The sequence below is a fragment of the Magnolia sinica genome, chromosome 4 (genome assembly GCF_029962835.1).
Source record: "Magnolia sinica isolate HGM2019 chromosome 4, MsV1, whole genome shotgun sequence".
Taxonomy (NCBI): domain Eukaryota; kingdom Viridiplantae; phylum Streptophyta; class Magnoliopsida; order Magnoliales; family Magnoliaceae; genus Magnolia; species Magnolia sinica.
In genome coordinates this window covers 4,298,362-4,370,450 of record NC_080576.1, presented here as the reverse complement: position 1 = coordinate 4,370,450, position 72,089 = coordinate 4,298,362, and the positions used below count along the sequence as shown (strand labels likewise).

The following is a 72,089-nucleotide window of genomic DNA, read 5'->3' as shown; positions in this document are numbered from 1 at the left end:
TGAAAGGTCTTTGATAATTATTTACAGTATTGGATTGTTCATTCAACACTTCTCGAAAGGCGGGTATCGTAGGACAATTTTCAGTTGTATGAATGTTGCAATCACAGATGCCGCAAACACTTTCATTAACCTTATCCTTCTTTCCTTCTATGGCCTCAAATTTTCTTATGAGCATAGTCACTTTATACTTGAGATCATCCTCTTCTTTCAAGAGATACAATCCACCTTTCTTCTTAGATTGAGTGGGCTTAGACGTGGTGTTCAATTTTGGGTAATAGTCCCATGATTGTATTTTTTCAGTAAGACTATCGAGGTAATCCCATACCTCGTCGACATTTTTATTAATAAATTCTCATTACACATTGTCTCGACCATTTGGCGCATGGAAGATCTCATTCCATCATAGAAAAAATTTGTAATGCGCTACGTTTCAAAGCCGTGTTATGGGCATGAACTGACCAAATCCTTAAACCTTTCCCAACATTGGTAAAATGTTTCATCCTCCTTTTGGGTGAAGTTCATGATTACTTTTTTAAGGGTAATCTTTTTATGATGTGAAAAAAATTTCTTTATAAATTCCCTCTGTATATCATTCCATATGTCAATGGATCTAGGACGCAGTGAATGTAACCACGTCTTAGCCTTCTCCTTTAAGGAAAAAGGAAAGAGTTTCAGCCTGACTGTATCCTCAGCACATTTTGAAAATATAAAATGGCTATAATTTCATCAAACTCTTTCAAATGTAGATATGGTTCTTCAGATTCAAGCCCATGGAACTTAGGAAGGAGTTGGATAACCCCTGGCTTGATGTCCATATGTCCTGTATTTTCAGAAAAAATCATGCATGAGGGCGTACTCACCCCCGCTGGTTGTAAATAATCTCATAAAGTACGAGGCGAGGGTGCTTAATGCACCTCATTCTCATCCTGAATGTCCTCCACCCTAAGTTGGGGTAGAAGAGCTTGGTTTTCAGCCACCACTTCAATTAATTCAGGGGATTTCGAGTGGTGTCTAGTCCTGCGATGGATAGTTAACCCCTCAACCAATCCTCCTTCAGTCAAGAGACGTCGAGTGTTGTCACGGGCCCACTTGGGCATGAAACACTCGCAGCCCTCAATCAAATTCGAAACCTAATCCTAAGAAAGAAAAGAAAATTTAGAAATAAAGAGAGGGTTGGAAAGAAGTTACCAAATTGGAGTTCCTAAGTTAAAAACCTGCAAAAGAAAACAAAACAAGTCAGTGTCTAAAGAGAAGGTCTAAAATTATAAAATCCTTAAAAAGAAAGATAGAAGTAAATTAGTTTCTAAAAGAAGAAATTCCTAAAGGAAAGTGAAAATTTCTAAAATAAATTAGGAAAGTCCTAAACTAAAAAGTAAGTTACTAAAAGAGATCTGAAAAATAGAAAGTAGAGAAAGAGCTTACCGAATTAGAAATTTTTATCTTAAAAGCCTACAAAATGGGAAGGTTAGTTTCTAAACAAAAAGTCTACAAGTAGAAAATTTCTAAAAATAAATTAAGAAACAAAGTTAGATTCTAAAAGAGTTAGAAGTAGAAAGTTACTAAAAATAAAAATAGAAAGTTAGTTTCTAAAAAAAATGAAAAATTTTCTAAAACTAGAAAATAGAAAGTTACTTAAAAGAAGAATCTAAATCTAAAATTAGAAAAGTATAGAAAGTAAGAGGAGAAGTTAGAAAGATGATACCAAATGAGAAGTTCCTATGTTAAGATCCTGTAAAAAAAAAACAAAGAGATTAGTTTCTAAAATAGAAAGTCTAAAGTTAGAAAGTTCCTACAATTGAAATAGAAAGTTAGTTTCTAAAAAGAAGACCCAGAATTAAAAAGTTTCTAAAAAATAAACTAATTCTTTAAAAAGGAAAGTTGCTAAAAATAAAATAAAGGAAAGATGAGTTAGTTTCTAAAATTAGAAAGAATTTCTAAAAAGGGAAATATCTAACCTAGTTCCTAAAAATAAAAGAGGAAAGTTTCTAAAAATAGACTATTTCTTAAAAATAGAAAAATACTAGAATTAGAAAATTTCTAAAACTCAAACCCTAATTCTAAAAATAGAAGAACTAGAGGAATTAGAAAGAGATTACCAATTTAGAAGTTTATGTCGGAATCCTACAAAACAGGAAAACAAGTTAGTTTCTAGAAATCAGAAAAATCTAAACCTAAAGTTAGAAAAATCCTAATTTTAAACTAATCCTAAAACTAGTTAATTTCAGAAAAACGTAACCGTCAATCCCCGGCAATGGCACCAAAAACTTGTTCACTCCCTAAGTATAGGGTTGTGATGTAGTAATAAACTCGGTGAAACCGAGGTTGAATCCCAAGGGACTGAAACCTGTATGTAATCTGAAACTAAATAGAACTAGAACTAGACTAAGATGAAATCTAAATAGAATGAATTTGAGGAAATAATGGTGAAATATTAATCTAAAACTTGAAGAATTCAGAGGTAGGAAACTAGGGATTCAGAGGATCCACTTGTAGAGATCAGGGAGATCTATGGTCGATTCATGAATTCAACTAGATTTCGAGTCCCATTTTCATCCAATTGAAAGATATAACCTGAAAATCGAATCTGAACTGTTGTTGATCTAGTTTTCAAGAGACAAGACGGATGTAAATTAGAATGGATTCTATCACGAAACCATGCCCATGAGACGAAGCAAACAACAGAATTAAACCAATCCACAGTCAATCTGAGTGAGGTATGAATGTTAGGAAGGGTTCCGTCATCCAACCATGTCCAAGGGGCGATGGTGAACAACAAAGTTTCCTAAGTCATAATCACAATAATGAAAAGGAAATACTCAAAACCATCGCAGATCTATTGTAATTTTAGTCATAACAAACCATTAAAAACTAAAGGTATTCCTTAAAATTAAATTAATATCAGCATCAGTTTAGTAATGAATCAAAGCCATAGAGTCTTCCCATCATGCCACAAGCTTCACCTCTTAGCCCTAGCTAAGAGGTTTAGCCAGTCATGAATGGGCTAGAACTTGAACAAAAACAAAACAATAAAATAAGAACAAACTCTAACTACTACTCCCTCTTGTGCTCACGTCCCCAAAGAATTGAATGATCCTCTCACGTCTTCTCTCTCCCTTTCTTATAGGCAATGCAGGCGGTGTATGGAGAATGCGGACAGAAGTTGGAGTTTACGCACTCCTATAGCAGAAAAACATAGTAGAACATAGCCAATCTGCGTTTGGAAATGAAGTTCCGGCTACAGGGGCTCCCAGTGCAAAATCCGAGCCATTCAGCCTTCATATCTCTGGTCGGTTGGCCCAGGGAAGAATTTTGAACGGGTAGGATTGTCAGACCGATCCTAGCCACGTCTTCAAAATAGCCTGCAGCGTCCGGGTCTCGAACGCGCTGTAAACAGTGCATGCGCAAGCCTTGCGTTGTGCTGATGGTGGGACCTACTTCTTTGTTGTTTTGAGAAATCCAAGCCGTCCATTAGATGCAGGACGAAAAATTGGTTGATCATGGATGGTTTTTACTTTCTGTTGATGCGGCCGATAGGATTTCCTTTCTTGCCATCCATTCTGCATTTTAAACCTTCATAGACATGTAATGTCTGAGAGAATCGAGCCACATAGCAATGTACGGTCGGTTTGTCCCCTTGGTGTGAATGGACGGTTCGAATCAGCAAGATGTGTGATCATGGTGGCCCACCTGACGTCAACCGCAACTCTCTATTGCTGTTTTTACGCAGCAGGAAATGGAAACTTCCATTTTAATGAAGGAAGTCGGGTCAGCGCCTGCTGAACGACTTGGTTTGTTCGGTGCACGGCGAGTGTATGGCTTCTGTGCACTCCACTTAGGTAAAGTAGGCCTCGTCTTGATGTGTATTGAAAATCCAATCCGTCCAGCCTTTTTCCCATCCAATTTAAGATGTTGAGTCCAAAATTTAAGCGTATCCAGAGATCAGGTGGGCCTCAAATAACTAATTTATGGGATGATCTGTCTGTTGGGATGCTTCCACAAGGATCCAACTGACGAATTTCGACGTGTACGGTTAATATATGGTCTTCAGACCCTGTATGAAGTTTCAATCCGAATGGATGGTTGGGACCCTGTGATCTTGCATTCTGGACCAATTTCAGGCCACTTGAGCTTCAGTTTCTCGATTATCTAGGATCTCTGGCGTGTAAATCCGTCGATCTTGGTCCCCTGGGGTCCATCCCTTGCCTTAATTATTCTAAAGCATCAAATCCATGCATTTAGCACCCCTTTTCAGTCTAAGCTCCTAAATTCACCTTGCAGCACAAACACGATTAAAATAGAGCGTTAAACGGTATCATGTTCATAAAATCAGGTAATAAATGGGATCTGATATGCAATATTTGACCCTCAACACTGCCAGCCTGGTAGTCCATGTGAGCCTCTCTCACTACATCGTAGCTGCCCATTCAGTGAATCCCAGCCCTCCTTTCCACCTCATTTCTAGGGCTTCATCGCTGTCAGATGAGCTTTCTTTATGCTGCCACACGCTGCAACCAGACCCATCACATTAGAGGGAAGCCTTGATGATTGGTGGGTCTCACAAGTCCCTGGGGACCAATCTGACCCTTCTAAACATTTAAGATCGGGCAATGAACCGACCAATGAGAAATCGCCATTGATGGGTCCATTATCTTCCTCGTTTGAATGAGAAACCCATCAGTGGGTGGTGAGGCCCATTTACTAATCCAAGACATACATTAGGGGGACCATCATGCCAGAAGCACATCCATATAGATGTCTTATGGCCATGTACCTAGGATTCGTACGATCAGCACTGTTGAAATGTTTTGGCTTGGGTGAAGATATGAACGGTAACAAATTTATGTAACTAACACCCGTTAACCCTAGGGAAACCTATTAGGGCTGATAAAGGGCTACTGTTAGGGCGACCCATCCCAAAAGAAAAAAATGAATGAAAAGAAAACGTAAGAAGGCGAGAGAAACTGCTGCATCAAGTCGGCTCGCTGGTGCGAGCAGACAATCGAGTAGAGGACAAGAGGGAGAATGAGGAAGGGGAAGAGAGAGAGAGAGAGAGAGAGAGAGAGAGAGAGAGAAGAAGAAGAAGAAGAAGAAAGAAAATGAGGGAGAGGTGTGACTATTTTTCCACACCGAGTGGGCCGGGAATGAGTTGCTACCTAGCTCGATCGAGCTCGAGTCGGGTTGGGCGAAGGTGAGTTTGCGGCCTCAGCTCTGAGGAAAAGCAGAGGGAGAGGCTGAGAGAGAAAAGAGAAGGATTGGAGAAGGATAAACAAGGGGGAGAGGTGGTGCGTGTTGCACCAACTCGACCAGGCCGAGTTCGGCCCGAGTTGGGTCCAGGCTAGGCCAGGGACCTTGTTGGGGTGCTGGTTCTAGCGCTGCTAGGTGTTCCAGCAGGAAAGAGAGAAAAGAGAGACATGAAAATGAATGAATGGAGAGGAGAAAATGAGGAGGAAAGGAGAAGAGAGAAAGGAGAAGGAGAAAGGGAAAGAATAGATGGGTGGCAGAGTTAAGTCCTGAGTCGACTCGACTGGAACCCACCGAGTCTAGCTGGGCTTGGGTCTAGTCCAGGTGTGGCTGGACTTTTCAGCAAAATAAAGAGAAAAAGAAAGGAAAGGAAGAAAAAAAAGGAACAAAGAAGGAGAAGGTGAGGTCGTGAGGGTTGAGTCGAGTTAACTCGGATGACAAGCTAAGTTGATTCAAGTCGAATCAATTATAGCATACAATTCTAAGGGCGCAAGCACTTAACGACACTAGGAGGCGATTCAAAGTATAAGGTGATGATTTCTTACCCTTGAGCTTCCCATTTTTCCATTAGCTTAAGTTATAGTTTTTATTTTAATTTATAATTGATATCTCCATTTTATAATCACATGTATTAATTGTTAGATTGAATTGTTATATTACATGCTTAATATTTATCCTGCAAATTTATCTCATACTTATGAATTATTTGTGGATTGCTTATAGGACTTAAACTGGTACATCAGTGGGAAACCCCCACCCATGGATGTACACCCATACTTGGGATGTAACTCGACTGTTGTGATTATAATGGACTTTCGACTTAGTGGTTATTGAGTAGTAGTTTAAATTGATCATTGATGTAGGCCTACCATCTAGGGCAGTTGTGTCCCATGGTATTTAATGATGGTTTCTATTACATGATTTTGATATTAGCCCTACGTAGCTTAGTTTTAATAATTGCCCTACGGGTTTAGTTTTGATATTTGCCCTACGTGGCTTTGTGTAAGTATTTGTCTTAGATTGGTTCGATGTTTTATTTTATGTGACCATGCGATGGTAAACCCCATATACTGAATATGATTGGCCACTAGTCGATTGGGATCTGTTAAATATCCTAAGGTGGTAACCTTATGAGCCAAGGATGGTGGAATGAGACACTATGCCTGAGTTGTCGGCCTACGCTAGGTTCTAAGCTCCCCGTAATGACCTTTAAGCTTATTAAACCTGTTGGTTATAAACGGACTAATAATGGTTGGGCTAATCATGCATTTTCATAGCATATGGTCTTTTCTGGGTGATTAATTCTCCTTGGGCGATCTATACTTTATGGTATTTTTCGGGTGATTAAATTCTCCTTGGGCGATCTATGGTCTTTTTCGGATGATTAAATTCTCCTTGGGTGATCTATGTTTTATGGTTTTTTTCGAATAGCTGGTTCTCCTCGGGCATACCTTTGTGTATTTTTCCAGGTGACTAGTTCTCCTAGGGCAACCCTTTATTTCGACAGCGAGGTGTACATCCCCAGGTCGATGATGCATTTACGCATCCATACATTTAATAAGATTATATCATGTATAGTTTTGTATGCCTTGCCATGTTTTTATAACTATGCTTACCTAATGCGACGGTGTGTAATCTTGAGGAGAATTCACACTAAGTTGGCCACTCATCCATCCAAATATATAACAGTACAAGTAGCACAGGTGACTTAAGTGATTTTAAGGTTCGGTCTGATGAAGAGTAGGGTGCCACTGTTGAAGATGCATGATCGTATGACCAAGAGTTATTATGTGGTTTTACAGCCTCAAATTTATTGTAACTGTAACGACCTTGGAATTTTGTGGTAATCTTTCCTTAAGTAGTTGTTTTTGGGGTAATTAGCGCTATACTCGATTACTCGATTGCTTGTGAAATTCGCATCAGTCACTCTGAACTTGTAGATTAGTTAGCGCTATGTTACTCTGAAATCTGAGATCCATCGCTAAATCCAGTTGTTCTGGAAAATTTTTGGAAGATCTGGATCGGACCTGGACCGCGCGTCGAAAGTCCGATAGCGATGATCTTAGGCTATTGCGGTCACCGAGTTGGGCTTGACCATCACCTCGAAAATTAAGTCCATGTGATGTTCTGGGTCGATTTGTTTGAGTTCGGAGTGAAGAGTGTGAGAACGGTTGGAATTTATTAAGTTTTTATGAAATCTGAGTCGTGTCGCTTGCACAACGATTTTAAGCTATCTGACCGTTGGATTCTGACCCAATTTCACCCTCCAATCAGGATAGTTGGCCCAGGCATATCCTAGTGCTTGTGGACCTGATCGAGATTCCGTAACCGTTGAATTGAGTGTGGTCCGCCACGGCTGATCTGAAGAGCCGGTCGGTATGAAAACTCAGCTTGACCTAGATCCATGGTCAAGGAGCTTAAGTCCGACCTTTTGTGGTTATAGGCCCACCAGAAGTGATTCGTTGGATCGAGAAAGGCATGCTTTGGTTATAACCTAAGTATACCTTGTCCCTGGGGTTATTTTCATCAAATATAGGCCTATTTATAGTCCTTAAACCCTAGCCCTCTTTTCCATACGAATTTTCTCTAACCCTAGCTTGGAAAGAGAGTGGAAAAGAGAGAGAAAGTGAGAGAGATAAGTTGGTGAATCATCTGGATTCTTCCTTGTTCTTCTTCATCTTTGAACCTTCACTTTGAATCGTTATTCTGACGGTTCTGAGTTCATTTTGGGGTAAGTTAATCTAACCCTAATCTGTGTTAGAGCTTAGGTTCGTCTTGGTGTTGTTGTATCTCATTTCTATCCTTGTTTTAGAGTATTCTATCGCCGTTGACGAAGACAACTCGTCTAAATCAGTTCGGTGTTTCTTTCTTTGCTTAAGGTGCGGACTTTAAGTGTATAGGTTATGGTTTTCAAGGCTTTCAATGCCAGTGAATGATTTATTCTTGTTATGGATGAGATTCTGCATGCCAAATGTTGTGTTTACGTTGCTTTCCTGATATGCATGTGCTATATTGAGATTTGTGTATTCTATGTGTATTTATAAAGTACCGTATACGTATAAAATATGCAATTATGTTTGCCATGATTATTTGTCATGTATGTATGCTAGATGCATGTATGACAACTCCTTGGTAAAAGGAATTGTCTAAATGCATGTATTTCAACATACGTCATGTATGTTGTTCCATGTATGCTAAGTGTTTGTAGAAATGCATGAATGATCTAAAGTGTAATTTATTACACTAATTGCAGGCGTTAAGAAGTGATTCTCAACACTCCTATTGATGTGCATGATTTCCTTTATGCAAGTTACATTCCATGTTATTTAAATTCAAGCATTACTTGTGCTTACATTTATGTTAAGTTGATATTCTTCAGATGCGCATGTACCATGATTTAAGTTGTTGTTCCATTACTGTTTTACATTCAACATGAATTTCTGTAGTAGTGTAAGGTGTTTGGGACTATGCCTTAGTCCAAAAAATCGGTAATTGACCGTATATTCGTGGCTGAGATTGCTTTTGCCACGTAGGACGTATTAGACGAACCCGAGCCGTATTAGAGTTGTCGGCAGTGGTTTGGCCACGCGGAGTGTTTCCGCACTCTATGTCGCTCAACTCAACGTGCGCTCGTGCTAGTCGAGTTCGTCAAGTAACCCGATTATCCGATGTATGTTCACCATATATGGACGCCATTGCTTGAATTTAGGGTACCGAACTTACCAGTGAAATCCTAATAACCATGGTACCTTGATCCGCTAAGACTCATGAGCTGGACATGGTGGTATGGGACACCGTGGTCGAGCTGTCGGCCTACGCTAGGGTGACGAGCCTCCCCGTAGTGACCAGTGAGCAACTAAACTCGTGAGCCGATTATGGTGGTATGGGACACTATATTCGTGCTGTCGGCCTACATTGATTGGTGACGAGCCCTTTGTAGTGACCTCGAGCATGCCTGGATACCGCATTGAGGTGACGAGCCTTGGTGTAGTAACGAAGGTATGAAAGGCGTGCATTGATTGGTGACGAGCCCTTTGCAACGACCTCAAATATATGATCGTATGAGATGTCTAGGATTGACGACCCTAGAATGGATCACTGTTTGGATGGTGATATGAGGAAGGTATCTTAGCTTCCCAATCCTGCCATGTGAAAAGGACTAATAACAACTTGGTAATCATATCCATGCACCGCATTTGCATGTGCTTTGTAGATGTGGCGCACTTTGAGGCGATGTCATGCGTAACGGAAGATGAAGACGCTGAGGGTGTACGCGTGAGGGTACGCATCATATTGCATACATCCTTGCATTAACAAGAGTACTTAGGATTTATTTAATTGTCCTGCTTTATCATTACTGTTTGATTGAACTGATAACATGTTAACTAGTGCCTTATTGTTTCACTGAGTTGATCACTCACTCCCACGTTTCTGGGGCGGTGTTAAACACCCACCAGACTCTGTCTTAGGCTCTGATGTTGCAGATGTGGATGCGACTTCTGAGGCAGAGCGGGAGCTGGATGATGATGAGGCTGCGTTCTCTTATATGCAGTTTTCAGACGGGTTCTAGCGAGCCTCGGTCTGATGCGCAGGATCTCAGGGATTATTTTTGAGAATTTAAATGATGTAACTTGATACTTATAATTTTGTTAAATAACACTTTCATATGACCTGGCTTGTATATGTATTTCAGGAATTTACACTTGTACACATACTTTTCTATAAGTCTTCCGCTTGCTTTATTCACTTATCCCTGAATCATATCTGTGTTTTGGCTTAATCTATTCCATGTTTTATGCACTAATACAGTCAACATACATTCATCATTAAATATATTGCATAAGTGATGTTTTAGAACTCGGGAGCTGAGTTATGCTCGACCCCCAAATTTCAGGGCGTTACAATAACTTACTTTGTTTACATGTAACATTATTTCACTTGTAATTGTAAGTATTGAGACATTGGTTTGTATAAATCATTATGGGCAACCTCTTGTATATTCTAAATGTAATTGCAATTTTCTTTTATGCTGATTTGTCCACTCTAAGCTCATCTGTTAACTTTGATGAATGAATATATATATATATATATACACTCGGATTTTACCATCCTTTAAGGTCAACACTCGGGTTTTTGGGAAACGAGTCATATACTCGGGTCCTGAAAAGTTGGGGCGGTACACGGGCCATTAAGGATATGCTCCCTTGGGTGATCTCCCATGGGAGTGAAAATGACTTCGCTGCCCTCTTTGAAGCTCCCCTGAGGCGAACTTTCTCCCATATGGCGAATATGCTTCTCGAGGTAAGAGTTGAACTTTGCGCTTGCTTTGTTGGTTTCCTCATGCTTGGCTGACTTTACATTTTCCTTTTGCAGTTTGCCCCTTGTGCGCTCAGGGCTTGCTCAGATCTGGTCGATGCTCAGAAATGGGCTGAGGAGGTGAAAGCACAACTCACTGCTGCTGTAACTCGGCTCAACTAATGACTGACGACTTGGAGATTGCTAGAAAGGCCACCGAGGAGGCTAAGGCCGAGAGTGCTTGTTTGACCTCGCAATTGCAAGAGGCCCAGGAGGAGAGTCGGCGGAATCGCCAAGCTCATGCTTCCTCCGAAGAGAAGTTAGCTCGGCTTAAGACCAAGGCTAAGACTGCCCTTGAGCATGCCAAGGTCCAGGCCGTAGAGGCCTTTCTCGAATCCCGTGAGTACTTGGATGAACAGGATCGCTTGTATCAGGATGACTATATCAAGTGCATGGACCTGATGAAGCTATCCTTCCCCGAACTTGATCTCTCGGGATTCGATGAGAGTGGCTCTAGGTCTGACGGTCCGGGTGCCGAGGCAGCTAGGTCGCTGGTGCGGCGGCGACTGATCTTGAGGTTACTTTTGAGGCTGCTCCCGAGGTGGCGTTAGAGATTGCTCCGAGTGGCGACAATAGCTGAACCCGAGCCACCTCCTGAGTTAGCTCCTGGTGAATCCTAAATCTAATTTTGGATTGCAAAGCGTGTCAGGCACTTCAAGCACGCCAAGCGTCAAGCCGAGTTCGAGAGTATCCGCAACCGAGAGGGGACATCTCTTGTCTCGGCCGACTCTTTTTCGCATTTGTACTTCTCACTTTGTTAATGTAATTCCAAAGTAGGAACTAATGTAATCTGATGTAAAACTCATACTAATGAAAGAATATATTTGATTTTCACATTCATTTGACTCAGTTTACATGTTTTTCATTGTTTGCTCGTCTGGTAATCGAATTTAACCAGTTGTTTAACAGCCAACCTAGGGATAATAAATTTTTAGATGCTCGACATTCTAAGGATGGGAGAGTAATTGCCCGGTTAGATCTTCCAACTGATATGTTCTAAGTCGGATGGTGCTCAAAACAACATAGGGTCCTTCCTAATTGGGTCCCAGTGTGCCCGCACCAACTCCGTTGTGTTAAAGAACATTTTTCAGAGGATCATGTCCCTAGCTCGGAATCATCTAACCTTGACTCGGACATTGTATAACCGAGCTACTTGTCATTACCGAGCTACCATACGTAGCCGGGCATTTTCCCTTTGTTCTTCTAAGAGGTCGAGTTCGAGAGTTAACAGTTCTTCGTTGTCTTGTTCGTTAAACGAACTGGCTCGAGCAGAAGGTAGTCCGATCTCCACTGGAGTGATGGCTTTCGATTTATATGTAAGGAAGAAAGGAGTCTCTCTCGTGGTCGTTCAAGCAGTAGTTTGGTAAGCCCACAGTATTTTAGGAAGTTCTTCGGCCCACGCTCCCTTGGTTCGGTCGAGTTTGGTTCGGAGGTGTTGTTTGATGATGTTGTTGATTGCCTCGACCTGTCCATTCGTCTGAGGATGATGGGGGGACGAGTAGACATTTCTTATTCCGAGATTATCGCACATCTCTCGGTATTGCCTGTTGTCGAATTGCTTCCTGTTGTCGATAATAATGGTCCGAGGTATCCCGAATCGGCAGATGATATTTTTTCAGATAAAATCTGTGATCTTTTATTCGGTTATCCTAGCTAATGGTTCGGCTTCGGTCCACTTAGTGAAGTAATCCACCGTAACAACGGCAAGCTTGGTTTGGCCTTTCCCCAAAGGGAACGGTCCGATGATGTTAATTCCCCACTGCTCGAATGGCTAAGGATTGGCCATAGGGGTCAGTTCCTTGGGTGGCTGTCTCGGGATGACCGCTAATTGTTGGCATTTGTCACAACTCTGGACGAGTTTGCGAGCGTCGTGTTGAATGGTCGGCCAGTAATACCCTTACCACAGAACCTTATGCGCGAGCGATCGTCCTCACGAGTGATTTCCACAAATCCCTTTATGAATTTCCCACACTACATGAAAAATCCTTTCTTATGTAGTACCCCATTGTGTATGATGTACCAGGAGGCTCAGATTTTCAACCGCCGAGCCTCGGCGCGATCTTCAGGCAACTTCTCATTGTTGATATACTGGACGATCAGGTCAAGCCAAACAAGTTCCAAATTGATCGAGTGTACGGTCAAGCTAGGCGGGTCGTCAATGCTCGGCTTAGCGACGTACTCGATTGGAATGGACCTGAGTATATCGTCCTTGTCGGCAAAGGCAAGTTTCGCCAATAGGTCGGCTTTAGCATTTTCTGTTCGAGGGATTTGAATGACAGTACATTGTTGAAAACTGTCGATCAGTTCTTTGGCTTTCTTCATTTAAGCTTTCAGCTGCTCTTTACGTGTTTGGTACACGCTAGTAACCTGATTGACGACCAACTGTGAGTTACTAAATACGTTAAGGTGAGTAACACCCAAATTGGCTGCTAGTCGAAGGTTGAGCAATAGGGCTTCGTATTCTGCTGTATTGTTCGAGGCTTGAAATTCAAGTCTTAAAGCACATTGCATGTAGGTTTGATCGGGGTTTTCAGGATGACTCCTGCCCCGCTTGCCTTAGAGTTGGATGAGCCATCGACGAAAAGCTGCCAGTAGGGTGGGTCGGGAGATGACTCGGGAGTGGCAGTCGTCGACTGATTGGCTGGCTCATCTGCAAGCTTGGTAGGTGAATCGGTTTGTGGGGTAACTTCAACTGTGAAGTCAACCATGACTTGTCTTTTAATTGCTACCCTCGGCTTGTATTGGATGTCGAATTCACTGAGCTCAATTGCCCACTTTGTTAGGTGGCCGGAAGCCTCTGGTTTCTAAAGAATCTGACGATGTGGGAGGTCAATTAAGATGATGATGGTGTGTGCTTGAAAGTATGGCCGAAATCGTCGTGAGGATACAACTAACACTCTCCAGAGGTGGATATCGGGTTTCTGTTGGTTGCAGTGCTTTGCTGACGTAATACACTGGTAATTTCTTCTCTTCATGCTCACGTATCAAGGCTGAGCTTACGGCTGCGTCGAAGACCGCTAGATATAACAATAAGGCTTCCCCTAGCTCAGGCTTTGATATGAGAAGAGAAGATCCGAGATATGACTTCAATTGCTGGAACGCTGCTTCACACTCTTCCGTCCAATTTACCATTTGTCGTCCCTTCAGTTGTTTGAAGAACGGAAGGTATTTATCGGTAGCTCGAGAAAGGAAGCGATTGAGTGCGGTTACTCGTCCAGTCAATCTTTGTATATCTTTAATCATTTTCGGGGATTTCATGTCAAGCAACACCCTGATCGTCTCTAGATTTGCCTCGATCCTTCGTTGGCTGACTAAAAACCCGAGAAATTTACCCGAGCTTACTCTAAAAGCACATTTGCTTGGGTTAAGTTTCATCTGATATTTATGGAGGAAAGGAACATTTCTTCTAGGTCGGTAATATGATTGGCCGCGTGTATACTTTTGACGAGCATATCGTCAATGTACACTTCTATGGTTCGGCCGATTTGCGGAGCAAACATTTTGTTCACTAACTACTGGTAGGTTGCTCCTGCGTTTTTTAGGCCAAATGGCATCACATGGTAACAGTAAAGACCTTTGTCAGTGACAAAGGTAGTCTTAGATTTATTTGATTGATGCATTACAATTTGATTGTATCCAGAATAAGCATCCATAAAATTAAGAAGTTCATGTCCTGCTGTGCTGTCCACCAACTGATCAATTCTCAGAAGAGGAAAGCTATCCTTTGGGTAGGCTTTGTTTAAATCGGTATAATCAATATAGACTCGCCACTTCCCATTGGCTTTCTTAACGAGTACGAAGTTAGCTACCCATTCCGGATAGTATATCTCCTCGATGAATTTAGCCTTGAGGAGCTTGCTAACCTCTTATTCAATGATGGCGTACCTTTCGGGGCTAAGTGGTCGTCGCTTCTGTCTGATCGATCGTTAGGTCAGATCGATGTTAAGGCGATGAGTCATCACTGAAGGATCGATCCTGAGCATGTCTTCATGGCTCCGTGCGAACACGTTGGCGTACTGTCGGAGTAGAGACACCAACTTATCTTTCAAGGGTGACTGCAGGGACAAGCCAATTTGAACTGTTTTGGACTCGTCCGTCTCGACCAAAGGTATCGGGATGAGGTCTTTTACCAGTTGACCTCGCTCGTGAGTCTCGACCTGAGTATCCAGCTTTCGATCGTAATTACATCGGCTGGAGTTTTATGGCCATTGCAAAGCAGGGCCTTGCGTCCTGTTGGTCACCTTTAATAACTCCTACTCCCGACTCAGTCGAGAATTTCATGGAGAGATGGTACGTCGATACAATGGCCTGAAGAAGACATAGGGAAGGTCGACCGAGGATGACGTTGTAGACTGATGGTTGATCTACTATCAGAAAGTCAACCATAACTGTCGTCTGATGCAGGGAACTTTCGGCAGTGAGTGGTAGTAAAATGATCCCTTCGAGAAGGATTTGTCCACCTGAGAATCCGATCAATGGAGTTTGAATAGGCCGCAATGCCGATTGTTCAACACTCATTTTATCGAATGCCTGAACGAATAGTATATCTGCAGATGATCCTATATCGATGAGAATACAGAGCATCTTGCGGTTTGCTATAGTGAGGGTGACAACTAAGGCATCATCATGTGGATGATGAATACCTCGAGCATCCTCGTTTGTAAACGATATGCATTATTTTTTCTTTTTCCTCTCTTTTGAAGGTCGAACTAAAATCAGGATCTCGGACTCAGGTTGATCGATGCTCCTCTCGTGATTCTTCCAAGCATTGTTCGAGTCGCCTCCGCCTCGGAGACCACCGACGATAGTTCAGATTTCTTTCGTGGGTCAGTTGTCTCTTGAGCGCTCTTCTGTTATCCCGGTTCTTTCGACATGCTCTTTGAGACGGCCTTCTCGGATGAGTCTCTCTATTTCTTCTTTCAAGTGATAGCAATCACTCGTATTGTGTTCATGATCGCGATGATAATAACAATATTTATTCTTACTCCGTCGGTTTAGATTGCTTCGGAGTCTATCTGGCTAGTTGACGAACCCTTCGCCCTTGATTTCCATCAATACTTGCTCTTGTGGCTTATTGAGCAGAGTGTACGTTGAGAATTTATGGTCAAGCCGCTTACCCGATTTACGTTCGTCGCGGGACCGATCATCTTTACGCTTCTTTCCATTAGCTGAGTCAACTTTCTTTTTTGCTGACTCTTTGGTTGAGACTTTTGTATTTTGAGCGGCCTCACACAGGATTCGGGTTTCTTTGGCGTCCACATATTTATCTGATCGAGTCATGAACTCACCCAGAGTAGTAGGCGGGTTCTTGTCCAAGGATGCCAGAAATGGCTTATCTCTGACACCTTGCATGATTGAGTTAAGAGTTATCTTGTCCAAATGTTTCCGAACTTGGAGCGACTCGAAGTTGAAGCACTTGATATAATCCTTTAGTAGCTCTCACTCTTTTTGAACTATATTGTTCAAATGCGTAGATGGCTTCAACTTTTTCTTTCCACCGATAAAATTGGTGAGGAAGGCATCGCTGAACTCTGTGAACGAGCTAATGGACTTTGGCTTTAATTGTTTGAGCCAAAGCCGAGCTACGTCGGCTAAAGTGAGGGAGAAGGCTCAACACATCATGGCGTCCGAGGCATCACGCAATTCCATATACGTCCGAAAGGACTCGATGTGCTCGGTTGGATTGGTTTTGCCGGTGAAGGGCGTGATCTGAGGAAGGCGGAACCGTTCTAGTAGCTGAGCTTGCATAATATCTTCTGTGAATGGGGATGCCTTTGCCTCGGGTCTCGTCTGATTTACATCGCGGTTTTGCTTCATGTCGGCGATTTCCTCTCACACTTCCCTCTAGAAATCCTGGAGGTCAGCTTTCCAGGGTTCATCGCTATCAGCCGTACCCTTGACCGGGAGCCTGCTGCGCCTTCTCCGATCTATTTCGTGTTGAAGATCGGTAGCTGGCAGCAGGGCGGTCACGGAATGGGAGGGTGCAGGCTTGGCCAAACCCTGTTGTTGACTCTGTTGAGGAACAGATCGTGGGGCAACGGGCTAAGGATCAATGAATTGTTTTGGGGTGTTTGCCAGACAATTGTCATGCTGGGGCGGCTGAACTTGCTGGCGATGGATCTGTTCTAGCATTTGCTTCATGTAGTTCATATCGGTCCTGAGTTCCTGGACCTCTTTATCTAGCTGTCCGTTTCTCCGGTTCCATTGAGTATGTCTGGTCGAGACGAAGGTTGCCGGACGGGCTGCGGGACCTTGTCGATTATCGAGTCGATTCTGGGCCCCTTGGGCTCCATTCGTATCCGGCAGGCCTTCCGTCGCCGGTGGTCTAGTGACATCGACCTCTTTAAGCTCATTTTGGACGGTTCTCCTTATTCTTGCCATTAGAGATTTTGTTGAAGCTTTGGATAGAGTTAGGAAGACGACTTTTCGTATCGTTTCCCATAGACAGTGCTAAACGGTTGATGCAAAAAACCGGTGCGCCCTCCTTGGATCCTTTGCCTGCACAGGGAGGAGACAATGGAGACCCTAGCTAGAGCTGGGGACCCTCCGATGCCAAAGTCAAGACTAGGATCGTATAAAAGGGTTTTAGGGAGAGTTTTTGCGTACCTTTCACCCTTGGAGTCTCTCCTATTTATAGGAGAGGGAGGATCCCGCCATACGAGGATTCTTTCCCGATATTTTGGAGATTTTGTGCCAATCCAATTTTGGACTCCAGTCGATCCCGAGATCTTCTGGATCGGGGATCTTTTTACTGGATTTCCGGGAAGGTGTTCTATTTTACACTCTCTTCCTTGCTCGGATCGGGCCTAGCCAACTCTACTGATGAGCGAGTCTCGGTTGGCTATAAAAGGTAGTGCTACTTGCCCTCTGTCAGATGAGATGAAACTGATCCATAATCAGTGTGCTTTCTTGATCCGATTACCGACCCTATAACCGTCCTCAAAATGGGTCGGTTTTATGGTCGGTGGTGTGGCTTCTGAACTTTAGGCCTCAATCGGCCTCTTTGAATGTTACTGCGTCATTTATTGAGTCAACTTCATGCATCTCGTAACTTCCGTCTTATGGCTCTGGATTTTGTAAGCCTCGGTCAAGATTCGTTCCTTGTAATCCGAGCTAAGTCTCTCCTTTACGCTTTTAATATGCTTGCCTCGATCAGGCTTATTGCCTCAGAATCCCGGGTGGTGTCGGCAGAGTCGGTCCATTCCATAGCTGAGTCCCCAGGCTTATTCTATTTTTCCCCAACAGCGTTTATATTCATCCAGTCCATTCAATAATGGATCTCATCAGGATGAATGATTATTCAAGAATCAATTTATTATTAAAAATAGATGTGCAATAACATATAAATTTATAGGTTTTGAGATATAATTTTATGGAGCGGCCCACTTGAATGTTGAATGAGCCTGAAATTTTTGAGATTAACGGATGGACAGAGTAGATTTTATTCGAGATTTTCTCCGCCGCTAGAGAAAGTGGCCGTGAAAGGTACGTCCGACGCGAGGAACGTAAGCGTTTGTCTGTCTCTTACCTCAGTGTCATTGAGGTAAGAGAATTCACGCCAGATGACCGGACAGTGAAAAACAGATATGGTATGTACCTCAGTGGCATTAAGGGAAGCGGATTGTGTACTGAGTATTATTAAATATTATTTTAAAAAACTAAATTAAATATTTAAAGATTTTATTTTTAAATAAAAAATAAAAACAAGTCAATAGTTGAGTTGGTAGCGAAATTCTTAGTTGAGAGAGAGGTTTAGGGATCGATTCTTGAAGTGGTAATAATAAATTTTTTTATTTTAAAAAAAAGGAAATAGGAAGCCTAAATAAAAGGAAGAGGAAATTCTGAGAAGGCTCGATCAGGTAAGTTCTAATCGTTAGATCTTTTTAACTTTTTATTATGTTGTTAATTTCTTCTTGATTTATACAATGGATGGCGTGGATCATCCACACCATCATTGTATAAGTGTGTAGAGTCAATTTTAATAAAGTGATGTTTTTATGATTTTGGTCAAATTAGTACTATTTTAGGAATAAATTAAATGGATGGAATCTGATTGTGCTAAGATAGATCTGTACGGATCATATGATCTTTAAGGCCAAAATATACAAGGGCCATAATTTTTAAATCAATCTAACAATCAAATAGGCCACATTAGTTAGATCTAAAAGTGTTTAATAAAGGAATCTTAGATTTTTGCGCAAGTGTTGGTATCACTTGGCGTAGAAGGTCGAAATGGGCCATCGGTGTATGTGTGGTTAGATCCACACCATCCATCTAATGTGTAGAGACAAAACATGATAATACCTCAAAAATCTGAATGATCTGACCATCTGATGGACCACCCCGATCAAGTAATTATCATTCAATTTTATAATCTTAAAAAGGAGAAAAAATAGAATAGAAATTTTAATTATTTGATTATTTTGGATTTGGCCACCTAGGATGTTAATCAGAGGTGGGCCCCACTATGTAATAAAAACATATGAATAATAATATTGTTGATATAACTAATAAGATTTCTGAATTCAAACCAACATAATTACCCTGTGGATTCTATACTACCAGACTCAGATAAGTAACCCAACTTGTCTCATAATTCATTAAAATTAAAATAAATCATTATGATTGTTTGATTGATTTACTGGTTTGAATATTTTGATATGATAATTGTACGGTAAATTTATATGTGAATATTTTAATCGAGACAACTATGCCAAATATGAAAAATATGCATTTACATATCATCCCTCATTCATTGCATTGCATAATGCATGGTTGATCCTAGGGGCCCTCCCTAGAAGAAATGTCGATCCTGGTAGAGTGTTACCAGATGCGGGCTATGCCCAAGCCTACCGAAAGGTGGAAGCCTACCTAACGGGTGGATGCGGGTTGATGACTTCCAACCCAAGTAGATGGACGATCACCCCATTTGATGCATTCATACCCCATTTTACATCATTGTACATGTATTTTTGTATTATTTTAATTGATATGATTAAGAACTATGCTGGGTTATATTACTAAGCCTGGCCAGCTTATATTTTTTTATTGATGGAAAAACCGTACAGATGTGAATGAGGTAGGCCGGTGGCTCAAAAATAGGAATATGTGGTCAAGCGAGAAAGGACTTAAGGGACACTTGACCCTACTTGATAAAAGAAGAAGTTGCAGCCTTAGACTAGTCATGATATTTTTACTTTAATTATATTTAATTTTCTTAGATTGTAAATTAATTCTTTCAAGTTGTTGGACATGTTTATTTCATTTCATAAGATCCCAATTGAGAGGATCCTTAATTATGTTTATGATTAACTATTGGAATAAATGATTATTTCTTATTTTTGAGATGTTGTTGAGTATGAATGGAATGTAAATATACGGTAGACCTAGTAGGTAAATGAATAATTGTATAATTGAATGAAATTAGTACACTCAGTGTACGTGTCATGGGCCGAAACTCGAGTCTGAGGGTGCACACTCTGTACTCGAATTTCGGGGCATGACAGTCTGTCTCTTACCGCAGTGGCATTGAGGGAAGCGGATTGCGTACTGAGTAACTCAGTACGCTTAGTGTAATGAGTAAATACTGTGGGGACCACAGTGATGTATGTGTCTCATCCACGCCGTCCATCCGTTTTATTAGATTATTTTAGGGCATTATCCAAAACGTAAAGCACATAAAGAGCTAAAGAAGACCACACCACAAGAAACAGTATGCATTGAACTTCTATGTTGAAAATTTCGTGGGGGTCACAAAAGTTTTGGATCGCGCTTATATTTGTTTTTTTTTCCATTAATCCATGTCTATGTGATCTTATGAACAAGTTGGATGATAAATAAATATTAATGTGGGGCCTAGCAAGGTTCAATGGTGGAAATCACTATTACCACTGTTTCCTGTGGTATGAACCATTTGAGATTTGGATTTGCTTTAATTGTGGGCTCAAACCCTTAAATGAGCTGGAAAAACGGAAGGACGGCGTGGATAAACTATATACAGTAACGGTGGGCTCAGATGAGTTTACTCAGTACAATATGAGCGTTACGAGTAACTCCGTACGCAATCCGATTTCGACGCGGAGAAGGATCGAAGAAACAACAGTAAAAAGCGAGATGAAAACAGAAAAAGAAAGGAAAATATAAAAAATGAAAAAAGGCCGAAAGAAAGAAGGGATTTGGAAGGACGTTATCTTATTTTAAGAAGAGTCGCTCGACTCGGCCACCCAACTCTCAGTCAAATCACACACGCTCACGCAATTTGTAGAAAGAAAGAAGAGAGACAGAGAGAGAAAGATGGAATTTTGAGGAATATAAAGGGGGTAGTTGGGAACTACTACGAGAGAGGCGTGGGCAGATATCACGTGGCACTCCCTTTAAAGCCGTTAACACCCAACCCCCTCTTTTCCCATCTCTCTCTCTCTCTCTCTCTCTCATACAATGCATACATATGCAATCTTGTTGAATTTTCAAGCGTGAGAAAAAAGAGGGATTCTTTTTTCTTACTTCTACAGTGTCTGGGTTCTCATCCTCGTCTCTCAGGTCAGTTCCACCAATTCTTCTTCTTCTTCTTCTTCTTCATCATCATCTTTAATTTTATTTGGAATTTGTTTTTTTAGTGATTTTGGTTTTTTGTTTTTTTTTTTTAGTTTGTGTTACAATAGTGGATTATGGATTTTGGGCTGACCCAAATCAGATCAAAATGAGTTTACTTATACATTCAATTGGAGATCTGAAATTGTGTTTGTGTTTATTGAAATTTTTTTGGATTGTGTTTAAAGTTGCTGTTTTGTTCTCTCTCTCTCTCTCCAAACAGATTTGTATATATATATATATATATATATATATATATATATATATATATATTTTCATACATTTGTTCTGGATTTGACATGGGTTAAATTTTTTATTTTTATTTTTCCTTCCGAGTTGTAGTTTTTGTTGAAATTTGAATTGGGATCTTGGTTATACGGCTGATTACTATAATGTGCACTTGGGCTAGTTTGTTTTAGTGATTGGTTTCTAGCTCAAAGGCTGTTATTTAGAATCTGGGTGTCCTTCTTGTAACTGATGTAAATTGCTGACAAGAGGAATGCTGGATGCATATCTAGGAACTGCACTCACAAGCTAGTCTGCGAGATCAATTCATCAGTTGGGGTCCCATGGTGAATTTGCTCTAGGCAAGAAATCAGGCTAGTTCCCTCATTAGGTGGGCCACGGATGTAAATTGAATGTAAAAGGTTGGTTGTCCTCCTCTAACTGTAAAACCACCTGATGAGTTGGTGCCCTGATTACTTTGCTAGGGCACATTCACCACAGGGCCCACCTGACGAGTGGCTCAGATCCAATGCATCTAGCTGCCACATTGGCTTATGGGATGTGTGTGTTTGGTGTCTGTAGACCACTCCCACCTTGCTGGTGAAGATGGTAGTGTGAACTGTACACCCTGCCTTTATCAAATTTCGCTTTATGCTTTAGCTTTTAGAATCTGGTGTTACCAAGCTTCTTTTGGGATACTATTTGACATCTTGGATTCTTTTACCTCTTTTACATTGTTTCTTTTTCAAACTGATTATTTATTTCAATTTGTCGAGGATCCCATCAGCATCGTCATTTGTATGTAAGTCATGTCTTGTGGATAACAACCGGTAGTAGCTAGGATTCCTGTTGAAGCTTCAACTAAAAGACCAAAGTAACAAGTCAGTAGTAAATGCCGCCATATGCAGTTTCTACTCTTTTCTCCTAGAGTGCTTGCCCATGTTTAAATTTTTGCAAGTTGTGATAATTTAGTTAAAAAAGACGAAGAAGAACAATTCAGATTTGACATAGGATTTAGTGATTATTTAATTATGTATATGCAGAATGTCTGAAGCCCAAAGGGGACCAATTATGGCTGAAGTTTGGCGTGGGAATGGGTTCGCAAACGGGAAGGTCCAAATTAGGCATCCGACAACGTTATCGAAAGTGGATGAATTCTGCACAGCACTCGGCGGGAAGACGCCTATCCACAGTATCTTAGTTGCAAACAATGGAATGGCAGCAGTCAAATTTATGCGTAGTATCAGAACATGGGCTTATGAGACATTTGGAACTGAAAAGGCCATTTTGTTGGTGGCCATGGCGACTCCAGAAGACATGAGAATCAATGCAGAACACATTAGAATCGCCGATCAGTTTGTTGAGGTTCCAGGTGGCACCAACAATAATAACTACGCCAATGTGCAACTCATTGTGGAGGTCAGCACTCGGTTCTGCTATGATTTTGTTCCCAAACTCTGGTTGCTTCTGTTTCACTCCTACTGGTTTGGGAGTTTAGTTACCTATACGGCTGCTTCACCATATGCACTATTGGGGTCCATTTGGGTGCAGCCTCAAAAGGGGTGTTTGACACCTAAACAACATTTTGAGCCAAACCCCAATTTGCATTGTGTGCTTGGATGCACTCTCACAAAACCTACTCTCATCTCCTGCTTGACAAAATAGGCGCTAAAATGCCCACTTGATGAAATCCAATCAGATTGGCTTTTGTCAAGTTGACTGAAAAACAGGCATGAAAGCCCCCCTTTTGTGGAAATAACCCTTCTGCAAAAGTGTGTCCAAATGGGCCCTTGAATTGAATCGGATTAGTTAGATCAATAAAGTGGAAGTGACCAAATTGCAATTGACTGCCGTGGTATTCATATTGCGGGACTATACTCCAAATTGCAGTTATGCTTATTTTTATTCGGACTTGAAAGGAATGCAACTGCAATTTGTAGACTTCCTCATTATGCATGCTAAGGTAACTACGATTCAGTCAATTCCACTCTATTGAGGTGCAAATGCAGCCTTAAAGATTAAGCTTTTAGCAATATTTGCTCTTTCATAACATGTGTGTTCTGCAGATGGCGGAGATAACACATGTAAATGCTGTTTGGCCTGGTTGGGGCCATGCATCTGAGAACCCTGAACTGCCAGATGCATTGAATGCAAAGGGAATAATATTTCTTGGGCCTCAAGCTTCATCGATGGCTGCATTGGGAGACAAAATCGGTTCGTCTCTGATTGCGCAAGCAGCAGGCGTTCCAACACTTCCATGGAGTGGCTCACATGTAATTTTTTTACAAGTTTGGTTTTTAGTTCTTTTTACCCACTAGATATTCAAGTTATACATGCTAGCGGGTCAATACAATATTTGAAATTTCCTGCAGGTAAAAATTCCTCCAGAGAGTTGCTTGGAAAGTATCCCAGAGGAAATCTATCGAGAAGCTTGTGTTTATACAACGGAAGAAGCAGTGGCCAGTTGTCAGGTGGTGGGTTATCCAGCCATGATCAAGGCATCCTGGGGTGGCGGTGGTAAAGGGATAAGAAAGGTTTGTGTCATACTCCCAAATGATTTTCTTATCATAGACAGCATATCTCCCGTGCAAAAATTGCTTTGGGCAGTTTGCTTGTACTTCCTGGCCCGACATTTCCACAAAACATGACCACCTATGCAAATACTGAAATCACGTGGAATATTGGTGGGCACTGGGGAATTGTTAGTTGTCTTATCAACGTTCATTTCTGTTTTAAAGGAAAGCTGGTGTCATATCAGTGTTCTGTAATATTGGAAGGAGTTGTTTACTTTGCATGTAAAGGAACTTGGCTTTGAACTTTTGGGATTCTTTTCCAATTTCAACTGAACTTTATCTGCTTGCTATATAGGTTCATAATGATGATGAAGTGAGGGCCTTGTTCAAGCAAGTTCAGGGTGAAGTTCCTGGCTCTCCGATATTTATAATGAAGGTTGCTTCCCAGGTGAGACATTTCCCAATGGTCTGATCCATGTCATTAAGCTGTTGTCTTCATCTCCCAAACATAGTATGTTGGGGCTTTTGCATTTGACAATGGAAAAGATAGTTTCCATGTTGTGATTGAATTTGCTAAAACAAATAAAATACTAGAGTTAAAACCTTATCCTGACATGCCACATTGATGCCTTCTTTTAGAGCCGGCATTTGGAAGTGCAGCTACTTTGCGATCAGTATGGCAATGTTGCAGCGTTGCACAGCCGTGATTGCAGTGTTCAGAGGCGACATCAAAAGGTAACCATTTCCTTTGGCTGTTATAGCTAATTTTGACGGGTATCTCCATATCATATTGCAGCAATATAGTTTTAGTTCCAACTTCTTTTCCTCATCAATGGCAATATGTCAATATTCCATGTCGGAACCTTTCTTTGATTCTATTCTCCAACTAATTTCCTGATAGGTCAGACTGATATTTTCTTTTCTAAAGGGCCATGGTTCCCTTTTTTGAGAACATGGATGTTTAGCATCATTTCCAAGTGAAACTTTCTGTAGAAGATGTTAATACAGTCGTTTATGTCCAGATTATTGAGGAGGGTCCAATTACAGTAGCCCCGCCTGAGACGGTGAAACAGCTGGAGCAAGCCGCAAGGAGGCTTGCTAAGTGTGTAGGTTATGTTGGGGCAGCAACTGTTGAGTATCTGTACAGCATGGACACTGGCGAGTACTATTTCTTAGAGCTCAATCCAAGGTTGCAGGTTCGTGGCAATAAGCAGAAACTACACTTTCTTACAATTTTGTGTTTTTTTTCACTCACTATCGGGTCTGCTTTAGGTGGAGCATCCGGTCACCGAATGGATAGCTGAAATAAGTTTGCCAGCGGCTCAAGTTGCGGTGGGAATGGGGATTCCTCTCTGGCAAATTCCTGGTATGAGTTTGCTTATTTACAATGACTATTACATGGCTTTTGCTTGCTTATGTTGTTGTGCTGCTCACTGTCATGGTGGTTTGCTTATGCTTGCCTGTGCTTATTAGAAATCAGGCGTTTTTATGGAATGGAACCTGGTGGAGGGTATGATGCCTGGAAGAAAACATCAATCAGTTCCACCCCGTTCGATTTTGATAAGGCAGATTCGGTGAAGCCAAAAGGTCATTGTGTAGCTGTGCGTGTAACAAGTGAAGATCCTGATGATGGTTTCAAGCCTACTAGTGGAAAAGTACAGGTAAGACTTATGGGGCATGAAATTTTTTTCCGTAATCTTTCCTAATTTGTTTGTACGAAGAACTTGATTGGAATTGGTTGATTTGTTGCAGGAACTGAACTTTAAAAGCAAGCCGAATGCATGGGCATATTTCTCAGTGAAGGTACATCTTCTAGCCTTGTCAGTAAAATATTTAGGGTTGCGCTCCAGTGGTACTGGGTAGATGTGAGGTCCCAGTTATGTTTTCACAGGATCAAATCTGTCCATAAGATGCGTCACCTCAGAAAATCCTTAGAGCTTAGAAGTCAGCCAGATCCAAAACTCGGATGGGCCACAGCATAGGGGACATATTGAGATGGGACACCCACCGTTGATTAGCGTGGGGGTCTCACCGTGTTGTTCATATGTAATCAAGGCCGTTTAGACCCTTCATCCATTCTAGAAGAAGGTTTGGACAAAGATTCAGGCTGTTCGGAGACCCAGATGGGCCCCTATGAAATTCAAGGGTGGGTGTTTCCTCCAATCTTGTTCCCTTTTCTGCCGCCCACCTTAGTTTGGCTTGGGCTAGGTGCTGGGTGCTAGAAGTTTTCTCAGGTGATGCATTGGATTGTCAGGATGAATGGTGTGAATAGATCACGTGGGCCGTGTGTGTGTGTGTGTTAAATGGAAGTGCCGGAGTGTTTTCCTAGGTACTTGAGAATGGAGTGCTCGTAGGAATTTCCCCACCTATATTCTTACACATTTCATGTTCTTTTCTAGCACGTAAAAAATATTTTAGGAAGACAGGTCGTTTCTAATCAATGCTCTAAAACTCATTGTGTTGACTTGAGATTCATCCACATTGACTTGTTTTGGTGGAGATGTGAGCCCAGCCACCTTCAGATTCGTATCTAATGTGGCTTGGTTGTGAATTGCCCAGTACTTGGTTGACTCTACTCCAGCAAAGCAGCAACACTATGAATTCTGTTTTTGTCCATGAGACATGGATGATCAATGAAATACCGTCTTTCACTAAAACCTGCCTAAAAAACTTAAACACTTTTTTTTTTTTTTTTCCATGCAATAGTTTCTTATATTTGTAGATCTATTGCTGTTTCATTTTTGCAACAAATAATTACTTTTTCCCTCAATCAATGATCTTGTTTGCAATACTGGCTATGAGTAGAATCTACATCCTTGCTTGTTTGTATGACTACAAACTCCTTGAGCTTTATAGAAGACTTATACAAAGAATGTTTACATGATTCACAGTCTGGAGGAGGAATTCACGAGTTCTCTGATTCTCAATTCGGTAAGTAACTATAGTATTCATGCCCGTGAATTCTATATCCTTTCTGATTATTATCGCTATCGCTAATACTGTTATTCCATCTCAGGGCATGTTTTTGCTTTTGGAGAGTCTAGAGCATTAGCAATAGCTAACATGGTCCTTGGGCTAAAGGAGATCCAAATTCGAGGAGAAATCCGCACAAATGTTGATTATACCATTGATCTTTTACATGTAAACTTCCTATTGTTTTAGATGTCATCTCTTCTACCATGAAAATCCAAGTTCTATTACCTATTAAAAAAGTGTTCCATTTCTCCAGGAGAAGTGATTAGCATGTGGAATAACTATGTAAGTAGATGTTAATGCAAGAGATTTTATTTTTATTCAGGCTTCAGAATACAGAGACAACAAGATCCACACAGGCTGGTTGGACAGGAGAATTGCGATGCGGGTCAGGGCTGAGAGGCCTCCTTGGTACATTTCAGTTGTCGGAGGAGCTCTTTTTGTAAGCATTACTAATTTTACCATGTCATTTGTATTAAGACTGTTATTATTATTATTATTATCATCTGTGGAAGCGTTTAACATTGCAGAGTAATTAATAATCCTTTCTTTTATTATGCAACAGAAAGCATCAGCTAGTAGTGCAGCTCTGGTCTCTGATTATGTTGGTTATCTTGGGAAGGGGCAAATCCCACCCAAGGTATTGCATTATAGCATCCCTTAGCTTATTTGACTTTGGGCATTGTCTATTTAGTCTTATAACCTTTATCTAATGAGCGGACCATCTTCACTGCAGCACATATCCCTTGTCAACTCTCAAGTTTCTTTGAACATTGAAGGAAGCAAATACACGGTAATTATCCAAATGCTATGGACTCTAGTTCCAATGACGCGCTTTATCATTTTCAATTGGGTGTTATTTTTGTTTATATATATATATATATATATATATATATATATATATATGTTTTTATTTGACATGGAAATGTTGAGTACTCCACTAAGCTTGTCCGAGTTTGTCCGTTAGATTGAAATGGTAAGGGGAGGACCAGGCAGCTATAGATTACGGTTGAACCAATCAGAGATTGAAGCGGAGATTCATACCTTGCGTGATGGAGGTCTATTGATGCAGGCAAGCAGCTTACCATTTTCATCATCATCGCTTCTCATATTTATCCTGCATCAATTATATGTCTGAATTGATTTATTAGTTACAACACCCAAAAAGCTGTATTTTATGCCAGAAAAAGCGTACAGACAAGTTCATGGAAGGAGACAGTCTATCTATCTATCTGTTCTAATATTTATTTATTTATTTAATTTTGGAATGCTCTTATTTTCAATTCTTTCTCGGACCTCAAATTTTCTTTAACTTGTTGACTGAAATGTTGGAAATCATGCCCGGAGTGTGAGAAGCAAGTGATGTGATCCTCTTAGATATACTTCTTGAATTATGCTGGCTCTGATTTAGCTTTTATCTTTTTCATAAATCTATATCTATCTCTATCATCCATATGACTACTTTTATTTTTATAAGAAATGGCAAATTAAGCAGGAGCACACGGAAAACCCTTGCTTGTCTATCAAAAGAGCAATAAAAACCCTATTTACTAACAACCTGATTATTTCCAAGTTTTTCCTTTGAAAATTTATGTGCTTAGTGGTGGTGGGCAAGCAGTTGTGGTGGAATGTGTGATTCTATATGTTTTTGTGAAGGGTAAGCATTCTAAGAAATTTGTATTTAACTAATCTTTGATTGGTAAATACATTTGTTGTAGTTGGATGGAAACAGTCATGTGATATATGCAGAAGAAGAAGCAGCTGGTACTCGCCTTCTCATTGATGGAAGGACTTGCTTATTACAGGTGACACCAATTATTCCTTTTTGTTTCGTCATAGACAGTTCTAATTGAGGAGTGGGCAACCCGTCAATGTTTGGGCAAACAGCTTGGGTTGTGGGTTTGCTCCCCACAGACATGAGTTCAATTCCCCTCCCTGTGGATTACGCAATGCACGTGGTTGGCAGGTGATTGCGTGCATCTGCAAGGAATAGTCTCGCCTTAAAAAGGGGGAGGGACACCCTGTCGTCATCAGAAGAAAAAAATAAAAAAATTGAGCGGTCAAAATGTGTCCTGCACTCGATGTATTCAGAAGCGGCATTGTTCTTTAATGTTCAACTACAGAGAAATGATGTCGTGGGATGTGCTTCATGGACGTCCCTACAATACACATGGCAAAACTTTATGTTGTTTGGGATCATTGATCTGGTGCCACTGTGGATGGACTGTAGCCCCTAATTGAAACTACTGCTGTGTTTTGCCAGTTGAATGTGGATAATCTTTCGTTTCAATTTTGACCATCTGTTTAGGAGCCACTGATCAGATAGCCATAGGCTGATCATCTGAGACCTTGGTCTTTTGCATTGACACGATGGCCCACCAAATCAATGATCCTAATCACCACATTTGGATATGCTTTGGTTATACTTCACGGATAACTATGTGAAGCACATCGTAGTAGCATTCCTCTTGAGTATATAATGTGTCATGTTGTTGATAGCTTCTTGGAGGTTTACCTTTTTAATTTAGTGCATTGGTACATTCTTCTTGACTTGTCAGTTTTTCTTCATCTTCACTAAATTTGCTTCTTAAGCAGGCAAATCTGTAGGAAATATTTTCCTCTGTTATTTCTTATGTGTTTATTTGGCTGGTACATCCTTTGTATGTTGGTTGTATATGAGCAGAAGTTAGTAATGAGATCTTTTCTATGCTATTCACAGAATGATCATGATCCTTCCAAGTTAGTTGCTGAGACACCGTGCAAGCTGCTTCGTTTTTTAGTTCCGGATGGTAGTCATGTGGACGCGGATGAACCATATGCAGAGGTTGAGGTTATGAAGATGTGCATGCCTCTTTTGTTACCTGCTTCTGGAATTATTCATTTCTTGATTTCCGAAGGCCAGGCAATGCAGGTAATTCTTCTAGTCTAAGATGCTGAGCATCTTGTTACTGTCAAATTTTTATGAGCCTGTAGCTCAGTGGAAGAAAAAGAAGAAGCTATTTTACTGTCAGAAAGGAAAAAAAATGAGTTTTGGTCTTGCCCTGCATTTTATTTTAAATCTTGCATTTGAATTTTCATTGTCGACATTAAGGTAGTTCTTCGATATTCAATCAAATTGAATTGCAAAAAATTCAATGCAACCAAGAGTTAATGACCCAAGTGGGGCTATTACCACCCCATAATGAGGGACTAGTCTCTTGTCTGCACTCACTCATTGTTTCTAGTCCAACTTGAAACGCATGGAATTACAATTGGGGCTTTGTTAGTCATGATGAATTAAAGTAGCGGTACCCCCATGGTGGTCATTTCTCCTGTAATGGATTGCAATTCAGTTTATTTGAGCATCCAAACACACCTTATGTCTGTTAAAGATGGATGTGTCCATTTTCTTATACACTTCCTATGGTGGGTTATGAGGTCTGATATGGTTTTAGGGCTTCAATTGTGGTGCAACCTAGTTATCAAAACAATTAGATATTGACACCGAATCTCAAAGAAGTGGGCAAGAATTACACGTGTAAGAATATTTGAATAGCAAGTGAGAAATAACTTTATTAATATCTATCAAACTTCTTCTTATAGTACTTACGGAAACTCACCCTTCGAAAAACTTAGAATGACTACTTCCTACACCACCCTTCTTTTTTATAGACTCTCAATTGAATCTCTAATGAGAATTCCCTGACGAAGAGATTGATTTTCAAATCAATTATAGTTGACTTCAAATCAATCTAATCTACCTAAAATGGTAAAAGCCTAATAATATTAAAAACAAATATAGAAAATAATCTTAATAACATCTCTAAATTAGCCCCATATCTTCAATCACAACCTTCTCTTATCTTTAATCACTTCTTTATATCAGCCCCCATATCCTCCAAAAAATAATAAATTGCAACATTTGATCTAGGCCCCCAAATCTATAATAAAGTCCAACAATCACCACAAGTTTCGCCCTACAGTGGGTTGTGGGCCTACATTATTGTTTGGGCCTATACTGGGGCTAGGTGGGCTGTGGGCCTGCATCAAATTGAGTGGTTTTCAGGATGATTGCAATTATGGTTTTGTAGTATTTGACCTGCCCATATACAGCATTGGCTGACAGCATTTTCTGTTGCAGGCTGGTGCTCTCATAGCAAGGCTTGATCTCGATGACCCTTCAGCTGTAAGAAAAGCAGAACCATTTCACGGATGCTTCCCTGTCCTGGGCCCTCCTACTGCAGTTTCTGGAAAGGTTCACCAGAGATGTGCTGCGAGTTTAAATGCTGCCCGGATGATTCTTGCAGGCTATGAGCATAATATCGATGAAGTAAGGAATGATGGATGACTTGAATAAACTTATACTATGCATGCTGAGTGCAGCAATACTAAATACAGACTTTTGAATATTAGAAGGAAACCATACATGCTAGACCTTCTATTTGTATTGGCAACCACTGCCCTTTGTTTTATCATACTTCTCTTTTTTCAGCGAAATAAGACGTTATGTATCAATAGTGATAATAGCAATAATAATGGTAGTAGTAGAAATGATAATGCCTTTCTTGGCCTGTGGAATTTATTTTGAATAATTGGATTTGAAAAAAAAAATGCATTGTGCGAAACAAGGACTCGTAGCCTTGTCCCAACTATTTGGGTTTGGCTTTGTGAATCCTGTTTCGCAAGCACAATATCTTCAATAGTTTTCTTATGCACTGTAATGTTTCACTGTTAGAACAGATTTTATGCATGCACCGTTCTGTCTTTTCGTTTCTCCTTTTCTTTCTATGAAATTTGGCTTTGATTACATCACTGAGTAGCAAATCTTTTTCAGGTTGTGCAAGATTTGCTGAACTGCCTGGACAGTCCTGAGCTCCCTTTCCTACAATGGCAAGAGTGCATGGCGGTCTTAGCAACCCGCCTTCCAAAGGATCTACGAAACGAGGTTGGTTCATATCTTATGCTTCCTTTTCACCATTTCTCAGCTTGAGATGTTACTGATTCTTATGAATATCAGCTGGATGCAAAGTTCAAGGAGTATGAAGTGATCTCAAACTCCAAGAAAAACATAGATTTTCCAGCTAAATTATTGAGAGGGCTTCTTGAGGTCAGTGACACTTTTGTGCATGTCTCGTAATTCCTTAATTGCATATTCTTCCCTTTTTTAGGTGAACAAATCTCAGGTTTTAACTTGAAATTGTGCTGTAGGCACATCTCTTGTCCTGTCCTGATAAAGAAAGAGCTACCCAAGAAAGGCTTGTGGAGCCTCTAATGAGTCTTGCCAAGTCATATGAGGGTGGAAGAGAAAGTCATGCCCGTGTTATTGTGCAGTCCCTTTTTGAGGAATATTTATCCGTTGAAGAACTTTTTAGTGACAACATTCAGGTCTTTTATATTCCTTAAGATACCAACTATATTGGCTGTCTTCGTTAGATCTATCCTTATTGCATGAAAAATATTAGTTATTAGCTTATAATTAGAATCATGTACCGAATAATGAATATTGGTGTCGCTGATAAATGGACAACTCACAGAATAGGCCTCATGGAGTTGAGACTGATGGAATTACCTCATTCTTTTCCATACTAAGTCCAAAATCCAAATTCAACCCATAATCTCGAGGCATTGTCTGTATTTTTCTGGTGGAAATGACTGCTATTTGTTTCTTCTCAATATTCTTTCGTAAATTTCTAGTCCTGCGTGTTGAACAGCTGCATGCATATAGAGGCACTTACTTTCAATATTATCATTTTCCATAGGCGGATGTAATTGAGCGCCTTCGGCTTCAATATGAGAAGGACCTCCTGAAGATCGTGGATATTGTGCTATCTCATCAGGTATTTACTTACTGGTTATATTTACTTGGTCATTAGGGCTGCAACTTGGGTTCAGATCAACCCGAATCCAATGGACCCAACCCAAGTTTGCATAGGGTGTCAACGTCCTTAGGTTGGGTTCGGGTTGGAAAATGGCAACCTGATTTGAATTCGGGTTGGGTTTGGGCTGAGCAAATTCGGGTCAGGTTAAGTAGGGATGGAAGTAATCACATGCGTTGGGTCGGGTTGAGGTCGGGTCGGGTATAGAGGACTTCGGGTTGAGGTAGGCACATTGGGTTGGAATTTCCAGTTGGGTCCTCTTGAGGTTAGCTTGGGCTCAGGTTGACTCTCAACCCGATCCAACACTTCCCGACTTGCACCCCCAATGCTCATGCTTGTTTCTGCTTTAAGGTGTTTCTTTGTTGGTGCTTCTATAGTGACTTAATCATTATGCATATGTTGGTGTGCTTTCAGGGTGTTCGGAGTAAAAATAAGCTGATACTACGACTTATGGAAGCCTTGGTTTACCCTAATCCAGCTGCCTACAGGGATAAACTGATCCGGTTTTCTGCTCTCAATCATACAGTTTACTCTGAGGTTCAAGATTCAATTACTTTAGTCTATCATTCTATGCTGCTCCAAAAAATTATTGGATGTATCTGGTGTTCATTTGGTGACACTGATTATTGGAAATTATAAGGCCCCGACATAAAATCATACATAGTTAAAAGTACCATGCATTGCTTTGTCTGTCTTTTTGTTTTTGTTTTTTTTTCTCCTTACAATAGAAAATCACCAAGAGAATTTGCAGATAGACTCAGGGTGGGGTTTCTAGATATTTATTATCTATACGGATATCTCTTCCTTGTAGATATCTCTTTCGTTCCATTGATTTTATCTTTTCTTATCAATAAAAACATTACTTACAAAAAAGAAGACTAGAAGAAAAGAAGTAAAAACCCTTATAAATATGGGACTCCTAGGGTCCTACCACTCTTGGCAGTTGTGTTTAGGAACTATCTGCTCTACATCTTGCAGGTTATCTGCTACATGTGAGTTTTCTTCTGCTTCTATTTTATCTGAAGAGAACGGATCACCTACAGGTGCCTGCATCATAAGTATTTTTCAGCCCTTGGATGCATTAAATATATATATATATATATATATATATATATATATATATATATATATATATTAATCTGCTGTTTAAATGCATCCAAGGGCTGAAAATGCCCTGTACCACTTGTGGTGGCAGTGTCTGTAGGTGATCAGTTCTCTTATCTGAAACCCCCCATTCAAGTGTGTGGTAAAACCCACTAAGTTCCCTTGATTAAAGTTCTTGTTTTTTTTTTTTTTTTTTTTTTTTTTTCTGAAAGTGCTAAAATTGGGTGTGCAATTTGAATGTGTTTTCTACAGTTGGCACTGAAAGCAAGCCAGCTGCTCGAGCAAAACAAATTGAGTGAACTCCGAACGAACATTGCTAGAAGCCTCTCAGAGCTAGAGATGTTTACAGAGGAAGGTGAGCATGTACACACACCCAGGAGAAAAAGCGCAATTGATGAGAGGATGGAAGACCTTGTGGGTGAGTCCTTGGCTGTTGAAGACGCCCTTGTAGGTTTGTTTGATCACAGTGACCACACTCTTCAAAGGCGGGTAGTGGAGACATATGTGCGGAGGTTATACCAGGTAGGATTAAACAATCATATTTATCTCATATATTTGCCAATGCTCATCGCAACTATTCAATACATATCTAACTCAGTTCTTTCTCAGCCCTATCTTGTGAAGGGAAGTGTCCGGATGCAGTGGCATCGATCTGGTCTTATTGCTTCCTGGGAGTTCTCCGAAGAACATATTGAGAAAAGAAAAGCTCCTGAAGACCAAGTGTGTGATGAGCCAGTGGTAGAGAAACACTGCGAAAAGAGATGGGGAGTCATGGTTATCATCAAATCTCTCCAGTTTCTACCAAATGCAATTAATGCTGCATTGAAGGAAGCTACCCATTGCTCGAGTTTTGGTTCTCTTCGCGAGACAGTATCAAATGGAACTTTGGAACCGAATAGCCATGGTAACATGCTGCATATCACATTAGTTGGCATCAACAATCCTATGTGTTTACTCCAGGATAGGTATTTCAGGCCTCATTTCCCCCCCCCCCCCCCTCTCTCTCTCTCATTATTATTATTATTTTTTATTTTTTGCGTAGTGGAGTGCTATTTCTACCCCCTAAAATTGATATTTCCCATAAAGGGGTGATTTGGTACCATTAAGTTTCGTATGCGAGTGCTCTTACCATCTCGGCATTGACCAAATTACCCTTATGGTGTGAGGAACTAACAATTTTACTAGGTGGAGATAACTATTCCCTCGTAGTGCATACACCATGCGTGGGGCACAGCTAGGGGTGCAACTCAAGCAGGTTGGCTCAAGTTGATGGTCAACCTGAGCACAACCGGACCTCAAGAGGACCCAACCTCCAACCCAACTTGACCCGACTTCCAAATCAAGCTGCCCAACCTGTACCCAACCTGAAGTCCCATATAATTGACCCAACCCGACATGACTTGACCAGAGCTGACCCAACTCAACCCAAATACATGCAATTGTTCCCAACCCGGTCTAACCCCACCCAAATTTGCTCACCCTGAACCCAAACCGAATTCAAATCAGGTTGGCATTTTCCAACCGGAACCCAACCTGAAGACCTTGACAACCTGACCAAACCTGAGCTGAGCTTGTGTTGGGTCAGTCAGGTTTGGGCTGACCTGAACCCAAGTTGCAGCTCTAGGCACAGCAGCATGAATCTGGATGCGAGGCTACAGTTTCTCAAGATTTCCCAAAACCTTGTGTGTTGCACAAACTCATCTATTAAATTTAACTGCCAGTTGAATTTTGCATTGGATAGCAGGTATCCCTTTTGTTAGCTGTTGTACTCATGTAAATTCTTTTGCAGTGGCGATGAAGATCAGGCTCAGGAAAGAGTAAATAAACTAGCCAAGATACTGAAAGAAAGAGATGCGAGCTCCAGCCTTCGTGGTGCAGGTGTTGGGATCATCAGCTGTATCATACAGAGGGATGAGGGGCGTGCACCCATGCGGCACTCCTTCCACTGGTCATCTGAAAAGCTTTACTATGAAGAAGAACCCCTACTGCGCCATTTGGAACCGCCTCTATCAACTTTCCTTGAACTGGTTTGTTATTTTAATGCCCTGTCCTGTTATAATTCCTTTTCTTTTGATTTTTGCCCATATCTCCTGAACTGAGCTTTTGGAATTTATTGTCCTATGTTCTAATCCAGGATAAGCTTAAAGGCTACGAAAATATACAGTACACGCAATCTCGGGATCGCCAATGGCATATCTACACTGTTGTGGACAAGCCATATAATATCCAAAGGATGTTTCTTCGAACTCTTGTTAGGCAACCCAATGCAGCTACAGGGTTTTCTTTATCTCAAGGTCTTAATGCAGAAACAACTGAAGCACAGCTGAATATGTCCTTCACTTCTATCAGTGTATTGAGGTCCTTAATGGCAGCACTTGAAGAGTTAGAATTACATGTGCATAATGCAACAGTCAAATCAGAGCATGCCCATATGTACTTGTGCATCTTACGCGAGCAACAGCTAGATGATCTTGTACCATATTCCAGGTGAGTATTTTAATCAGTTATGCTATCTCATTTTCTTATGCCTTCCATCTGATCCCACTCTCGAACCATCAATGCCAGGAGGGTTGATATAAATCTCAGCCGAGCAGAAACTACAGTTGGCATGATCTTGGAAGAGCTAGCATTGAAAATCCATGAATCTGTTGGTGTAAGGATGCATAGGCTAGCTGTTTGTGAGTGGGAAGTGAAGCTTTGGCTGGCTTCTGTTGGACTTGCTAGTGGTGCTTGGAGGGTTGTAGTGACGAATGTTACCGGTCACACTTGCACGGTGCATGTAAGTTTCTAATTCATTTATGATGGTTCATGTGACCTTCTTTTGGAACATGATTGCTGTAAGATTTACCAGTGTAAGTATCGTTTGGATGTAGCCACCCTCAAATTGTGTTTGGCCAATTCCAAGCCAACAGGGTAGGCCTGGCATTTGGGTGTCATGTAATATGGAACCAAGGTTTGACATATCGTTTGATCCTGGTACGTTTCACCCAATACATCCGGTATTGTCTGCAAACATATGGCTATATTGGCCTGTATCGGCTTGATTTGACCCTGTATCTGTCATGGACTATCCGATACACAAAAACCAATTTGCAAACTATGTATAGAACCCGTATCATGTAGGCTCCCCCCCTTCCCACTTTTTCTGCCTCAAATCACAAGTCAGATATATAAGATATCTTGGCTCCAATTTGATGCTTGCTTATCATGTTGGCCTTGGAACCAGGAATATCTTTAGTAAGCAAAGTTTATTATTATTATTATTTTTGCTGCTAAGGTTTCTTTGGTTTTGGCTCTGATAGGTCGACATGTTTATTTTTCGGTGTTTTTCGAGACTAACTTGCATACATATATATTGCAGATATATCGAGAGCTAGAGGATGCCGACACACATGAAGTGGTCTTTCATTCTGCCTTCTCTGTCTCCGGTCCTTTGCATGGCATGCCCGTGACTGCCCGTAATCAGCCATTGGCAGACATTGACCGCAAGCGACTTCTGGCAAGGAAGAGCAACACTACTTACTGCTATGATTTTCCACTGGTGAATACTTAGCCTTCCATTAATTTACTGCCAATTGGGTTTAGAGATTTTGCGATACTATTTTGTGGTCCTGTTCAAAATGGTTTTTCTTCATAAATCATCCTTAGTGGAAAGGATTGTCTTTTGCAGGCATTTGAAACGGCTTTGCAAAGATTGTGGACGTCTCATGTCCCGGGTGCTAACAAACCCAAGGACAGAGATCTGCTGAAAGTCACAGAGCTGGTTTTTGCCAACAAACAAGGAGCATGGGATACTCCTCTGGTCCCTGTCAAGCGACCTGCTGCTCGCAATGATGTAGGCATGGTAGCCTGGCGAATGGAGATGCGCACTCCTGAGTTCCCCAACGGAAGAACTATTCTAATTGTTGCGAATGATGTTACATTTAAAGCTGGATCCTTTGGTCCAAGAGAGGATGCATTCTTTCTCGCCGTAACCAACATGGCTTGTGCGGAGAAACTGCCGTTAATTTATTTGGCAGCAAACTCTGGTGCGAGAATTGGGGTGTCTGAAGAAGTGAAAGCTTGCTTCCGAGTCGGATGGTCTGATGAAACAACCCCAGAGCGCGGGTTTCAGTATGTTTACTTGACCCCCGAAGATTATGCACACATCAGTTCATCTGTGATAGCGCATGAGTTGAAGCTTGAAAGTGGTGAAATCAGATGGGTCATAGACACCATCGTTGGAAAGGAGGACGGGTTGGGAGTTGAGAACTTAACTGGCAGCGGTGCCATTGCTGGTGCTTATTCAAGATCGTACAGGGAGACTTTTACCTTGACGTATGTAACTGGCCGAACAGTTGGCATAGGTGCATATCTTGCTCGTCTTGGCATGCGTTGCATTCAGCGCCTTGATCAGCCTATAATTCTGACGGGGTTTTCTGCACTGAACAAGCTTCTCGGGAGGGAAGTATACAGCTCCCATATGCAACTAGGTGGCCCAAAAATCATGGCAACAAATGGGGTCGTTCATCTGACTGTGTCAGATGATCTTGAAGGTGTTTCAGCCATTTTGAATTGGCTCAGCTACGTACCACCCTACATTGGCGGGCCACTTCCTGTCTTGGGTTCCTTGGACCCTCCGGAGAGGCCTGTGGAGTATTTCCCAGAGAACTCGTGCGATCCTCGTGCAGCTATTTGTGGCATTCAGGATAACAGCGGCAAGTGGTTTGGCGGTATTTTTGACAAAGATAGCTTTGTAGAGACGCTGGAGGGTTGGGCTAGGACGGTGGTAACAGGAAGGGCAAAACTTGGAGGAATACCTATTGGAATTGTTGCTGTCGAAACACAGACGGTGATGCAAATTATCCCTGCGGACCCTGGTCAGCTTGATTCTCATGAAAGGGTTGTTCCCCAGGCAGGACAGGTCTGGTTTCCTGATTCGGCCACCAAGACTGCTCAGGCACTGTTGGATTTTAACAGAGAAGAGCTTCCACTTTTCATCATGGCCAACTGGAGAGGTTTCTCAGGTGGGCAGCGGGACCTCTTTGAAGGGATTCTTCAGGCCGGCTCAACCATTGTCGAGAACCTCCGATCCTATAAACAGCCAGTCTTTGTCTACATCCCCATGATGGGCGAGCTTCGTGGAGGTGCATGGGTTGTTGTCGACAGCAGAATCAATCCAGACCACATTGAGATGTATGCAGAAAGGACTGCCAAAGGCAACGTTCTTGAACCAGAAGGGATGATCGAGATCAAGTTCAGGTCGAAAGAGCTCCTGGAGTGCATGGGTCGGCTTGACTCCGAATTGATTACACTGAAGGCGAAGCTTCAGGAGGCCAGGAGTGGCGGGGCCCCCAGTTCCGTACAAGCACTTCAACAGAGCATAAGATCTCGTGAGAAACAGCTTCTGCCAGTCTACACTCAGATCGCAACCAAGTTTGCGGAATTGCATGACACTTCCCTCAGAATGGCTGCGAAAGGGGTGATCAGACAAGTTGTTGATTGGGGGAGTTCCCGATCGTTCTTTTACAAGAGACTAAACCGGAGAGTTTCAGAGGCGTCGCTGATCAGGACTGTTAGAGATGCTGCCGGTGAGCAGTTGTCTCATAAATCAGCAATGGCCCTGATCAAGAAATGGTTCATGGTGTCCCAGCCTGCCGAAGCCCAAGAGGACATCTGGGAAGATGACAATGCTTTCTTTGCTTGGAAAGATAACCCTCAAAACTATGAGGAACACTTGCAGGAATTGCGGGTTCAGAAGATTACCCTTCAGCTATCAAGTCTCAGTGAATCCGTGTCAGATTTGCGAGCTCTGCCTCATGGTCTTGCTGCCCTTCTTCACAAGGTAAACCATTGGTTAACTATCATGCTTTATGTAACAGTATCGTTTTATAGGCAAGAGCTTGTAGGGATGCTCAATGCAATCCGTTGAATTCATTATAGAGGAAGTGATCAAAGTGGGCCATTTCCATTTAAATCATTGATTTAAGTATTGGTTTCAGAGTGCGATTGCATGGGGACCAAAACCAGGACAACTTGCCCCGACTCGGTCCCCATCTCAGTATGTTGAATCATATCGTTTTGAAATCGATATTTAAAACTATGATTTTAATTCACAGTGACCACCATGCCCCCTAATAGCAATTTTGTGTGATTCTATTTGGAGTTGAGGCAACAGTAATTGCAATTTACAGTCCAACCGTCATGAAATCCAGTAGGGCTTGCCCTGTGTTTTGTTTTTGTTTTTGTTTTTTTTTATTTTTATTTTTTTGCTTTTTATGGAACTGACTGACTGCAATTCAATTTGATTGGAGACCCAAACACAGCCTAAAAGAATTGAATGAAATAAAATGGAATGGGGTAAAAACTAAGCAGTTGATTATTGGAATTAAATGCAGGTTGAAGCATCGAGCCGAATGCAGTTGATCGAAGATCTTAAGCAGGTTCTCAGCTGATCCCACATACTGCAGTCTGTGATGGTTGTAGATTTTGTTTCTTGGAAAGTGGACGTCATCTGCTGTTATGTATTGCATGTCAGGAATAACATCTGATCACAGCCTAGTAATGTTAATTCACCCACAATACATGGGTAGGAGGTTCTCACCTTTCTCTCTGAGTTTTTATTTATGAATTGCTGCTGCAAATTGTAAATTTTGGTAGATATCCATGTGATGTAGAGCTCTAGGAGATTTTCATAGGGATCTATATTTGTTCAGGAGAGATTTTCAAATCCTTGTCTGTTAAGGAATGCAATTTATGAAGAAATAAATCATGAAGGTTGATTAGTGGACCGTTGGGTCTGCAGTTGCCTTTCAGAATTGATCACATTATGAAACTATGCATTTTGATGGCTGTCTATGGTATGTAATTTCCTGAGCAAAATGTTGAGGTGTCTTTGGTGAAGATGGTCGCATCAGGGAGATTCTTGGGGATGTGGTTCATCACTCGTGGGGCCCATCAGATCATCGGTCCGATCATCAGATCATCGGTCCGATCATCATACTACATACATTTGCAATAATTATCCTACCATTCCTTGGATTGCATACTGAGTTGGATTGCATACTGAGTTACTCAGCATGCTTTTATCACATTGAGTAAACTCTGTTGGGCCCACCATGAATGTATGTGGTTTATCACCGCTTCCAGGAAACGGTGGGAATAATGATTTCCACCATTGAAACCTTGCTAGGGCCCATAGTGATGTTTATTTGTCATCCAACCTGTTCATCAGATCACACGGACATGGATGAAGAGAAAACACAAATATCAGCTTAATCCAAAACTTATGTGGCTCCCAAGAAATTTTCAATGGTACTAGTTCAATTCACACTGTTTCCTGTGGTGTGGTCCACTTGAACTTTGGATATTCTTCATTTTCGGGATCAACACCTAAAATTATATGGTAAAATGGATGGACGGAGTGGATCAAATACATAAATCACAGTGGACCGTACAGAGTTTACTCAGTACGCATTCTGTCCACTAATTCTCCAAAAAGTTGGCCAATTTAGTCAAAATCCCAACTAAAAAAGAAAAAAAAGAAAGAAGAAACACTGGAATCCAGAAGATGGTAAGAAAACAGCAAATCACTGCCGTCTTCACAAAAAACTCTGCTTAATAAGAACCTTCAGGATGCCCACATCTCTCTCTCTCTCTCTCTCTCTCTCTCTCTCTCTCTTCCATCTTTCAATGGCTATTTCCATTCATATGAATTCAAAGATAGGACACCCAGCAGCCATATTTCCCAAATCATGTCCACGGAAAAAGCATAGCAAGAAGAATAATGCATTTTCATGTAGAGCTAGTAATCTGAGCAGAGAGAGGAATTACTACAAAATCCTCTCTCTTGATTCTGAGAACGTCAGCTTGAATGAAATAAAGAAGGCTTACAGATGCTTGGCTCTTCAATACCACCCCGACGTTCGCCCACCTAGACGAGAGGAATTGATGCAGATGTTTGTCGAGCTTTTGAAGGGCTTACAAGACACTATCTGACCCAGCTTCGCCCAAAAAGTACAACTCCGGTTTGCATTTGGTCGATACAAGGGATCCAACTCAGAAAGATGAAGCTGAATCGAGATTTTCCAAAGAGGCTTGGGAAGGTCAGCTTCTTGAACTGAAAAGAAGGTCCATGGAACTTCTTAGAAGGAAGAAAGATGTGTGTAGAGAGAGAGAGGCCCACTCAATAGACGGTGTGGATCCATGAAAAAAAGAAGGCCCTTCTTGGTTGATAGTTGTAAATTTGCAATCTGATGAGTGAGAGCGTGTTTGTTTTCATTGAAAGCATTTATGAAAAAACAGATGTTGAAGATAGTACAGAACATTTATTATTTCAATCAATTCAGAAAATGGAGAATGTGGGTAAGCAAATTAATGAGATGGATCTAAATAGTTTCTCACAAAATTTGAAAAAAAAGAATTAAAAGGGCACTCAGATTTCATATACTTTCATCTTGAATCTCTTTTTCAATTTCTTAATCTTCTTTTTATTCTCTTTCTTCTTCGTTTCTTTCTTCTTCAACTCTTCTCTCTTCTTCTTCTCTCTTTCCTTCATCCTTTTCTTTTCCTCTTGCTCCTCTCTCCTCCTCACCTTTTCCTTCTCTTCTTTCCTCCTCATCTCTTCCACTACCTTTCTCAGTGTCTCTTCCAATTTCCTTCTTTCCTTCTCCCTTTCCTTCCTCTCCCTCTCTTCCATTTTCCTTATCTCTCTCTTTCCTTCCTCTCCTTCTCCTTTCTCTCTTTCTCTCTTTCCCTTTCTCTCTTTCTCTTCTTCTCCATCTCCTCCTCCTTCAAACCCCTTGTGGGCTTCCTTCCTATGGTGAAAAACATTGGTTGAGGAATTTGTAATGTTTAGCATAGAAGAAAGATCATATATAAGATATATATTTGTATTTTAGAGATTAGTTAGTTTTGAACACTAAACCTGTCTCTTCCTTTTGCCTTCTAAGGCCTCCAGGCCGGATGGATACAAAAAAGGCAAGGACAAAGAGACTGTCATTTACAATGCAATGCCATGAAAATTTAAAATTTTTAAAGGCTTATAAGACATGTTTTGCATCAATGCCCAATAATCGCATCATTAAGATGATACTAGCTATCCGCTTGTGGGCATCAATGAACGGTTAAAAGAAAAATGAAAATTAGCTGTCCATGTTAGATATAAAAGAAAACAAATTTTGAGAAGTGATCCTAAGCTAGGTACTGGAATCGTCCATGCCAATCAATCTGGAATGTTGAATCAATGGACCACATCTCGGATGGGCCAAAAAATATAAATCATGCTACTCTAATCATTACCATTGTCTTGTTGATAAGATATTTAATGGACAAGTGGTCATAACTTATTTTTCATTCAACATACACATTCTAGCTTTCTCCGTCACCCATTGAAGAAACTACTAAGTCAAAAGAGATCCATCTGTAAAGGACAATGAGAGACCTGTGCCCTCTTAGAATGATGCGAACATGTCCATCAAAATGATTCAAGTACTAGGCCCCTGAGCGTGCATATAAGCACCAACCATCCAGTTGGTGCGACTCATCTTTAAATGAATTTGCTCCCAGATCCAGGAAAAATAGGGACATTCAAAAGATAGAAGTTCAATAGTCTTTGTAGCGCATGAACAAAAGGAACAAGTGCTATCCTTGATAATTCTAATTTTGAACATCATGCCCTTTGTCTTTATTTTACCAAGAAAAACCATCAAAGCAGTGAAGAAATGCTTTGGGATATTTCCTTTAAACCAAACAAGCTCAACCCAATGCATAAGAGGAAACCTTGGTCTAACAGCTTCAATGGTAGAGACCATAGAGTTGCGACCTTTAGGACAAAAGGTCTAAATAATCTCATCTTGAAGGGAATAAACAGAATTTCTTTTACGTCAACAAATATTTCTGCAAGATAAGCTGACCATTCGTTGTTGGAGATGAAAGCGCAGACTCGTATGTCCGATCTCATGCCAAGAACATAAATCGGCCTTTGACTGAACCAATTAAGGAGACTAGAGTCACCCAACCATGGATTAAACCAAAACTAGTCAATCTACCATTTCCAATAAAATATTTAGTGTGGCGCCTGGCAATAGGACATTGACTCAAAATGCTGCACCATACCCAAGAGCTTGAGGTAGGAATGTGAACCTCCCAAATGGATCTCCCTCTCATGTATTTATTCTGAACCCATTTGCACCATAGGCTGTCCTCACTTTCTAAGATTTTTCAGAATTGCTTGATTAGGCAGACTTGACAGATGTTTTCAGGGAGAAAACATCAAGGCAAACTTCTAATGTGCTTTTCAAGAAGCTTATAGCAAGTCTTTGGCAACAAAAATGCATATGACCAAAAGATGTGATACGATGAAAGAGTTGATTGGATCAATTCTAGTCTGACTCAACTGCTTGTTCATTTGATCAAGAAGCAGCTCATAATCACGAATGCGGAGGAGATGGGAGGAGAAGAGGGAGACCAAGATATCTTATGGGAAGGCTACCTCCACATTCAGGATAGCTTTAATGGCCTTCTTGCATTGACAGGATCTAGAAAAGATTATCACACTCTAACCAAAGTTAATTGCAAGATCAAAGTGACTATTAAATTTATTAAATAGACATTTAAGATTATAGCTGTAAGTAGGTTAACCTTTGAGAACATCATCAGGTCATCAGTAAATAACAAATGAGAAATGGTCAGAAACCCTTAGAGAAGGGTGAAGGGATGAGACCATTATTACAACATTTGGATATGTACATTTGATTGCTAGTTCTATTTCAGGAATAGTGACAAGCACGGAAAGGGCGTCTCCCCTGTTTCTGAGCGAGTTTACAGATATTGTCCAAAAGCCTCAAATCTACTTGAGAACTATATTGCTCACTTGAAATGAGAATTCTCTTTCAATGGAAGTTTTTGAGGTATGGATCTTTTGTGAACCCCACCATGATCTATGTGTTAGATCCATACCATCCATTCATTTTTCACATAAGTTTTAAGTCATTAATCTAAAAAGGAGGCAGATCCAAAGCTCAAGTGGACCACACCATAGGAACAAGTGGGATTGAAATACTACTGTTGAAACCTTTCGATGGCTCACCATGACATTTATTTGCCATCTAACTTTTTTTTTTTTTTTAACACACGCACCCGCCACGTACCCATGCATGCCATAGTGGGATTTCACCACCTGTGGGTTTCGAACCCAAGACCTCGTGTTGAAACTCGTGAGAGTCTACCACCCGGGCAAGGACTGGAACGCAAAAAACCCATATCCGGATGAAGGGAAAAAAAAAAAAAAAAACAACACAAATCCAACGCCTTATGTGGCCCAAAGAAATTCATTTCTTACTTTTTCCTGTGGGCCGGGTGGTTCACTTGAGATTTAGATCCTCTTCACTAGTTCACACATACCAATGAAAAAACACAACTACCAGCTTGATCCTCGCCTTCTGTGGCCTGAAGAAGTTTTAAATGGTAGATATTGAATTCCCACTGTTTCCTGTGGGATGGTCCACTTGAGATTTGGATCATGCTCTAAAATGATCTCGCAAAATAGATGGATTGTGTGGATCTAACACATACATTATATCGTTTGGACCATCCAAATTCCACGCGTCAAAACTTTCCGTTCAATTTTCCCTGGAATCGGAATGCATAGCGTGCAACAAAACAATACTTGGTTGAATTTTCATGCCCCACCGTGATGCATGTGTTTTATCCATGCCGTTCATCAATTTTCCCAGATAAACTTTCAGGAAGCACTGAGTAAACTCTCAGGGCTCCACTGTAACTCATGTATTTTATCCACTCTATCCATCCATTTTTATGACTTTAGCCAAAAAATGAAGCATATCCAAACCTCAAGTGGACCACACCACAGGAAAAATGCGAATGGAACATTTACAATTGAAAATTGCTTGGGGCTAAAGAAGTTTTGGATCAAGCTGATATTTGTTTGTGATCTTATGAACAGGTGTGCCCCGGGAAGGACAGTGAAAATCATTATTCCCACTGTTTCCTGCCATATGGTCCACCTGAGCTTTGAATATGTTTCAATTTTGTGCTCAACCCCTAAATTAAGCTGGAAAAACGGATGGACAGTAGATAAATCACATACATTCATGGTGGGCTCAATAGAGGGGAATTCAATTTCAAATTTAGGACATGAGAAAAAACAGAAGGGAAATTCGAATCTCAGGACCTTACCACAGGAAACAGTTGTTCTTGAATGACTATGGTCCAAAAAATTCCTAGGGACCAATGTAATGTTTACCTACCATCTAACCTGTTGATTATGTTACATGTACTTGGATGAAGGTAAAATACAAATGAGACATTTTTAATAGTGGATATTCAATCACCACTGTTTCATGTGGTATGGTAGACTTGGATCTGACACATTCTTAGGCTGGTTACCTAAAATGGTTTGGAAAAATGGATGCACCATATGGATAAGACACATACATAACGTGGGGCTCACATCACCGCCGGTACTGGAAGGGTCACAACCGAAATCGAGTCCTCTTTTATCTCCTTCAGTAGTTGAAAATCGGTGTATATATTGACTTAGATTTCTTCTTCTTCTTCTCTCTCTCTCTCTCTCTCTCTCTCTCTCTCAAAATAGTTTGGAACGGAAAAATGAATTCCCTAATAATCTTTCCACAAGTCATAGTAGAATTATACACTAGAATTAGTGCATCCTCTTTGCAATGGTAAAAGACGAAAAAAAAAAGGTTGAAGAAGAGGAAGATATCCACTCTCACTTTGAAGATATTACAGAAAATGCATTACTTCCGTCAATTCAGAAAATGGAGAATGGGTGTAAATAAATTAAGGAGGTGGGTCTAAATAGTTTCTCACAAATATAAAGAAAAAATAAAAAGAATTAAAATGACACTCAGATTTCATATTCTTTCGTCTTGATTTTCTTTTTCAATTTCTTCATCTTCTTTTCCTTCTCTTTATTCTCCTTTTCTTTCTTCTTCAACTCTTCCTTCATTCTCTTCTCTTTCTCCTTCATCATTTTCTTTTCCTCTTCCTCCTCTCTCTTCCTTGCCTTTTCCTTCTTTTTTTTCCTTTTCATCTCTTCCTCTGCCTTTCTCTCCTTCTCTTCCATTTTCCTTATTTTCTTCCTCTCCTTCTCTTCAATTTTCCTTCTCTCCTTCTCTCTTTCCTCCCTCTTCCTCTCCTTTCTCTCTTTCTCTCTTTCCTTTTCTCTCTTCCTTTTCTTCTCCTTCTCCTCCTTCAAACCCCTTGTGGGCTTCCTTCCTATGTTGAAACACATTGGTTGAGGAATTTGGAATGTTTACTATAAAAGGAAGATCATATATAATGTATGTTTTTGTATTTTAGAGATTGGTTTTAAGCACTGAAGCTGTCTCTTCCTTTTGCCATCTAAGGTCTGCAGGCCGGATGGATACACAAGTCAAGGACAAAGATACTGTCATTTATAATTTAATACAATGAAATTTTTACGTTTTTAAAGGCTTATAGGACATGTTTTGCATCAATGTACAATAATCACATCATTAAGATAATACTAGCTATGTGCTTGTGGGCATCACTGTCCATGTTAGATATAGACGAAAATGAAAACGAATTTTGAGAAGTGATCATGTGCATAAGCTATGTACTGGAACGGTCCAAGTATACATGCCAATCAATCCGGACTGTTGAATCAATGGACCACATTTCTGATGGACCAAAGAATATAAATCATGCTACTCTGATCACTACCATGTCGGGTTGATAAGATATTTAATGGAAGTTACCATAACTTATTTTTCAACGAACATAGCTTTCTCCGTCTCCCATTGCAGAAACTAATAATGCCAAAGTGACTCGTCTATTATCAGGAGAGACGTAGAAGAGATGAACGAGATTTTCGTTTTCAATCCTATTGTAAAAAATGTGTTTTAGGTTGCCAATGAAAAGCAGGAAAGGGAAGCATGAAAGAAAGAGAGGTGATGGAGATAAAGAAGAGAAGATTTTGTTACTTGATGAGAAAGAAAGCAAGAAGAAAGGAGAGATGAATGAAAAAGATCTAGATGCATTGCCATTCATGGCTTCCAAATCCCTTCTCTGAGTATTTCTTTTCTTTTTCTTACGTGCTTGCAGTTTCACAATATTTGTAAGTTTCATCCCATCTTTCTCTAAATAGTTGAAATAATTTCAAATACAACCCATCAATTCTGTCCATTAAGTACGTCACAACACATTTCATGGCCTACCCTGTGAAAATCTCACTATATGATCCCATCCATCCTTGATTTGGCCTTTTTTTTTTGGTTAATCGATTCCTTTTTCAAGGCATGGATGGAATGATTATGATTGCATAAGGAAGGTGATTCTTTAGTATCTTATTACATCCATGATGGGACCTGAGACAAGATGGATCAGATTGTTAAATGGATTCATTTCGTGTAAAATGGTCTTGACCGTCCATGTTTCAGGTCATGGTTAGTATTTTTCAGATCAGTTTGATTTTTGTATAGTAACCCCAATGAACAACGTAGATCAAGAGATTGGAATATTTAAGTGTCCCAGTGCAACCAAGAACACTATCACTTGTGGTGGAGCACTACAAGTTATAGTGCTATTAGTTGCATCAGTTCATTTGGACAGCTCAATCCAACGATCTGAACTGTCCATTAAGTCCAGATGACATTTTATGGGTTACCGTGAGCAAATATCACTGATTGGATGATCGAATTCATCTTTGATTTGGCCTTTTTTTAATTTTAATTTTAATTTTTAAAATTTTTTATAGCCATCCATTTTCCAAGCCATGGATAGGACGGTTACGATTAATTAACAAAAGTGATTCTTTAAAATCATATCCAATCTATGTTGGAATGAATGGCACGTGCGCTTATGCTACGTATCCCACGTGAGAGTCGACATTGGCTGATCAATGCGACGAGAAATGATCACATTCAGCTGCTTTATCCGAACTTCACCAACCGCTTTTTCTTTCCCGTGGATGTGTCACACGTGTAGAATATCCAATCCACACAAGAAAGGGGTCACGCTATGATGATCACTTGCCATGAAAATATAGTCAATTCACTCCGAGTGAAACAGGAAACGGATTGGCTACCAACCCTGCCACTAGCCAATGGGCAGTGGTCGGTGCTCTGTGGACCCAACATGATGTATGTGTCTCATCCATGCCGTCCATCCATTTTTTCAAATAATTTTATAATATGATCCAAAAACTGAACTAGATAAAAATCTCCAGTGGGCCACACAGTGTTGATTGAACTCTCACAATTAAAAATTTTCTAGGGGCTACAAAAGTTTTGGATCAAGCTGATATTTGTTTTTTGTCTTCATCCAGGTATGTATGACCTAATCTATAGGTTGGATGTCAAATAAACATTACAGTGGGCGCTATGAGGTTTTTAACCAATACTGTTTTCCCATGGTGGGGTCCACCTGAGATTTTTCTCTGCCTCATTTATGGGATAGATTATTAAAATGATGTTTAAAAATGGATGGACGGTGTGGATAAAACACATAGATCATGGTGGGGCCCACATAGCACAGTAGTGGCACCGTCACTAGCCCAACTGCGTCCGGTGAAACACAACATCCAAATCAACAACAACCGTACATATTTCTCCGAATACAGATGTGGCCCACCTTGGTTGATAAACGAGCGTAATGGGTTCGTGACCTTTCGAAATGCGAAATAAACCCAACTGAAGCTATTCTTACATATTCTCTCCCCTCTTCTTCGTTTAATTGTACACGCAACAAAGAACGAGTGGCACACCGTAATGCATGTGATATCTACTCCGTCCATCATTTGCAAGATCTCATTTGAGGATGATTGCCCAAAAATTATGAAAAATTCAAATGGGCCACACCTTAAGGAACGGTCGAGATGGGACACGCCATTGAAACCGCTACTGGGGAACAAATAAGTTTCTTTATGCGGCTGATCTTCGGCTTTTCCTTTAGACTGGTTGTATTCACCTTATGCAAGGCATTAGATGGAAGGTTTCTATGGTGGGCATTTACATTTATACTGCCTCTATTGTGTGGCCCACTTAGATATTTGGACTCATGACTTAACGTGACCAGGCAAAACTTACTGATTTTGTTGATCCGGTCTGCAAGGGAGCTACATTAATACTGATGGTGATGACACGATTCATAGAAAATTGAATCACATGGATGGCGTTACACTTTATAAAATTGATATAAGACAGCGTCAAGGAAAAAGAAAAAAGAAAAAAGGGACAATGGTATTGATGGCTAGGATGGAAAGAAGTTGGGTTAGAAAGTTCAATCTAAGAATCTAGTGGGCATTTATATATAGCTTATTACATCCAATCAAACCTGGGTAGATATGCAAAGTTTGCGTAGCGGTGTAGACAGATTCAGAGACATACTTACAGGCTGATTTCAAAGCCTCGGCTATTGTATGTATCAGCTAAGTCTCAGGGATTCTACCTTTAAATTAAATATGCGAGGAAAGATTTTGCAAGAAAATTATATATGTTTTACATTGTTTGTATGAAAGTGAAAAAGCGGTCCAAAGAAAGGAAATTGACCTCTGTTCTGTAACCGTTAGCTGTTATTTTGCAAATGGAAGTAAGTTCCCTTGTCTAACAGACAATGATAGGAACTTCTATAAAGATGAAGATCGCCCTTGGACGTTATGGATCGAGGGGGCTGCCCCACCCCAACCAAAACTCTAATGGGAGTGGAGAACCATGATAAGGTTTTCCCAAGACCACAAACAAGCATTCCCATATGAGAGAATGTTGATGCGGAAGTGAGCTATGTCCAGTAACCGGCTCCAATACCTAAACAAACCAAGTACACTTTTTTTTTTTTTCTTAATTGAGTACTTGTTATGAAGGAGAGCCAATTGCAGAATCCATCTAGACATTTCTAGATGCTCGAATTCATACTTGAGATAAATCTACAGTACCCATCGCACGAAAAATCTCATAGCGAACTCAAAAACCCGTGTTAGAGATGAGGACTTTTGGTGAGAAATATTGACTCCCATTCCCTCCCACCAGCCATGAGAAAAGAAGCACACGATTTAGGCGAACCACCAACACAAGAATCCGAATGACTTTGCTCTAACCAACGGAGCTACCTGAAGCACCTTAATAATATTCCATCCGGGCTCTCTATATATTCATTCTCAACCCTCCCTAGATGGTTCGGTCAAGTAACTGTAACATTAAATCTAATATATTTAAGAGTTTCATCCTCAGGGTGGGGTGAATCATCTATCCTACCATACATAAAAGTCAGTACCTACTTTATTTCTCTATCTTTCTTACCATATATCTTAATTATATCTTCACTGAATGAATTAGTGATTCACTTTGTATGACTGTAGAGATTCTTGTTTGCTTTAATAAAATTGCATTTCAAATGGCCGGATGTTCTGCCACCGCATTAGAGGTTGTGTTCTTTATAGGCTTGACTTCCACCCACTTAGTCACTCCACGCAAACTAAAATGTGTTTGCTCCTGGTTGAATGGGCCCATCTAGACTCCACATCTCAAACGGTTCAACTGTTATAACTGGGTGATAAGGCATGGCTCAGCTCATTATGGGCTTATGATGCTCATAATTTTCTGACAAGTTATCTGTGTTGCGCGTTTGATATGGTTGGAAAGGAATTAAAGAGCTTTGTATGCTGGCCAATGCCAAAGGTTGTTGTCTCCTGGGTCGTTTTTCAAAATAAGGATGTTTTAAGAGTTTAATATAAGTTAAAAATTATTATTTTTCGTAAGTGATGTCCATTATTTGTAGGGTATTTTAGGGTTTAAGAGTTCTGGAATAGTCTAAAGTTCTTATTTGAGTTATCAAAAAGTGCTTGAGTTGGTTTAAAAGTTATTTACTATTTCAAAAAAAAAAAAAAAGTTATGAATTTAGAGTTTTAGGTTTATAAAAGCCATACGAAAGGATTTTATAAACATACATTTTGTCAATAATATTAATTTAACTTTTCATTTTTAGAAATTTCTCTCTTCTTGTGAATTCAAGTTTTTTCGTGGATTCGGGGTTTATATTAGACAAGGGATGGTAATTAATCTCTTCCACCTCTTTACATCATGCACCCACTGCGTTAATTAGTTGATATCAAAGTGAGATGTTTTCTCATGTAGATGGCTTCTAGTAGTGGATTAGGTGGTAATGATCCTTTAGATGGTGCTATGAGGAATTGCATGGTGACCAACATGATGTTCCAAGCTTTTATTAAGAAAACCTACAATCCAATGATATTATAACACCAATTAAACAATTGACCACAACAATGGAGCTCAAATATATTCACACTAATAAATAGCCCACACCTATCTAAGAGGCTCACAATAAATTAGTTTGTGGCTAGATGGTTTTTGGCCAATCAAATGTTAGAAAGAAAGAGTTGAACTGTGCAAATCAAGATGTGCCTCCCGAAAATCAATCCATAAAGAAGAAAAGTGGTTCTATCTAGATGGAGTAATCTTGACAAATCTATCATCAAATTGCTTGATGGATTTGTTTATATCTATTTTGCGGTGCCCTGATGTGGACTAATAGGAAGATGTCATGTGAAGACATAATGTGTTTGGCACAATTAGAATCATACTTGAGTGGGGTTGCCTGTGGGATGTAGGGGCATACTCGGGGTGGACAACCCGTGTGAGATGGGTGGTTCATGTGAGGCAGGTGGCTTGTTTGAGGCGGTACTCATGTGATTTGGGGCCTCGGATGGAGATTTGGCCGAGGTCCTAACCCATGAGATGTAGGGCCTGGGCTATGAGATAAAGGAATTAATTCACCATGCTTTAACAGTTCGAACTTTTAGAACAAGTGGTTAATTGTCCTGCATCAAATTATGTCCCGAAGAGAATATGTGTTTGATCTTCCTTTCGACGTTATACATTCTGTCACTATTGCAATGGTACATACTCTTATCAAGCCCTTTAAGGGGACGAATTGCCGCATGCCACATGACTACGATTAACGTGAATATTAAATGAGGGACGTCTGTGGCACGATTATAAAAAACCTCGGGGCAAGTGTATCTTATCTCACAACTAGATATGATATCATTTGTGAAGCTATCTTTTGCAGTTCTTCCAAAATGAGAGATTTTCTCATAGACATTCGGAAAATCAGCAATGATCTAAAAGATTTCGAAGAACAGCGTATTGAACCAATCTCCAAATGAACTCAGCCTTATATTGAACCATGGTCGGGAGGAACAGAAACATCATTTGAATTGGGTCTCCAACCACGCCTTATAATTCGGATACAAAATGTGCACCCACATTTATAAACTAAATTCTTAATAGGGTTTCGGGAATCGTTGGCCACCTAGCGGTGACCTTTCTAGTGAAGGAGAGCTGTCTTCATAGAGCCTCAACAATCTCGGTGGCGGACTTGGTCAAATTGAGGAGCTTGGTCTGTAGTTTGTGAATCAAATGTCTCACCAGGCAACCTGCAGACGCATTCTAAGTCCCAGAACCATAGCCATTCAATGGGATTCAAAATGCTGGGAGAGATACTTGATCATCCTTTTTTACATGTAACAGTACTTGAAGGCTATGGTGGAGGAACTCAAGAGGGAGCTAGCAGTTCCATGGGAACATTGCATGGCTCGCACGAGAGTCGTTGATGTGGAACGTCACCATTCAAGACGATCAAATCAGACCCTGGGGGCCGGATTGATCCAAGCTATAGAAAAACAAGGCCTTTGGATTTGCCGTCGACATGGTCGTAGGGCACTTATTCCAGTTTGCCTGATTGTTAGGCTCTACCATAAGACAGCCTACAATAAATATCTACAGAAATTGGATAATCCTAGCATTCCAATTGACTGAAACTCCCAACTTGCTCTGCTCGGCCTCTTTTTTTTTTCTAACCGGCCGGTCCCAAGTCGAACGAGCGTGACTGCGTCTTAATTGCGATTTTTTTATTTTTTATTTTAAAGATTACATCATCCGCAGCCGTCCAGCAGGGGAGGAATCCGAATTTTGACTGCCTCAAACGTCGTGGTTATAACAAACTTCACTCGTTTGATGCGATTCCAGTCAACATGGATCTTTGAGATTTGCTCCCATGCACCGCAAAGTACTGCTAAAAAATCCTTAGTGTTGTAGCCATTGGATCTGGGCCATGTTGCAATGATCTAAACCGCTTATATGATGGTCCTTATGTGGATGGGTGATACCCAAAAAATCTTTCGGATTGGAAGATCCTGATAATGGCCCACAGAAGAATGCTTACTGTCCATGCTAAAAGGAAAAGAGCTAGAGGATCAGGGCTGAAATACAGTTGTTGGCAAACCACGGACAGACCCATCATATATAAGTGGTTTAGATTGATACCACATGTCCCCAGATCCAACAGGTACAGCCCCAACAGCTCCATATTCAAAGGAAAATGGTTCAATGATCAATTGATCAACGGTTGGAAATATAATCGCCTTTTATATCAATGCCCATAAAAGGACAGTTGTGAACGGTCCACATTCAAAGGAAAATAGTTCAATAATCAAAATGTTCATAGGTTGGAAATGTCTTATGTGGGATACGTCGCCGGAGCTTCTGTCACCTTTCATTGGAATACGTGGATGATATCCAGGCCACTCATCCTGTTTGCTTCACCATTGATGGGCCATTAAATAATATTGATTGTTGATGACTAAAACTGGACGGTTCTCCCCTCTGATCCATAAACTCCGAACCGCTTCAACGTTCTGAACCTACACACTTACGATGAGCAAAGGAGAACCTAGTCTAGGCAGGAGACCCTCTGATGCCTAAGTCAGGTCAAGGAAATCTGGATCTAAGTTCGGGTGTAGTAAGAGAGTATAAGATGTTGCGCACCTGTAACAATGGAGTTCCTTTGTATTTATACCTGCCTATCGGATGGTCTGGGTTCGTTAATCTCAGCACGATTCACTCAATTAGTGAGATTTTATGATCGTGGAGATATTATCTGTAATCTGGGGATCGTGTAGCATATCGTGCGTATTTGCGGGCGAGACAATTGGTTGTGTCCGCCCGCTTAAGGTAGTTTCTTAATTTAGAGCATGGAACGTCCACCTCTTGCCTTGGCCTCGGCTCGGGATTTCAGGCCAGGCCCTGACTTCGAGCCTCGGACCTAGACCAACATACACATGGGCTTTTGCCATTAATTTATTAAGCGAGGAACGCATCCCGAGTCTAAGCCGAGCTTCGGTCTAAACTCATGATGGACCCAGCCTTACTTGTCCGTCAGGTAATCTGGAGGTCTTCCCTCCGAGCTCCGAGGTGGGCGGCGGACTTAACCATCGGACGCCTTGATGCTCTTCACAAGCATGTCGATTGCCTATCGGACGTGAGTAGTCGAACGATTTGTCTCTGGTTGGGCAGTAGTGGGGCGGTCTGAGATCTTGTAAGTAGGTTCTAATATGATCTTCATGTCGACTGCCTCAGTCTTAGATTACTTCGAACCAATAACCTCGGTGCAGGAGCTCAACCAGGGTGAGCCAAGCATCTTCCTTTAGATCAGTCCTACAGTTTTACTCTTATGTATCCGATTCGATTAGTGTGGCATCGGACCTCGGAATTGAAGGGACTCAAATCTTCCTATAACATTGATTGTTGTAGAACAATCCTAACCATCAAATTCTTGAGCTTTCTCTGGTTAAGTGCGAGCCATTTCTAGTCTCTCATTTGTTGTGTGAAAGCTCACCAAACAAAGGTGGATGGGCGTGCAGATCTACGACCCTGGTGATTTACACGAGGGGTATAAGTCTCAGTTTAGAAAAAATAATCATTTAGATTTACAGGCTAACCATGGTTCAAAAGCCTAAAAACTCGGCTCGCTATCCAGTCGAGTTGAGTTGACTCAAACCTCTAGACTTGATATTTAGTAATTAAAATTTAAAAATAGAGTAATACGAGACTCTCGAAAATGTTACTTAAGTTTGGCAATACTCTTATAAGTTGTCTTTTTTTACTTGTGGCTTGTGGCAGAAAAATTAATTTCGTAAGAACATTTTCAAAAGTGACTTTTTTTTTTTTTTTAACACATGAACCCGCCACAGCACCCTGCAGTGGATTTTCACCACCTATGGGTTTTGAATCCAAGACCTCGTGTTGAAACTTCTCAGTCTACCACTCGGCAAAGATTGGAATCCACTTCTAGTCTCTCTTTCTCTCTCTTTATAACAGACCATACATGACAAAGGTGGCCCCAGCCCCGCATGATGGATGATTCACATCGAAGGTGTGATCCACACTATGGATGGTGCACATCAAAGGTGGGCTCCACATGATGGGTAGCGGACATTGAAGATGGGCCCACATGATACCACAGGATTGGTATCAGAGCCTAGGTTTTAAATTCTCACGAGGACCTTTGATATATGTTACACTAATAGTTAGATTAAGCCTAGGCTATAATCAATTTGAGGACCTATGATAGAGATTGAATTAGAGATCTAAATATAAGATTTTTTGCTTTTGTGATAAAAATAAAAATAAAAATAAAATATGAAATTAAAAAAAAAAAAACCTATATATTTGTATGACATCAAATATAATATTAATTAGGCTTGACATTAAACTAACAACCCAAAACTGGATCCTAAGAAATTTTTAAGAATTTTAGCCTAGTATGGTGAGTTGGACAGCAATAGTACGTATAAAATACCTAAATTATAAAAATCATAACTAATTAATTATAACTCCGTTTAAAGCAATTCAAAATTTCAATTGTAGATTAACAAGTATAGTTTTATAGAAAAATAATGCAAAAATATAAATCTAGGTTTCTCCTAAACCGATTTTAATTTATATGTATACTAGTTAGAAATCATTTACTTCTGGGTAGACCCAATTATCCGAATTTTAGGATTTTTTTTACAAATTGGATTCAGCTGAAATTTTATAGGGGTATAATAGACTAACAGATGCATCATTTTAAAAAGTTTTAGACCAATCTGATACTTACAAATACCATAAACATTAGCAGGAACAATATCCTCATAATCTGAATTTTTTGCACTACAACCTTAGTACATATCACAACTCTTATTCTTTTGATCTTCATGTATAAGTCTTTTAGACCATCTAATCTTCCTTGCAATCCTAAAAAAAAAAAATCTTTAATGTACACTTATAATTTTTTTTTAAAATCATTGTCTAACCAATGGTAGATTATATCTGAGTGATACGAGTTACAAACACTCTATCATGAACGCCTGACCCGATGCCTTTAGAGTGGATCACTTGCAAATAGAGTAGCTAGCACCTAAAGTATTTTTAGGTTGCTTTGGTTATATCGACCATGATCACACTTCTACATCACTACTATTAAAATCCTGCTATAATTGTGGATATGAAGACCATGTTGTATGTCTATGCACGACCCCTTCATCTTTGCCAACTGTAAAATCAGGGACAACCTAAGCAAGTTTATAGGCCACCTCTACAGAATGAGCTGCCATCCATGCACCAACGATCTCCACTACACTCTTCAGTGTAACCATCATCTCAAGATCACTTTCACCATATTTTCAAAAGTGTCATGGTCATAACCGAGGTTCACAACAGTAAGGTCATCTACAAGACATTTTAGGGCCACCTCAACAACCACATTGACAAGTTAGACCACTCAACATCAACATACAAGCCTAAGGAGCCATGCGCCATGACCTCATACTCATAGATACACCTAACCACTACACCACTCTTAGACAATATAATTCAACTTTACAGGGACACCTCGACAATACGACGATCCATCTCAAGGTTATGATGACTCAGCACCACCATAGAACAACGTGATGCAAGAGTGTGATGCCACTATACTACAATGCAAGGACTCAACGTACTAATAATAAATAAAAATAAATAATAATAATTTCCACAACTAAGCACCCAGAGTTCATCCGAAGCAAGATCACACTGACCATCCCATAACAAATCAAGTGAAGAGGTAGTGGATATCACCGACCCTCGCACTGGTAATAACAAGCCACAACATTCGGAATCGCAACAACAACACTTAAAGACTCAACTGCAATGCAAGGCTTCTATATGACTATACCAAGTATCTTAGTAACAACATTCACCATATCCATCAAATTGTAGCCATGTCAAGGATAACTTCAACAATCTCAACAACTACCTCCACCACATCAATTGCGACAACAAAATCAAAGACCTCCATAACATTGACGTCAGCCCTTGGTTGCGTTGTCGCACTACCAGAAGAGAGTAGGTTTTTACCAATAATTTCAGAACACCATCACCTGAAGAGACACCGCACCATCTACGATGAGATTCGAGTGTTGTCGATAGTGTAGTAAATTTCGAGGACGAAATTTTGTCAAGGGGGGTAGAATGTAACAACCTGTTTTTTTTATAAACGGTGGGACCTAAATCCCAGCATTTCCTATGGTGTAGCCCACTAGAGCACCGAATCTATCTCATTTTTTGGCACATGCCCCAACTTTGACAGGCAAAACTGATGAACGGTGTGGATTTGTCACGTCATTTTTGTGAAGCCCACTTTCTAAAAAAAAAAACAAGAGTGACATGCTAATGCACGTCAACTCAAACCAATCCACTTCCTCTCCACAACTCTCTCTCTCTCTCTCTCTCTCTGAGATGGGAATGCAGCTGCTGGTGCTAGCCAAACTTAAGCTAATGGGGATTGGCGGCCCATTGGCTAGGGCTCATACTCAGTTCAATATTGGGGCTCTTCATCATCAAGATCCCTTTGGGTTCGACCATCTCCAGATCTTATGCCTACGTGGCATCATCCGCCACATTTTTTTTTTCCTTCCGACTGAGTTAGATCATCTTCCAAGGCCATGACCTCAGCAATAGCTGCAGGTGGGAGATATTGATGAGGCTTGTCCGTGAGAGGGCCACCCACAAAATTTGATGGTCCTCCATTGATCGGTCAGATGAGGCTAGCCTGCATGAAGTCTCCATGATCGCTCTTTAGTCCATCGTAAATCTTATCTGATCGGACTAATTTTATCATACAAATCCATTTTTATTCGTGATCATTACATTGAATCAGAGTTGTAGCAGACTTTATTATCTTGAGAATAATCCTATGAAAATTTATATCTATATCAGAGTGTTTTATCATCATACCAGGTAGGTGATCTTCCCTATTGGAAATTTTAGGTTAATATAGATTGATTTGATTATTTGTTATGTGTTCAATTTATTTGATTATTATTATTAATTGCAGATTATTTTATTTGATTCTTAATTGCATAGTATAAAGGTAATTTATTTGAGTTATTAATTGATTTCAATTAATTATCGTTATGTGTTTAAATTGCAATTAATTCATTATTATTACATGATAAATAATGTATTTGAATTTATGGGTGCTCTGCCCTAAAAGGATCATTATATTTTTATGGGTGCTCTACCGAAGGTCATTCCCGAAAGGATCGGCACGGGTGCTCTGCCCTGGGCGATTCCCTAAAAGGATCAACACACACGGGTACTTTACCCTGTGTATTTACCCTAAAAGTTTATTCACCAGGTGCTTTGCCAAGGGTCATTCCCTAAAAGGATCAACACTGGTGCTCTGCCCTGAATCGAACCAAAAAAGATTTTAGATGACTGCATTGTCTTATTTTGTTGTCATGAAAAAAAAATAAATTGTTATTGTTGTCATGTAAAATGCCGATTCAATACTCGTAATTGTTCCTATTTATTTTATTGAGTTTTATTTGTATTAACGTAAAATTTTCAATTTTAGGAAGGATGTGACCCTACGAGCCGTCGCGCTCACACCCGTATAAACTGTTTTGCAGGGTTTGTATATGAAGAACCGGTTGGGTAAGATTGATGATTTTTTCTATTGTTCTATTTGAAGATTTTTTTAAATTCAATACATTTTGTTATTATTTTTTTATGTAATTAAAGATTCAAGATTTGATTAGTGAATGTTATTTAATAACAATGATTATTATCGTTTTGTTTGCTCTGATTGCCTTGAAAATGCATGAAATAATGTGGGTTGCGATGTATATTTTATTTAAATACAACTCATAGTCCGGGAATTCGGGTTCGGGCCTGGCCAACTCGAGTACCGAATTTCGGGGTGTGATTAACATTAAACGTGGACCCCACATGATGGACAATTAATAATGATGGTGAACCCATATGATGGATGACCCACCTCAAGCCGGGCCCCATATAATGACTGTCCACATCAAGCTGGGCCCCACATAATGACGGTCCATATCAAAGGTTGGCCTCTAATGATGAATGGCTCACATCCAACGTGAACCTCACATGATGGATGACCCAAATTGAAGGTGGGCCCCATACTATGGATGGTCCACATCAAAGGTGGGCTAAATATGATGGGCGGTGGACACTAAAAGTAGGCCCCACAATGGATGGCCCACATCAAAAGTCGGCCCCTAATGACCCACATCCAAGGTAGGTCCCACATGATGGATGGCCCATATTAAATGTGAGGCCCACAAATCGACAATGCACATCAAAGGTGGGCTTCACATGATGGGTGGTGGATATTGAAGTTGGGCCCTACATGATGGACACTAAAATTGATGGTGGATCCCACATGATGATAGTTCACATCAAATTTCAGCCTCTAAAGATGAATAACCTACATCCAAGGCTGACCCCACATAATAGACTGTCCACTTTGAAGTTGGTCCCCGCATGATGGACGATCCCCATTAAAGGTGGGCCCTGGTAAGGTTTCAATGGTGGCATCATTTTTCCGCTGCCTTTTGGGTGAATGCCCTAGCATGATCTCACAAAATGGATGGAAAGTGTGGATATAATACATACATCATGGTGGGCCCAATGAACTTGGTGGCGTAAACACACCACTGAGGTTGGTGGGGTGTTGGACCCAGCACAGGGTGATCCGTGTGGGGGTGTGCTGTTGTCTGCTGTCTGTTGCAGCTATCTGTCTTGTACGCCAGCACAGGGTGATCCGTGGAGGGGTGTGCTGTTGTCTGCTGTCTGTTCCAGCTATCTGTCTTGTACCCCAGCATAGGGTGATCCGTGGATGGGTGTTTTGTGGAGGAACCATCTTACGGAACAGGGCATACAATAGGCGAGTCTGAGCAGTGGTTTTTTGGTTGGCACAGGGCAGGGTGTATAGCTCACCTTTTTGTTCTTTTCTTTTTGTTTCAGCATGATATGATATGGTAGGTCTGACCCGGCTACCCTTTTTCCAGGTTGGAGCGGCCCGAATGAATTGTAATCAGTGTTTTTATATATATATATATGTAGAGAGAGAGAGAGAGAGAGAGGTGGATTTTTTTTTGTTATATATATATATATATATATACAGAGAGAGAGAGAGAGAGAGAGAGAGAGGGAGGTAGGTGGGTTTTTTTTTTTCTTTAAAAGCACACCACGCAATCCGCTGGAACTAGGTGACGTCAATGTGTGCCCCGTCCATATAACAGAAGGTGGGACGTGGCATATCGACCAATGAGGATTCCTTGCTCCACAGTATTTATTTAGACTGGACTCCTGTGAAATTCCAGGAAACAGTGTTAACTGAACATCAACTGTTGAAAGTTCTTTGGAAGCCACAAAAGTTTTTATCAAGTTTATATTTGTGTTTTCCCTTTGACTATGTTCATATGATTATATAAACAGGTTGGATGGCAAATAAACATTACTATAAGGCCTAACAAAGTTTCAACGGTGAAAATCATTATTCCACTGCTTCTTGTGGTATGATCAACTTGAGCTTTGGATATATATGAACGGGAAAAACGGATGGATGGCGTGGATAAACCACAACATACATTCACGGTGGCCCACCTGAGTTTATTCAGTACATAATCCGATTTCCAGATGACCGTACACGTGCACTGATCATAGAAAAAAGGCTGTGAATAAAACTTGCTAATATTATTATTGTAATTTAGTTAATATGTCCAAATCTGATCAAGACAATTTCCCAACAGGTTTGCAAGCCCGACACGCACCATGAGAATCACACATGACGTGGCAGATATCTAAAGCTTGAGTGTGGAGCCAAAATCGAGCTGTTACAGTCGGACTCTATTATGAATTTTTACTTAATCAATTCGGCTGGCAACATTCTTTAAATAAGCTATTACATACATATTTCCAGTTGTTATCTTTCAATGTATTTTTGTTTATGATTTCACATTAAAGTAATGTTAGTATATGGTCAGTTTTTAATTTCTTGCAATTTCATTGAAAATTATTATGTTTGTTAATGTAAAATATTTAAATTTTGAAATAATTTAACAATTAGCAAGTTTCAAGTCCTTTTTGTTTTTGGTGATCAGTGCATGTGGACCGTCCATCTGTTACTACAATGGCTCGTGATATCAGATGTAACCAAGGCGCAGCCGTCTATTTGTGGCCTTCAAAGTTCAAATACCTGACTGTTATCCATTTACTTACATGAGCCATATTTTCTGTCCCAACTCCTCATCCAGCTTTGCCCAAGTTGACACGTAGGTGGACCCTACCTATTTCTAGCCTTAACTTCTGAAAATCCATATTAAGAGATAAATTTTGACACCCGTAACCATAGCTCTACTGGCAGAGTGAGTGGAGATACCTCGTTTCAACACTTGAGGTCTTGGTATCGATCCCTAGCGCGGGGGTGGCTAACATGGAGTGTGTGTACACACATGTGTGTGTACTAACAAGCTAACCCAAAAAAAAACAAAGAGAGAGAAATTTTGACGATGGAGTGATCCATGTTCAACTTCTAAATCAATGGATGGGATAATCTCTTCATCATAGTTACGAAGATTCATGTCATCTAGCAATAGCAACAGGTGAGACGGACGGTCACAATCACCCACACATCCCTCGACCCACGTAAAACAATTAATCAACCGTCATCAACTTTGACTACATTTCATCCAAAGGACGGTCGGCTAAACACGCCTCTTTTTTTTTTTCCTTTTACTCCGTTTAAAAAGTCCAGAAGCTCTCTCTCTCTCTCTCTCTCTCTCTCGATACTTACCATACAAGAAAACGCGTTGAAAGTCTTTAACCCTTGTTCTTGTCGCCACCAAACTAATACGACTTTGCTTCTCTCTCTCTCTCTCTCTCTCTCTCTCTCTCTCTCTCTCTCTCTCTCTCAGTCTATATATATGTATGAGTTTTCATCATCCCAATCACTCTAATTTCCATATATCCATTTCATTTCATCATTCCAATCATCTTCATCTCAAATCCATTTTCATCTACCCGTTTCATTTCATCATTCCAATCACCCTCATCTCAATTCCAATCCCTTTCAATCTCATGCAAACCATGGATATTGCCATTAGTTCTAGCCTCAGTATGTACAAACCCATCAAATTTTCCTCTCGTCGCAGCCTCCAAACACGTACCAAGACCAAAACAATCTCATGCAGTGCAACCATATCGAAAACGGTAAGCGGGACGAATTTCTACAAACTTCTGTCGCTCGACTCAGAGAATGCAAGCTTCGACGAGATAAAGAAAGCTTATAGGAACATGGCACTTCGTTGCCACCCAGATGTTTGCCCTCCTTCTAGGAAAGAAGAATTCACGTGGATGTTCGTCGAGCTTCGCAAGGCTTATGAGACGTTGTCCGATCCGGTCTCGCGTAGGAAGCACGACTATGAGTTGGGTTTGTGCAAGGCAGCAAATACTTACATGGGTGCGACGAAATCGGAGTTCTCGAGAGCAACTTGGGAAGATCAGCTGGCCCAGCTGAGGATGAGGTCTGACCGTCGGATGAAACAAAAGAAGGGATGATCGAGTAGTAGGATGAGATCTCGACCGATATAAAATGCACGCCCAGATCCAATCGACTGAATATCATTTGGATATTCTTTTTTTCTTTTTTTTGGTTTGTGTTTAGTCGAGGCTCTTTTTTCATAGGATGAGGTCTGTTATTTTATTTCTGTTTTTTCGTTGATATCTCATTCTTTTGTTTCATATTATATTATATGTATTCTTTTCTTTTCTTTTTTCCTTTCGCATAATCAATAATAACGAGGCCTGTTGTAGAGAAGAATTTTGTGCAGCATATGGGGCCCACCGTGTTGTATGTATGGCATCCAGTCGGTCCAGCTGGGTTTCCCTGACATGAAAACGGGGTACCAAAAAATCAAGCCCATCCAATTATCGGTTTGGCCACCACGTGAGTTTGGAGTTTTTTTTTACAATATTTGAGTGAGCGTGTGTATTCTGTAATGAACGTCGAGGAGAGGTTTGCTCGAATTCATGCACACGTATTATGATATGATATGTTTGCGACTTTTGACGTTGGATTTGGACTCTTTCCTTTGTCCCTAACCGTTTATCTTATAGGGATTCCCTGGGTACGTAGGGGATGACCGAAAAAACTGTCGTCTCGTGTAATATTTCAGCCCTTTAATCATACAAAGTTCATTGTTCCCGTCCCCATTCAAAGCAAAAGAACTAAATTATCAAAAGTTGAACTAATCCAATTCAAGAGCTTTCGTCCAATATTGCCCATCCACCATTAAAAAACAATAATAATAATAAAAAGAAAAAATTAAAAAAAAATCATTAGAACCCATTTTAAATAAGGCTAAAATCCAAATAATGCATTCGAGCAAACGTTTGTCGCGGAATTTTTTCTTGAGCTTCGCATGGTGCACCTGGGATGTTATTTGGTACTCTGGAAGGACACTTGATGCACAGGAACGATGCATACATTTGCTCAAATTATAAACTGATCAAATTGTGGTAAGTTTCTTTAAGTTGTTGAAGCAGGGTTGCCAACAAGCCCTTCTTTATTTTATTTTATTGCATTAGTTACAATCGTTGTGATGAATTAGTGAGGCATCTACGAGAAGAGATGTTATAATATATGTTATTTGCTATTCACTTGGGTTCGTTGATGAGTCAGAGTAAACGCAAAGCTACAGTTATGGAGAAATGCTTTATTAACTCATGATTTTACATTAGCCCAAATAAATAGAATATATAGAATATAATTTTAGCAATAGTAAGAGTATACATGAGGAATTAGTTAAAATTACTAACCAAGAAGTATTCTAAAATAACCATTTTTTATATCTTACCTAAGCCAAAAATTCAGGAAAGGAGAGAGAGTGAGAAAAATTCTAGTCATAGACATAAGCTAGGTGGATGAAGTGGAGATGTGTGTTTTAGAGTATTATGTGACGCAGGTTAAAAAGTATGAAAAGATTAGAAGAAGATTACCGTTTTCCTTAATTAATTAAAACCTTGAATCCATAAGGTGGGTGGGTTTTTGAGTCTACCAGAAGTAAGAGAAAAAATTTAAATATTTTTATTGAATAATAATTCTAAGATTTCTCAATTACATTACTTATATAGATGACAAAAAATCTTCATTGATTAAAATTTACTCAAAATAGTAAAATATCCTTGAAAGGCTAATTTTATTTTATTTTTTTCAAAAATAGAAATGTCAATAAGATCTTACTGGAACATTCCCGACGTTGTTACAATCCACATTTAAAAAGACAAAATTTTAAAATTATGAGATATAATGATGATGGAAGTTACAAAAAAGTAGTATAGTTTTTTTAAAATTTCATTTTGACCCTTAAAACGAGCTTTTTTGGCAAAACAGATGTCCACGACCTATTGTGTAGGTTGGTTATTCTTGGATACATTACTATATTAAAATCAATAAATCCGCATTTCGTGACGATGTCCGAATCAAAAGTTATAGTTTTTTATGATCAAAACTTTGAAAGGTAATTTTTTTCATGTTGAACCGGACATACCTAGACCCAGTTACATCATGCCTTACGTAGGACTGAGTCCAATTCTGATAAACTACTTCAACTTTCTTTTAGACTTCTTTCAGTCTAATTGTGCTAATAATGCATTCGCAACTTGCTCGATATCATTATGTGATCCCATATACAAATGAAACTAAAGGAAAAGTTTTATATAATGGATTATAAGACTAATAATACTTTCCGGAACATAATGTTAGTGAAACATCATGTTCATGGGATGACTGTGGTTGAAATGAGGAGGTTCCTACAAATGAATAACAAAATGAGGAAGGTTAATACATCATGTTCATGGGATGAGTCTGCTTGATACACCGTTTCATTTTGAATGTGCGTGGAATTTCCCGTCAAGCTGTTGCCCCTTAAGTATGGCCACGTGATGATCCAAACCGTTCATGTATAAGGTCTCCAATTACAAACATGTTTTGTTAATTAGCCGGCTCTTCTTCCTTTTCTTAAATGCAAACATGTTTTATTAATCCGCCGGCTGTTATTCTTCGGATATAGTCTGCTTAAATCATAATAAGATTGGATAGAATATATTTTTGTCTACGATAGTTCACCACTGTTTTAAAAATGGTGGTGACTCGTCCTACTAGCATGTGACAAGCATGCTTGGAAATCTAGACTGTCCAAACCTTGGGACATATTGTAGATTGAACATATCTCTTAAATCACATTTAAGAAATCAATCCTAACCATGCAATTGATGGACTATTAAATGGATGGTTAAAAGTAAAATCGTGAGCAGTCCAAATTCAAATCGCAAAAATCAGAAGGTCACTGTCGTCCATGGATTCTTAAATAAATACCGTGGAGCAATGAATTCTCATTGGTCAAAAAAAATAAAAATAAAAAAAATAAAATTTCATTGGTCAATATGCCACTTCCCACCTTATGTTATGTGAAGGGGCGTACGGTGAAAATTCGTGCCACTTGTCACACGTGGGAGCAAGAACTATGTGGGGAAAAAAACACTGAACTAATTAAAAACAAAAAATCAAAGAGAATGTCATCGGTTGCAGACTTAATTAGTTAGGTTTGACATCGTGCCATCGGAGTAACAGATGGACGGTCCAGATGCACTGATCACAGAAAAGGGCGGTGAAACTTGCTAATGTTTATAATTGTTTAGTTAACGTGTCCAGATCTGATCAGGCTAATTTCCCAATAGGTTTGCAAGTCCCACACGCACCACCAGAAGCACACGTGACGTGGCAGATGTGTAAAGCTTGAGTGCGGTTCCTGCAAAGATAATGAAATGGGCTGTGCTCATGTACTCTATTTCATGGATTTCTGCCTAATAAATTCTGCTGGCCACACGGGGCATATATAGATGAGACCCGGCTCCACCCAAGACGGTTTAGACCTTACAGTGGGGCCCACCTTGATGTGTGTATTCTATATCCACACCGTTCATCCATTTTTTAAAGATAATTTTAGGGCATGGCCCCAAAAATAAAGAAAATCTAATTATCAGGTGGACCATACTCTAGGAAACAGTGGTGATTGAACACCCTACCATTAAAAACTTCTTAGGGCCACCTTAATATTTCCGTAGTATTTATTTGCCATCCAATCTGTTGATAAGTTCACATGAGCCTGGATGAAGGAAAAACAAAAAAACAAAAACAAAACGAATATCAGCTTTATCCAAAAAAAAGTTGGCCCATTTATAGTCAATCATCACTGTTACATAGAGTATGGTCCACTTGGTAATTGGGTCTTCTTCATTTTTGGGATCATATCGTAAAATGATCGGGAAAAAAGGATGGACGGGTGGATACAGAATAGACACATAAATGTGGGCGTCATGGTAAGGACCGCACTGTCTTGGGTGAAGCCAAGGTCACACCTAATCCGCTCCCTTGCAAGAAGACATGAGTAGATTAAAAAAAAAGAACACAAAACTTCTAGGGAATAGAAAATGTTATCCTTCTTTATTTTGATTTTACAAATATCACTTAGATTTTAAAAATCTTGCCATACTTTCTAGAAAATAAATAAAACAATCACAATAATATTATGGGAATTTTCAAATTCTCGTTGGTTTTTACTTTTTAATTTCTTGCAAATTTATTGGAAATTATTGTATTTGTTAACATAAATAAATAATTTTAAGTTAAAATAATTAGGCGTGAGTGTGTGGGGTGTGTAAAAAAAAAAAAAAAAAAAGAAACCTAACAAAAAAAAAAAGTTAAAATAATTTATATTGTAATTTTAAAATTTATTTATTATAGGCATGCAAACAGTTCTCTAGATCAAAACCAAGCAAGCTATGCAAACCCCACACGCTTCTCTATAGTTCCCTTTCCCGCATGTGGGGGCTTCCACACCTGTCTGGAAATTAGCTAGGTGGCTCAGATTCAGACATGTTAACCAAACAAAGATAGACATTTGCAAGTTTCACCGCCTTTTTTCTGTGATCAGTGCATGTGGACCGTCCATCTGCTACACGTGGGTGGACGGTGGACCCAAACCATTTCTAGCCTTAAATTCTGACCATAAATATTTACAAATAAAATTTGATGATGGAGTGGACCATGTTCAACTTCCAAATCAATGGATGAGATCATCTCTTCATTATAGTTACAGAGATACATTTCATCTGGCAATAACAACCAAGTAAGACGGACGGTTACAATCACCCAGACATCCCTCTACCCACGTAAAACAATTAATTACTCCATTTCATCCTTTTACGAAGTCCTTGCGTATTTTTTACTTTCTCCATCGATACTTTCCACACAAGAAAACGCGTTGAACGTGTTTAAACCTTGTTCTTGTCGTCACGAAACTCACACGACTTGCTCCTCTCTCCTTTTCTATATATATATGTATGAGTTTTAATCATCCCAATCATTCTCATTTCCATCTAAATCATTTTATTTCATCATTCCAATCACCCTCATCCCAATTCCAATCCCTTTCAATCTCATACAAACCATGGATATTGCCATAAGTTCTAGCCTGACTATGTTCAAACCGATGGAATTTTCCTCTCGTCGCAGCCTCCAAACACGTAGCAAGACCAAAACAATCTCATGCAGTGTAACCAGATCGAATACAGTAAGCGAGACGAATTTCTACAAACTTCTGTCGCTCGACTCGGAGAAAGCAGGGTTTGATGAGATAAAGAAAGCTTATAGGAACAAGGCACTTCGATGCCACCCAGATGTTTGCCCTCCTTCTAGGAAGGAAGAATTCACGTGGATGTTCGTTGAGCTTCGTAAGGCTTATGAGACGTTGTCTGATCCGATCTCGCGTAGGAAGTATGATTGTGAATTGGGTTTGTGCAAGGCAGCAGATACTTACATGGGTGCGACGAGATCGGAGTTCTCGAGAGCGACATGGGAAGATCAGCTGGCTCAGCTGAGGATGAGGTCTGACCGTCGGATGAAACAAAAGAAGGGATCATCGAGTAGTAGGATGAGATCCCAACAGATGTAAAATGCATGCTCAGATCCAATCGACCGAATGTCATTTGGAAATTTATTTATTTTTTGTGTTTAGTCCATCCTCTTTGATTCTTTTCTGTGAATTCATTGATATCTCATTCTTTTGTTTCATATTGTATTCTTTTCTTTTTCCATTTTGCTTAATCAGTAATTACAAGGTCTGTTGTGGAGGAGAATTTTGTGCGTATGTATGGTCCAGCAGGGTTTCCCTGACATGAAAATGGGACACTCCGAAAATCAGGCCCATCCAATTATCGGTTTGGCCACACTTGAGTTCGGATTTTTTTTTCTTTTTTTCTTTTTTTTTTTTTTAAAAAAAAGAAGAAGAACGTGTATTCTCTAATGAACGTTGAGAATAGGTTTTCTCGAAGAGACTTTTTCCGGACGCGGATTTCCTGCGAAGTCCATTGGCAGGAGGTTCCTGCACTGGAATGCTAAGTGGGTCCCACAGTGATGTTTTTGATAAATCCACACCGTTCATACGTTTTGTAGCTTATTTTAGGAAATTGGACCAAAAATGAAATGTATCCAAAACTCATGTGGTCTGTACGAGAGGAAACATGTAGATTCAGTGACCACCGTTTGAAACATTCGTATGGCCCCAAAGTTTCATATCACTCGAAAATTTTGGTGTTTTCACTTCATCCGAGTGGGACTGACCTTATAAACGGTTTGGATGGCATATAAATATCAAGGTAGATCCCAGGAAGGTTTCAACAGTGGAAAACTCTTTCTCCCGCTTTCCCTCTCGTTCGGCCCACTTGAGTTTTGGATCCACCTCATTTTTCTTAGAGTTCACTAAAATGATCTCCAAAAATGGATGGACGGTGTGGATTTCTCACAAAAATTACTGTGGGCCCCACCTAGCATCCTAGCGCGGGAACTTCCCGCGTCCACTTTTTCCTTTGGACTTGGACTCTTTCCAATTTCCGAAACCGTTGGATAACCGTCAAAACTCTCTTGCAATATTTCAGCCCTTTGATCATGCAAAGTTCATTGTTTCACGTCCATATTCAATATCTTTCGTCTGTTGTCTATCCACCATTAAAAAAAAAAGGACCCATTGTAGAAACAGTTTAAATGAAAGGCTAAAGTTTAGATGTATTCTAGAGAATATTTGTGGCTCGGGACATTATTTGATACTCTGGCAGGACGGTTGATACGCAGGCATGATATATAAATTTACTCATATTAAACCGACCAGATTATGGAAATAACTTTCTTTAGCTGTTGAGGCCGGGACATTGCACCGTCGTGAGGCTGTGCCGGCATTTACAAAAAGGATACGTCAACCTCTCTTTGCCGTACACGGTATCACCATTTTTCTTTGGTGTTAACGCAGGGAAGGACGTGACGAAGTCGATCGCTGTCTTTTCCGTGGGATATCTACTCCCAGTCCATGAAGCTCTCTAGACTCCTCACCGATCTTTCTCGATTCCGAAAACGATAAAAGTAAATTAGAAATAATTTCTAATAAATTTGAAATAAATTGATTAATAATAAAAGAGTTTTTTTTTTTTTCATATGGCTGCTTGACTTTTGGACTATGGACAGAAAACCTTCCACATTTAAATTATTTCTGAAAATCTGCTTATAGTTTTCACCATCAGTTATTAAACCCCTTGACTTTACTGTATGAATCGATTAGTTTATTTTCTTATTAACTGAACTGACCTTAACCTTCCGACTGTATGCATGGCCCACCTTGTTATTTGTGAAAAATTCATGCTGCTCATCTGTTTTACGAGCTCATTTTAGTGCACGAGCTTAAAAATGCGCCGGATCCAAAGTGCAAAGTGAGACCTATATTGGCCTCAATATTCTTCAACGGTGGCCGTTCAATTTCCATTGTTTCCTATCATTTGGCTAACTGGGGCTTGGTATTGGCCTCATTTTTTGGTCCATGGCAAAAAATGAGCCGGTAAAATGAATGGTCAGGGTGGATTCGTGGCAAACATCTTATGGCTCAATGAGTGTTTTAAAGGTGAACTTTTAATCCCCACTGTTTCATGTTCATGTGCCCTACTTGAGCTCCTAATCAGTCTCATTTTTTGTCCCATGTTTTAATATGAGGTGGCAGAACAGATGGATGGAGTGGATTGGACACAAACATCATTGTGGCGCCACTATGGTCGAACAACTTCTGTACTCAATCTGTTCGTGTGGCCCACTGGAGCTTAGTATCGGCCTCATGTTTGGGCGCAAGTCATAAAATGAGCTGAAAAACAGATGGACAGGGTGGCTTGGTAAAAAAAATTATCCTATGGCCTAACGAATATTTTGTCTATAGGTGTTTAATTCTTAATTTTTTATGTTCCTTTGGCTCACTTGAGCTTTAGATCAGACTCATTTTTGGATCCATGTCGTAAAATGAGGTCGCAAAATAGATAAATGGATTGGATTTGTTACATACATCATGGTGGCCCCACCTAGGTCGAGCAACCCTCCCCCTCTTAACTTAAATGTCCATCAAACCTCTCGCTTGCCATTGATGGACGTTGATTGTCCTACCCGGCAGATCTATAGCTCAAAATGGCCACACAATGGCCGCAAGAAATTTGAGGCCCACAGAACTTTGCCACATCAATACAACACCGAGGTTGGTGCTCTCTTGTACGTAGGGGTGTACATGAACCAATCTAGCTCGGTTAGCTCACTCGACTCGACTGGAAAAAGCTCGATTCGACTCAGTTCAAAGCTGAGTTCGAGCCGAGTCGAGCTAATTTTTTGAGCTCGAAAATGAGTTCAAGCCGAGTTCGACTAGGCCTCAGCCCGACTCAACTCGGATCGAATCCAGCTCAAATCGAACTCAGATCGAACCAATTCGGTCACTTGGTTACTTTTCCATTGATGTTGGTGTTTGATCAAATGAATCAACGAAGTGTGGCGGGTGGCAAGGAAGGTATGTACATGAAACAAATACCCTTTTTTTCTTGGTTTTTATGTTGCTTAGAAAATGTTTGATAAAATTCTTGTAAAAACATTGCTTCTTTTTCATATACAGAGGGATTTTGAAGGTGCAGTCCATGTGTTTGTA

The 72,089-nt window shown here is 40.2% G+C and overlaps 3 protein-coding genes and 1 non-coding gene across 4 annotated transcripts; all 4 read left to right on the top strand.

The window, feature by feature from the left end:
- Positions 1 to 433: 433 nt before the first annotated feature.
- Positions 434 to 540, top strand: LOC131244923 (small nucleolar RNA R71). Its single transcript, XR_009170691.1, has one exon. It is a non-coding gene; the product is annotated as a small nucleolar RNA R71 (small nucleolar RNA).
- Positions 541 to 20,737: 20,197 nt separating this feature from the next.
- LOC131242208 (acetyl-CoA carboxylase 1-like) lies at positions 20,738 to 40,496 on the top strand. Its single transcript, XM_058240722.1, has 32 exons — positions 20,738 to 21,135; positions 22,455 to 22,830; positions 23,478 to 23,684; positions 23,784 to 23,945; positions 24,280 to 24,372; positions 24,564 to 24,659; positions 24,947 to 25,120; positions 25,197 to 25,290; positions 25,398 to 25,585; positions 25,677 to 25,727; positions 26,816 to 26,855; positions 26,941 to 27,065; positions 27,223 to 27,339; positions 27,463 to 27,537; positions 27,634 to 27,690; positions 27,865 to 27,969; positions 28,616 to 28,702; positions 29,617 to 29,808; positions 31,018 to 31,206; positions 31,711 to 31,821; positions 31,894 to 31,983; positions 32,085 to 32,261; positions 32,636 to 32,713; positions 33,167 to 33,289; positions 34,109 to 34,378; positions 34,466 to 34,821; positions 35,646 to 35,883; positions 35,991 to 36,343; positions 36,422 to 36,635; positions 37,218 to 37,397; positions 37,527 to 39,680; positions 40,234 to 40,496. The coding sequence occupies exons 2-32, from the start codon at positions 22,456 to 22,458 to the stop codon at positions 40,288 to 40,290; spliced, it is 6,828 nt and encodes a 2,275-aa protein (XP_058096705.1). The 5' UTR covers positions 20,738 to 21,135; position 22,455; the 3' UTR covers positions 40,291 to 40,496.
- A 22,621-nt stretch (positions 40,497 to 63,117) lies between these two features.
- Positions 63,118 to 63,588, top strand: LOC131241986 (chaperone protein dnaJ 20, chloroplastic-like). Its single transcript, XM_058240342.1, has one exon. It carries the CDS (start codon positions 63,118 to 63,120, stop codon positions 63,586 to 63,588), a length of 471 nt encoding a protein of 156 aa, XP_058096325.1.
- Positions 63,589 to 68,540: 4,952 nt separating this feature from the next.
- Positions 68,541 to 69,044, top strand: LOC131241985 (chaperone protein dnaJ 20, chloroplastic-like). Its single transcript, XM_058240341.1, has one exon. The coding sequence runs from the start codon at positions 68,541 to 68,543 to the stop codon at positions 69,042 to 69,044; it is 504 nt and encodes a 167-aa protein (XP_058096324.1).
- The last annotated feature ends 3,045 nt before the right edge of the window (positions 69,045 to 72,089 follow it).

Coding starts and splice junctions, on each gene's coding strand:
- LOC131242208 (XM_058240722.1), top strand. CDS start 22,456: ATGTCTGAAGCCCAAAGGGGACCAATTATGGCTGAAGTTTGGCGTGGG. Junction 23,946..24,279: donor GTGGTAAAGGGATAAGAAAG/GTTTGTGTCATA, acceptor CTTGCTATATAG/GTTCATAATGATGATGAAGT. Junction 25,728..26,815: donor GGGCATATTTCTCAGTGAAG/GTACATCTTCTA, acceptor CATGATTCACAG/TCTGGAGGAGGAATTCACGA.
- LOC131241986 (XM_058240342.1), top strand. CDS start 63,118: ATGGATATTGCCATTAGTTCTAGCCTCAGTATGTACAAACCCATCAAA.
- LOC131241985 (XM_058240341.1), top strand. CDS start 68,541: ATGGATATTGCCATAAGTTCTAGCCTGACTATGTTCAAACCGATGGAA.